This window comes from Triturus cristatus, chromosome 1_1, assembly GCF_964204655.1.
Source record: "Triturus cristatus chromosome 1_1, aTriCri1.1, whole genome shotgun sequence".
Classification (NCBI taxonomy): Eukaryota; Metazoa; Chordata; class Amphibia; order Caudata; family Salamandridae; genus Triturus; species Triturus cristatus.
This window is the reverse complement of record NC_140579.1, coordinates 1,226,479,780-1,226,551,590: the sequence shown is the minus strand read 5'-3', so window position 1 is coordinate 1,226,551,590 and position 71,811 is coordinate 1,226,479,780.

Sequence of the window (71,811 nt, the reverse complement as noted above, 5' to 3'; positions counted from 1 at the left end):
TCGGGTCAGGTACCTCTCACAGGCATGTGGGTGCTTCATCCACGAGCTCGTCAGCTGAATGACTCACGGGAGTACTATTAAACAGGAACAGGGGTGGGAGTACACCGCTTCATTTCCTAGCAAGGTTCGCCCCTGGTATTGTGGTAAATGCAGTTTCAGTTACTTGCTTGCTTCAAGAGTGTTCGAGTGTTTCGCCACAGTTGACGCAGATAGTGCTGATCTCTAGACACGTGTTTCCGGTTCTTTAACCGTCATCAGTAGAGATTACAGTCTTTCAAATGTGGGGTTTGCTGAGTAGGCTGTCAACATCTTTCTCAGGCCAGGTACCTCTCACAGGCATGCGGGTGCTTCATCCACTAGCTTGTCAGCTCAATGACTCACGGGAGTACTATTAAACAGGAATAGGGGTGGGAGCACACCGCTTCACCTCCCAGCAAGGTTCGCCCCTGGCATTGTGGTAAATGCAGTTTCGGTTACTTGCTTGCTTCAAGAGTGTTCGAGTGTTTAGCTACAGTTGGCGCAGATAGTGCTGATCTCCAGACACGTGTTTCTGGTTCTTTAACCGTCATCAGTAGAGATTACAGTCTTTCAAATGTAGGATTTGCTGAGTAGGTTGCCAACATCTTTGTCAGGTCAGGTACCTCTCACGGGCATGCAGGTGCTTCATCCACGAGCTCGTCAGCTCAATGATTCACTGGAGTAGTATTAAACAGGAACAGGGGTGGGAGCACACCGCTTCACCTTCCAGCAAGGTTCGCCCCTGGCATTGTGGTAAATGCAGTTTCAGTTACTTGCTTGTTTCAAGAGTGTTCGAGTGTTTCGCCACAGTTGGTGTAGATAGTGCTGATCTCTAGACACGTGTTTCTGGTTCTTTAACCGTCATCAGTAGAGATTACAGTATTTCAAATTTGGGGTTTGCTAAGTAGACTGTCAACATCCTTCTCAGTCCAGGTACCTCTCAAAGGCATGCGGGTGCTTCATCCACGAGCTTGTCAGCTCAATGACTCACGGGAGTACTATTAAACAGGAACAGGGGTGGGAGCACACCGCTTCATCTCCCAGCAAGGTTCGCCCCTGGCATTGTGGTAAATGCAGTTTCAGTTACTTGCTTGCTTCAAGAGTGTTCTAATGTTTCGCCACAGTTGGCGCAGATAGTGCTGATCATTAGATATGTGTTTCTGGTTCTATAACCCTTATCAGTAGAGTTTACAGTCTTTCAAATGTGGGGTTTGCTGAGTAGGCTGCCAACATCTTTCTCAAGTCAGGTACCTCTCACAGGCATGCTTGTGCTTCATCCACGAGCTCGTCAGCTCAATGACTCACGGCAGTACTATTAAACAGGAACAGGGGTGGGAGCACACAGCTTCACCTCCCAGCAAGGTTCACCCCTGGCATTGTGGTAAATGCAGTTTCAGTTACTTGCTTGCTTCATGAGTGTTCTAGTGTTTCGCCACAGTTGGCGCAGATAGTGCTGATCTATAGACACGTGTTTCTGTTTCTTTAACCATCATCAGTAGAGATTACAGTCTTTCAAATGTGGGGTTTGCTGAGTAGGCTGCCAACATCTTTCTCGGGTCAGGTACCTCTCACAGGCATGTGGGTGCTTCATCCACGAGCTCGTCAGCTCAATGACTCACAAGAGTACTATTAAGCAGGAACAGGGGTGGGAGCAAACCGCTTCACCTCCCAGCAAGCTTCACCCCTGGCATTGTGGTAAATGCAGTTTCAGTTACTTGCTTGCTTCAAGAGTGTTCTAGTGTTTCGCCACAGTTGGCGCAGATAGTGCTGATCTATAGACATGTGTTTCTGGTTCTTTAACCGTCATCAGTAGAGATTACAGTCTTTCAAATGTGGGGTTTGCTGAGTAGGCTGCCAACATCTTTGTCAGGTCAGGTGCCTCTCACGGGCATGCGGGTGCTTCATCCACGAGCTCGTCAGCTCAATGATTCACTGGAGTACTATTATACAGGAACAGGGGTGGGAGCACACCGCTTCACCTCCCAGCAAGGTTCGCCCCTGGCATTGTGGTAAATGCAGTTTCAGTTACTTGCTTGTTTCAAGAGTGTTCGAGTGTTTCGCCACAGTTGGTGCAGACAGTGCTGATCTCTAGACCCGTGTTTCTGGTTCTTTAACCGTCATCAGTAGAGATTACAGTCTTTCAAATGTGGGGTTTGCTGAGTAGGCTGTCAACATCTTTCTTGGGTCAGGTACCTCTCACAGGCATGCGGGTACTTCATCCACAAGCTCGTCAGCTCAATGATTCACTGGAGTACTATTAAACAGGAACAGGGGTGGGAGCACACCGCTTCACCTCCCAGCAAGGTTCGCCCCTGGCATTGTGGTAAATGCAGTTTCAGTTACTTGCTTGTTTCAAGAGTGTTCGAGTGTTTCGCCACAGTTGGTGCAGATAGTGCTGATCTCTAGACACGTGTTTCTGGTTCTTTAACCATCATCAGTAGAGATTACAGTCTTTCAAATTTGTGGTTTGCTGAGTAGGCTGCCAACACCTTTCTCAGGTCAGGTACCTCTAACAGGCATGTGGGTGCTTCATCCACGAGCTTTTCAGCTCAATGACTCACGGCAGTACTATTAAGCAGGAACAGGAGTGGGAGCACACCGCTTCACCTCCCAGCAAGGTTCGCCCCTGGCATTGTGGTAAATGCAGATTCAGTTACTTGCTTGCTTCAAGAGTGTTCGAGTGTTTCACCACAGTTAATGCTGATAGTGCTGATCTCTAGACACGTGTTTCTGGTTCTTTAACCGTCATCAGTAGAGATTACAGTCTTTCAAATGTGGGGTTTGCTGAGTAGGCTGTCAACATCTTTCTTGGGTCAGGTACCTCTCACAGGCATACGGGTGCTTCATCCACAAGCTCGTCAGCTCAATGACTCACAAGAGTACTATTAAGCAGGAACAGGGGTGGGAGCACACCGCTTCACCTCCCAGCAAGGTTCGTCCCTGGCATTGTGGTAAATGCAGTTTCAGTTACTTGCTTGCTTCAAAAGTGTTCAAGTGTTTCCCCACAGTTGGCGCAGATATTGCTGATCTCTAGACACGTGTTTCTGGTTCTTTAACCATCATCAGTAGAGATTACAGTCTTTCAAATGTGGGGTTTGCTGAGTAGACTGTCAACATCCTTCTCAGGCCAGGTACCTCTCACAGGCATGCGGGTGCTTCATCCACGAGCTTTTCAGCTCAATGACTCACGGGAGTACTATTAAACAGGAACAGGGGAGGGAGCACACCGCTTCACCTCCCAGCAAGGTTCGCCCCTGGCATTGTGGTAAATGCAGTTTCAGTTACTTGCTTCCTTCAAAAGTGTTCGAGTGTTTCATCACAGTTGGCACAGATAGTGCTGATCACTGGACATGTGTTTCTGGTTCTTTAATCGTCATCAGTAGAGATTATAGTCTTTCAAATGTGGGGTTTGCTGAGTAGGCTTCCGACATCTTTCTCAGGTCAGGTACCTCTCACAGGCATGCGGGAGCTTCAACCACGAGCTTGTCAGCTCAATGATTCACGGGAGGACTATTAAACAGGAACAGGGTTGGGAGCAAACTGCTTAACCTCCCAGCAAGGTTCACCCCTGGCATTGTGGTAAATGCAGTTTCAGTTACTTGCTTCATTCAAAAGTGTTCGAGTGTTTCGCCACAGTTGGGGCAGATAGTGCTGATCTCTAGACACGTGTTTCTGGTTCTTTAACTGTCATCAATAGAGATTACAGTCTTTCAAATGTGGGGTTTGCTGAGTAGGCTGTCAACATCTTTCTCAGGTCAGGTACCTCTCACAGGCATGCGGGTGTTTCATCCACAAGCTCGTCAGCTCAATGACTCACGGGAGTACTATTAAACAGGAACAGGGGTGGGAGCACACCTCTTCACCTCCCATCAAGGTTCACCCCTGGCAATGTGGTAAATGCAGTTTCAGTTACTTCCTTGCTTCAAGAGTGTTAGAGTGTTTCGCCACAGTTGGCGCTGATAGTGCTGATCTGTAGACACGTGTTTCTGGTTCTTTAACCGTCATCAGTAGAGATTACAGTCTTTCAAATTTGGGGTTTGCTGAGTAGGCTGCCAACATCTTTGTCAGGTCAGGTACGTCTCACAGGCATGTGGGTGCTTCATCCACGAAATCGTCAGCTCAATGAGTCACAGGAGTACTATTAAACAGGAACAGGGGTGGGAGCACACCGCTTCACCTCCCAGCAAGTTTTGCACCTGGTATTGTGGTAAATGCAGTTTCAGTTACTTGCTTGCTTCAAGAGTGTTCGAGTGTTTCACCACAATTGGCGCAGATAGTGCTGATCTCTAGACACGACTTTCTGGTTCTTTAACCGTCATTAGTAGAGATTGCAGTCTTTCAAATTTGGGGTTTGCTGAGTAGGCTGCCAACATCTTTGTCAGGTCAGATACATCTCACAGGCATGTGGGTGCTTCATCCACGAGCTTGCCAGCTCAATGACTCACGGCAGTACTATTAAACAGGAACAGGAGTGGGAGCACACCGCTTCCCCTCCCAGCACTGTTCCCCCTGGCATTGTGGTAAATGCAGTTTCAGTTACTTGCTTGCTTCAAGAGTGTTCGAGTGTTGCGCCACAGTTGGCGCAGATAGTGCTGATCTCTAGACACGTGTTTCTGGTTCTTTAACCGTCATTAGTAGAGATTACAGTCTTTCAAATGTGGGGTTTGCTGAGTAGGCTGTCAACATCTTTCTCAGGTCAGGTACCTCTCACAGGCATGCAGGTGCTTCATCCACGAGCTCGTCAGCTCAATGATTCACAGGAGTACTATTAAAGAGGAACAGGGATGGGAGCACACCGCTTCACCTCCCAGCAAGCTTTGCCCCTGGCATTGTGGTAAATGCAGTTTCAGTTACTTGCTTGCTTCAAGATTGTTTGAGTGTTTCGCCACAGTAGGCGCAGATAGTGCTGATCTCTAGACACATGTTTCAGGTTGTTTAACCATCATCAGTAGAGATTACAGTCTTTCAAATTTGGGGTTTGCTGAGTAGGCTGCCAACATCTTTCTCAGGTCAGGTACCTCTCACAGGCATGGGGGTGCTTCATCCACGAGCTTGTCAGCTCAATGACTCACGGCAGTACTTTTAAGCAGGAACAGGAGTGGGAGCACACCGCTTCACCTCCCAGCAAGGTTCCCCCTGGCATTGTGGTAAATGCAGTTTCAGTTACTTGCTTGCTTCAAGAGTGTTCGAGTGTTTCGCCACAGTTGGCGCAGATAGTGCTGATCTCTAGACACGTGTTTCTGGTTCTTTAACCGTCATTAGTAGAGATTACAGTCTTTCAAATGTGGGGTTTGCTGAGTAGGCTGTCAACATCTTTCTCAGGCCAGTTACCTCTCACAGGCATGAGGGTGCATAATCCACAAGCTCGTCAGCTCAATGACTCACAGGAGTACTATTAAACGGGAACAGGGGTGGGAGCACACCGCTTCACCTCCCAGCAAGGTTCGCCCCTGGCATTGTGGTAAATGGAGTTTCAGTTACTTGCTTGCTTCAAGAGTGTTAGAGTGTTTCGCCACAGTTGGCGCAGATAGTGCTGATCTCTAGACACGTGTTTCTGGTTCTTTAACCGTCATTAGTAGAGATTACAGTCTTTCAAATTTGGGGTTTGCTGAGTAGGCCGCCAACATCTTTGTCAGGTCAGGTACATCTCACAGGCATGTGGTGCTTCATCCACGAGCTTGCCAGCTCAATGACTCACGGTAGTACTATTAAGCAGGAACAGGAGTGGGAGCACACCGCTTCACCTCCCAGCAAGGTTCACATCTGGCATTGTGGTAAATGCAGTTTCAGTTACTTGCTTGCTTCAAGAGTGTTCGTGTGTTTCGCTATAGTTGGCGCAGATAGTGCTGATCTCTAGACACGTGTTTCTGGTTCTTTAACCGTCATCAGTAGAGATTACAATCCATCAAATGTGGGGTTTGCTGAGTATGCTGCCAACATCTTTGTCAGATCAGGTACCTCTCACAGGCATGCGAGTGCTTCATCCACGAGCTCGTCAGCTCAATGATTCACGGAAGTATAATTATAAAGGAACAGGGGTGGGAGCACACCACTTCACCTCCCAGCAAGGTTCGCCCCTGGCATTGTGGTAAATGCAGATTCAGTTACTTGCTTGCTTCAAGAGTGTTCGAGTGTTTCGCCACAGTTGGTGCAGATAGTGCTGATCTCTAGACACGTGTTTCTGGTTCTTTAACCATCATCAGTAGAGATTACAGTCTTTCAAATTTGGGGTTTGCTGAGTAGGCTGCCAACACCTTTCTCAGGTCAGGTACCTCTAACAGGCATGTGGGTGCTTCATCCACGAGCTTTTCAGCTCAATGACTCACGGCAGTACTATTAAACAGGAACAGGGGTGGGAGCACACCGCTTCACCTCCCAGCAAGGTTCGCCCCTGGCATTGTGGTAAATGCAGTTTCAGTTACTTGCTTGCTTCAAGAGTGTTCGAGTGTTTCACCACAGTTGACGCTGATAGTGCTGATCTCTAGACACGTGTTTCTGGTTCTTTAACCGTCATCAGTAGAGATTACAGTCTTTCAAATGTGGGGTTTGCTGAGTAGGCTGTCAACATCTTTCTTGGGTCAGGTACCTCTGACAGGCATGCGGGTGCTTCATCCACAAGCTCGTCAGCTCAATGACTCACAAGAGTACTATTAAGCAGGAACAGGGGTGGGAGCACACCGCTTCACCTCCCAGCAAGGTTCGTCCCTGGCATTGTGGTAAATGCAGTTTCAGTTACTTGCTTGCTTCAAAAGTGTTCAAGTGTTTCCCCACAGTTGGCGCAGATATTGCTGATCTCTAGACACGTGTTTCTGGTTCTTTAACCGTCATCAGTAGAGATTACAGTCTTTCAAATGTGGGGTTTGCTGAGTAGACTGTCAACATCCTTCTCAGGCCAGGTACCTCTCACAGGCATGCGGGTGCTTCATCCACGAGCTTGTCAGCTCAATGACTCACGGGAGTACTATTAAACAGGAATAGGGGTGGGAGCACACCGCTTCACCTCCCAGCAAGGTTCGCCCCTGGCATTGTGGTAAATGCAGTTTCGGTTACTTGCTTGCTTCAAGTGTGTTCGAGTGTTTTGCCACAGTTGGCGCAGATAGTGCTGATCTCGAGACACGTGTTTATGGTTCTTTAAACGTCATCAGTAGAGATTACATTCTTTCAAATGTGGGGTTTGCTGAGTGGGCTGCCACATCTTTCTCAGGTCAGGTACCTCTCACAGGCATGCGGGTGCTTCATCCATGAGTTCGTCAGCTCAATGACTCACAGGAGTACTATTAAACAGGAACAGGGTTGGGAGCACACCGCTTCACCTCCCAGCAAGGTTCGCCCCTGGCATTGTGGTAAATGCAGTTTCAGTTACTTGCTTCCTTCAAAAGTGTTCGAGTGTTTCGCCACAGTTGGCACAGATAGTGCTGATCACTAGATATGTGTTTCTGGTTCTTTAACCCTCATCAGTAGAGTTTACAGCATTACAAATGTGGGGTTTGCTGAGTAGGCTGCCAACATCTTTCTCAGGTCAGGTACCTCTCACAGGCATGCTTGTGCTTCATCCATGTGCTCGTCAGCTCAATAACTCACGGCAGTACTATTAAACAGGAACAGGGGTGGGAGCACACAGCTTCACCTCCCAGCAAGGTTCGCCCCTGGCATTGTGGTAAATGCAGTTTCAGTTACTTGCTTGTTTCAAGAATGTTCGAGTGTTTCGCCACAGTTGGTGCAGATAGTGCTGATCTCTAGACACGTGTTTCTGGTTCTTTAACCGTCATCAGTAGAGATTACAGTCTTTCAAATTTGGGGATTGCTGAGTAGGCTGCCAACACCTTTCTCAGGTCAGGTACCTCTAACAGGCATGTGGGTGCTTCATCCACGAGTTTTTCAGCTCAATGACTCACGGCAGTACTATTAAGCAGGAACAGGAGTGGGAGCACACCGCTTCATCTCCTAGCAAGGTTCGCCCCTGGCATTGTGGTAAATGCAGTTTCGGTTACTTGCTTGCTTCAAGAGTGTTCGAGTGTTTCGCCACATTTGGCGCAGATAGTGCTGATCTCTAGACACGTGTTTCTGGTTCTTTAAACGTCATCAGTAGAGATTACAGTCTTTCAAATGTGGGGTTTGCTGAGTAGGCTGTCAACATCTTTCTCATGTCATGTACCTTACACAGGCATGCGGGTGCTTCATCCACGAGCTTTTCAGCTCAATGACTCACAGGAGTATTATTAAACAGGAACAGGGGTGGGAGCACACCGCTTCACCTCCCAGCAAGGTTCGCCCCTGGCATTGTGGTAAATGCAGTTTCAGTTACTTGCTTCCTTCAAAAGTGTTCGAGTGTTTCACCACAGTTGGCACAGATAGTGCTGATCACTAGACATGTGTTTCTGGTTCTTTAACCCTCATCAGTAGAGTTTACAATCTGTGAAATTTGGGGTTTGATGAGTAGGCTGCCAACATCTTTCTCAGGTCAGGTACCTCTCACAGGCATGCTTGTGCTTCATGCACGAGCTTGTCAGCTCAATGACTCACGACAGTACTATTAAACAGGAACAGGGGTGGGACCACACCGCTTCACCTCCCAGCAAGGCTCACCCCTGGCATTGGGGTAAATGCAGTTTCAGTTACTTGCTTGCTTCAAGAGTGTTCTAGTGTTTCGCTACAGTTGGCGCAGATAGTGCTGATCTCTAGACACGAGTTTCTGGTTCATTAACCGTCATCAGTAGAGATTACAGTCTTTAAAATGTAGGGTTTTTCTGAGTAGGTTGCCAACATCTTTGTCAGGTCAGGTACCTCTCACGGGCATGCAGGTGCTTCATCCACGAGCTTTTCAGCTCAATGACTCACGGCAGTTCTATTAAGCAGGAACAGGAGTGGGAGCACACCGCTTCACCTCCCAGCAAGGTTCACCCCTGGCATTGTGGTAAATGCAGTTTCAGTTACTTGCTTGCTTCAAGAGTGTTCGAGTGTTTCACCACAGTTGACACTGATTGTGCTGATCTCTAGACACGTGTTTCTGGTTCTTTAACCGTCATCAGTAGAGATTACAGTCTTTCAAATGTGGGGTTTGCTGAGTAGGCTGTCAACATCTTTCTCGGGTCAGGTACCTCTCACAGGCATGCGGGTGCTTCATCCACAAGCTCGTCAGCTCAATGACTCACAAGAGTACTATTAAGCAGGAACAGGGGTGGGAGCACACCGCTTCATCTCCCAGCAAGGTTCGCCCCTTGCATTGTGGTAAATGCAGTTTCAGTTACTTGCTTGCTTCAAAAGTGTTCAAGTGTTTCCCCACAGTTGACGCAGATATTGCTGATCTCTAGACACGTGTTTCTGGTTCTTTAACCGTCATCAGTAGAGATTACAGTCTTTCAAATGTGGGGTTTGCTGAGTAGACTGTCAACATCCTTCTCAGGCCAGGTACCTCTCACAGGCATGCGGGTGCTTCATCCACGAGCTTGTCAGCTCAATGACTCACGGGAGTACTATTAAACAGGAACAGGGGTGGGAGCACACCGCTTCATCTCCTAGCAAGGTTCGCCCCTGGCATTGTGGTAAATGCAGTTTCGGTTACTTGCTTGCTTCAAGAGTGTTCGAGTGTTTTGCCATATTTGGCGCAGATAGTGCTGATCTCTAGACACGTGTTTCTGGTTCTTTAAACGTCATCAGTAGAGATTACAGTCTTTCAAATGTGGGGTTTGCTGAGTAGGCTGTCAACATCTTTCTCATGTCATGTACCTTACACAGGCATGCGGGTGCTTCATCCACGAGCTTGTCAGCTGAATGACTGACGGGAGTACTATTAAACAGGAACAGGGGTGGGAGCACACCGCTTCATTTCCTAGCAAGGTTCGCCCCTGGCATTGTGGTAAATGCAGTTTCAGTTACTTGCTTGCTTCAAGAGTGTTCGAGTGTTTCGCCACAGTTGACGCAGATAGTGCTGATCTCTAGACAAGTGTTTCCGGTTCTTTAACCGTCATCAGTAGAGATTACAGTCTTTCAAATGTGGGGTTTGCTGAGTAGGCTGTCAACATCTTTCTCAGGCCAGGTACCTCTCACAGGCATGCGGGTGCTTCATCCACTAGCTTGTCAGCTCAATGACTCACGGGAGTACTATTAAACAGGAATAGGGGTGGGAGCACACCGCTTCACCTCCCAGCAAGGTTCGCCCCTGGCATTGTGGTAAATGCAGTTTCGGTTACTTGCTTGCTTCAAGTGTGTTCGAGTGTTTTGCCACAGTTGGCGCAGATAGTGCTGATCTCGAGACACGTGTTTATGGTTCTTTAAACGTCATCAGTAGAGATTACATTCTTTCAAATGTGGGGTTTGCTGAGTGGGCTGCCACATCTTTCTCAGGTCAGGTACCTCTCACAGGCATGCGGGTGCTTCATCCATGAGTTCGTCAGCTCAATGACTCACAGGAGTACTATTAAACAGGAACAGGGTTGGGAGCACACCGCTTCACCTCCCAGCAAGGTTCGCCCCTGGCATTGTGGTAAATGCAGTTTCAGTTACTTGCTTCCTTCAAAAGTGTTCGAGTGTTTCGCCACAGTTGGCACAGATAGTGCTGATCACTAGATATGTGTTTCTGGTTCTTTAACCCTCATCAGTAGAGTTTACAGCATTACAAATGTGGGGTTTGCTGAGTAGGCTGCCAACATCTTTCTCAGGTCAGGTACCTCTCACAGGCATGCTTGTGCTTCATCCATGTGTTCGTCAGCTCAATAACTCACGGCAGTACTATTAAACAGGAACAGGGGTGGGAGCACACAGCTTCACCTCCCAACAAGGTTCGCCCCTGGCATTGTGGTAAATGCACTTTCAGTTACTTGCTTACTTCAAGAGTGTTCGAGTGTTTCGCTACAGTTGGCGCAGATAGTGCTGATCTCTAGACACGTGTTTCTGGTTCTTTAACCGTCATCAGTAGAGATTACAGTCTTTCAAATTTGGGGATTGCTGAGTAGGCTGCCAACACCTTTCTCAGGTCAGGTACCTCTAACAGGCATGTGGGTGCTTCATCCACGAGTTTTTCAGCTCAATGACTCACGGCAGTACTATTAAGCAGGAACAGGAGTGGGAGCACACCGCTTCACCTCCCAGCAAGGTTCGCCCCTGGCATTGTGGTAAATGCAGTTTCAGTTACTTGCTTGCTTGAAGAGTGTTCGAGTGTTTCGCCACGTTTGGCGCAGATAGTGCTGATCTCTAGACACGTGTTTCTGGTTCTTTAAACGTCATCAGTAGAGATTACAGTCTTTCAAATGTGGGGTTTGCTAAGTAGGCTGTCAACATCTTTCTAATGTCATGTACCTTACACAGGCATGCGGGTGCTTTATCCACAAGCTTTTCAGCTCAATGACTCACGGGAGTACTATTAAACAAGAACAGGGGTGGGAGCACACCGCTTCACCTCCCAGCAAGGTTCGCCCCTGGCATTGTGGTAAATGCAGTTTCAGTTACTTGCTTCCTTCAAAAGTGTTCGAGTGTTTCACCACAGTTGGCACAGATAGTGCTGATCACTAGACATGTGTTTCTGGTTCTTTAACCCTCATCAGTAGAGTTTACAATCTGTGAAATTTGGGGTTTGATGAGTAGGCTGCCAACATCTTTCTCAGGTCAGGTACCTCTCACAGGCATGCTTGTGCTTCATCCACGAGCTTGTCAGCTCAATGACTCACGACAGTACTATTAAACAGGAACAGGGGTGGGACCACACCGCTTCACCTCCCAGCAAGGCTCACCCCTGGCATTGGGGTAAATGCAGTTTCAGTTACTTGCTTGCTTCAAGAGTGTTCTAGTGTTTCGCCACAGTTGGCGCAGATAGTGCTGATCTATAGACATGTGTTTCTGGTTCCTTAACCGTCATCAGTAGAGATTACAGTCTTTCAAATGTGGGGTTTGCCGAGTAGGCTGCCAACATCTTTGTCAGGTGCCTCTCACGGGCATGCGGGTGCTTCATCCACGAGCTCGTCAGCTCAATGATTCACTGGAGTACTATTAAACAGGAACAGGGGTGGGAGCACACCGCTTTACCTCCCAGCAAGGTTCGCCCCTGGCATTGTGGTAAATGCAGTTTCAGTTACTTGCTTGTTTCAAGAGTGTTCGAGTGTTTCGCCACAGTTGGTGCAGATAGTGCTGATCTCTAGACACATGTTTCTGGTTCTTTAACCGTCATCAGTAGAGATTACAGTCTTTCAAATTTGGGGTTTGCTGAGAAGCTGCCAACACCTTTCTCAGGTCAGGTACCTCTAACAGGCATGTGGGTGCTTCATCCACGAGCTTTTCAGCTCAATGACTCACGGCAGTACTATTAAACAGGAACAGTGGTGGGAGCACACCACTTCACCTCCCAGCAAGGTTCACCCCTGGCATTGTGGTAAATGCAGTTTCAGTTACTTGCTTGCTTCAAGAGTGTTCTAGTGTTTCGCCACAGTTGGCGCAGATAGTGCTGATCTATAGACACGTGTTTCTGGTTCTATAACCATCATCAGTAGAGATTACAGTCTTTCAAATGTGGGGTTTGCTGAGTAGGCTGCCAACATCTTTCTCAGGTAAGGTTCCTCTCACAGGCATGCTTGTGCTTCATCCACGAGCTCGTGAGCTCAATGACTCACGACAGTACTATTAAACAGGAACAGGGGTGGGAGCACACAGCTTCACCTCCCAGCAAGGGTCACCCCTGGCATTGTGGTAAATGCAGTTTCAGTTACTTGCTTGCTTCAAGAGTGTTCTACTGTTTCACCACAGTTGGCACAGATAGTGCTGATCACTAGACATGTGTTTCTGGTTCTTTAACCCTCATCAGTAGAGTTTACAATCTGTGAAATTTGGGGTTTGATGAGTAGGCTGCCAACATCTTTCTCAGGTCAGGTACCTCTCACAGGCATGCTTGTGCTTCATCCACGAGCTTGTCAGCTCAATGACTCACGACAGTACTATTAAACAGGAACAGGGGTGGGAGCACACCGCTTCACCTCCCAGCAAGGCTCACCCCTGGCATTGGGGTAAATGCAGTTTCAGTTACTTGCTTGCTTCAAGAGTGTTCTAGTGTTTCGCCACAGTCGGCGCAGATAGTGCTGATCTATAGACATGTGTTTCTGGTTCTTTAACCATCATCAGTAGAGATTACAGTCTTTCAAATGTGGGGTTTGCCGAGTAGGCTGCCAACATCTTTGTCAGGTGCCTCTCACGGGCATGCGGGTGCTTCATCCACGAGCTCGTCAGCTCAATGATTCACTGGGGTACTATTAAACAGGAACAGGGGTGGGAGCACACCGCTTTACCTCCCAGCAAGGTTGGCCCAAGGCATTGTGGTAAACGCAGTTTCAGTTACTTGCTTGTTTCAAGAGTGTTCGAGTGTTTCGCCACAGTTGGTGCAGATAGTGCTGATCTCTAGACACGTGTTTCTGGTTCTTTAACCGTCATCAGTAGAGATTACAGTCTTTCAAATTTGGGGTTTGCTGAGTAGGCTGCCAACACCTTTCTCAGGTCAGGTACCTCTAACAGGCATGTGGGTGCTTCATCCACGAGCTTTTCAGCTCAATGACTCACGGCAGTACTATTAAACAGGAACAATGGTGGGAGCACACCACTTCACCTCCCAGCAAGGTTCACCCCTGGCATTGTGGTAAATGCAGTTTCAGTTACTTGCTTGCTACAAGAGTGTTCTAGTGTTTCGCCACAGTTGGCGCAGATAGTGCTGATCTATAGACACGTGTTTCTGGTTCTATAACCATCATCAGTAAAGATTACAGTCTTTCAAATGTGGGGTTTGCTGAGTAGGCTGCCAACATCTTTCTCAGGTAAGGTTCCTCTCACAGGCATGCTTGTGCTTCATCCACGAGCTCGTGAGCTCAATGACTCACGACAGTACTATTAAACAGGAACAGGGGTGGGAGCACACAGCTTCACCTCCCAGCAAGGGTCACCCCTGGCATTGTGGTAAATGCAGTTTCAGTTACTTGCTTGCTTCAAGAGTGTTCTACTGTTTCGCCACAGTTGGCACAGATAGTGCAGATCTCTAGACACGTGTTTCTGGTTCTTTAACCGTCATCAGTAGAGATTACAGTCTTTCATATGTGGGGTTTGCTGAGTAGGCTGCCAACATCTTTGTCAGGTCAGGTACCTCTCATGGGCATGCGGGTGCTTCATACACGAGTTCGTCAGCTCAATGTTTCACTGGAGTACTATTAAACAGGAACAGGGCTGGGAGCACACCGCTTCACCTCCCAGCAAGGATCGCCCCTGGCATTGTGGTAAATGCAGTTTCAGTTACTTGCTTGCTTCAAGAGTGTTCGAGTGTTTCGCCACAGTTGGAGCAGATAGTGCTGATCTCTAGACACGTGTTTCTGGTTCTTTAACCGCCATCAGTAGATATTACAGTCTTTCAAATTTGGGGTTTGCTGAGTAGGCTGCCAACACCTTTCTGAGGTCGGGTACCTCTAACAGGCATGCGGGTGCTTTATCCACGAGCTCATCAGCTCAATGACTCACAGGTGTACTATTAAACAGGAACAGGGTTGGGAGCACACCGCTTCACCTCCCAGCAAGGTTCGCCCCTGGCATTGTGGTAAATGCAGTTTCAGTTACTTGCTTCCTTCAAAAGTGTTCGAGTGTTTCACCACAGTTGGCACAGATAGTGCTGATCACTAGACATGTGTTTCTGGTTCTTTAACCCTCATCAGTAGAGTTTACAATCTGTGAAATTTGGGGTTTGATGAGTAGGCTGCCAACATCTTTCTCAGGTCAGGTACCTCTCACAGGCATGCTTGTGCTTCATCCACGAGCTTGTCAGCTCAATGACTCACGACAGTACTATTAAACAGGAACAGGGGTGGGACCACACCGCTTCACCTCCCAGCAAGGCTCACCCCTGGCATTGGGGTAAATGCAGTTTCAGTTACTTGCTTGCTTCAAGAGTGTTCTAGTGTTTCGCTACAGTTGGCGCAGATAGTGCTGATCTCTAGACACGAGTTTCTGGTTCATTAACCGTCATCAGTAGAGATTACAGTCTTTAAAATGTAGGGTTTGCTGAGTAGGTTGCCAACATCTTTGTCAGGTCAGGTACCTCTCACGGGCATGCAGGTGCTTCATCCACGAGCTTTTCAGCTCAATGACTCACGGCAGTTCTATTAAGCAGGAACAGGAGTGGGAGCACACCGCTTCACCTCCCAGCAAGGTTCACCCCTGGCATTGTGGTAAATGCAGTTTCAGTTACTTGCTTGCTTCAAGAGTGTTCGAGTGTTTCACCGCAGTTGACACTGATTGTGCTGATCTCTAGACACGTGTTTCTGGTTCTTTAACCGTCATCAGTAGAGATTACAGTCTTTCAAATGTGGGGTTTGCTGAGTAGGCTGTCAACATCTTTCTCGGGTCAGGTACCTCTCACAGGCATGCGGGTGCTTCATCCACAAGCTCGTCAGCTCAATGACTCACAAGAGTACTATGAAGCAGGAACAGGGGTGGGAGCACACCGCTTCATCTCCCAGCAAGGTTCGTCCCTTGCATTGTGGTAAATGCAGTTTCAGTTACTTGCTTGCTTCAAAAGTGTTCAAGTGTTTCCCCACAGTTGACGCAGATATTGCTGATCTCTAGACACGTGTTTCTGGTTCTTTAACCGTCATCAGTAGAGATTACAGTCTTTCAAATGTGGGGTTTGCTGAGTAGACTGTCAACATCCTTCTCAGGCCAGGTACCTCTCACAGGCATGCGGGTGCTTCATCCACGAGCTTGTCAGCTCAATGACTCACGGGAGTACTATTAAACAGGAACAGGGGTGGGAGCACACCGCTTCATCTCCTAGCAAGGTTCGCCCCTGGCATTGTGGTAAATGCAGTTTCGGTTACTTGCTTGCTTCAAGAGTGTTCGAGTGTTTCGCCACATTTGGCGCAGATAGTGCTGATCTCTAGACACGTGTTTCTGGTTCTTTAAACGTCATCAGTAGAGATTACAGTCTTTCAAATGTGGGGTTTGCTGAGTAGGCTGTCAACATCTTTCTCATGTCATGTACCTTACACAGGCATGCGGGTGCTTCATCCACGAGCTTGTCAGCTGAATGACTGACGGGAGTACTATTAAACAGGAACAGGGGTGGGAGCACACCGCTTCATTTCCTAGCAAGGTTCGCCCCTGGCATTGTGGTAAATGCAGTTTCAGTTACTTGCTTGCTTCAAGAGTGTTCGAGTGTTTCGCCACAGTTGACGCAGATAGTGCTGATCTCTAGACACGTGTTTATGGTTCTTTAAACGTCATCAGTAGAGATTACATTCTTTCAAATGTGGGGTTTGCTGAGTGGGCTGCCACATCTTTCTCAGGTCAGGTACCTCTCACAGGCATGCGGGTGCTTCATCCATGAGTTCGTCAGCTCAATGACTCACAGGAGTACTATTAAACAGGAACAGGGTTGGGAGCACACCGCTTCACCTCCCAGCAAGGTTCGCCCCTGGCATTGTGGTAAATGCAGTTTCAGTTACTTGCTTCCTTCAAAAGTGTTCGAGTGTTTCGCCACAGTTGGCACAGATAGTGCTGATCACTAGATATGTGTTTCTGGTTCTTTAACACTCATCAGTAGAGTTTACAGCATTACAAATGTGGGGTTTGCTGAGTAGGCTGCCAACATCTTTCTCAGGTCAGGTACCTCTCACAGGCATGCTTGTGCTTCATCCATGTGTTCGTCAGCTCAATAACTCACGGCAGTACTATTAAACAGGAACAGGGGTGGGAGCACACAGCTTCACCTCCCAGCAAGGTTCGCCCCTGGCATTGTGGTAAATGCAGTTTCAGTTACTTGCTTGTTTCAAGAATGTTCGAGTGTTTCGCCACAGTTGGTGCAGATAGTGCTGATCTCTAGACACGTGTTTCTGGTTCTTTAACCGTCATCAGTAGAGATTACAGTCTTTCAAATTTGGGGATTGCTGAGTAGGCTGCCAACACCTTTCTCAGGTCAGGTACCTCTAACAGGCATGTGGGTGCTTCATCCACGAGTTTTTCAGCTCAATGACTCACGGCAGTACTATTAAGCAGGAACAGGAGTGGGAGCACACCGCTTCTCCTCCCAGCAAGGTTCGCCCCTGGCATTGTGGTAAATGCAGTTTCAGTTACTTGCTTGCTTGAAGAGTGTTCGAGTGTTTCGCCACGTTTGGCGCAGATAGTGCTGATCTCTAGACACGTGTTTCTGGTTCTTTAAACGTCATCAGTAGAGATTACAGTCTTTCAAATGTGGGGTTTGCTAAGTAGGCTGTCAACATCTTTCTCATGTCATGTACCTTACAAAGGCATGCGGGTGCTTTATCCACGAGCTTTTCAGCTCAATGACTCACGGGAGTACTATTAAACAGGAACAGGGGTGGGAGCACACCGCTTCACCTCCCAGCAAGGTTCGCCCCTGGCATTGTGGTAAATGCAGTTTCAGTTACTTGCTTCCTTCAAAAGTGTTCGAGTGTTTCACCACAGTTGGCACAGATAGTGCTGATCACTAGACATGTGTTTCTGGTTCTTTAACCCTCATCAGTAGAGTTTACAATCTGTGAAATTTGGGGTTTGATGAGTAGGCTGCCAACATCTTTCTCAGGTCAGGTACCTCTCACAGGCATGCTTGTGCTTCATCCACGAGCTTGTCAGCTCAATGACTCACGACAGTACTATTAAACAGGAACAGGGGTGGGACCACACCGCTTCACCTCCCAGCAAGGCTCACCCCTGGCATTGGGGTAAATGCAGTTTCAGTTACTTGCTTGCTTCAAGAGTGTTCTAGTGTTTCGCCACAGTTGGCGCAGATAGTGCTGATCTATAGACATGTGTTTCTGGTTCTTTAACCGTCATCAGTAGAGATTACAGTCTTTCAAATGTGGGGTTTGCCGAGTAGGCTGCCAACATCTTTGTCAGGTGCCTCTCACGGGCATGCGGGTGCTTCATCCACGAGCTCGTCAGCTCAATGATTCACTGGAGTACTATTAAACAGGAACAGGGGTGGGAGCACACCGCTTTACCTCCCAGCAAGGTTCGCCCCTGGCATTGTGGTAAATGCAGTTTCAGTTACTTGCTTGTTTCAAGAGTGTTCGAGTGTTTCGCCACAGTTGGTGCAGATAGTGCTGATCTCTAGACACGTGTTTCTGGTTCTTTAACCGTCATCAGTAGAGATTACAGTCTTTCAAATTTGGGGTTTGCTGAGTAGGCTGCCAACACCTTTCTCAGGTCAGGTACCTCTAACAGGCATGTGGGTGCTTCATCCACGAGCTTTTCAGCTCAATGACTCACGGCAGTACTATTAAACAGGAACAGTGGTGGGAGCACACCACTTCACCTCCCAGCAAGGTTCACCCCTGGCATTGTGGTAAATGCAGTTTCAGTTACTTGCTTGCTTCAAGAGTGTTCTAGTGTTTCGCCACAGTTGGCGCAGATAGTGCTGATCTATAGACACGTGTTTCTGGTTCTATAACCATCATCAGTAGAGATTACAGTCTTTCAAATGTGGGGTTTGCTGAGTAGGCTGCCAACATCTTTCTCAGGTAAGGTTCCTCTCACAGGCATGCTTGTGCTTCATCCACGAGCTCGTGAGCTCAATGACTCACGACAGTACTATTAAACAGGAACAGGGGTGGGAGCACACAGCTTCACCTCCCAGCAAGGGTCACCCCTGGCATTGTGGTAAATGCAGTTTCAGTTACTTGCTTGCTTCAAGAGTGTTCTACTGTTTCACCACAGTTGGCACAGATAGTGCTGATCACTAGACATGTGTTTCTGGTTCTTTAACCCTCATCAGTAGAGTTTACAGTCTTTCAAATGTGGGGTTTGCCGAGTAGGCTGCCAACATCTTTGTCAGGTGCCTCTCACGGGCATGCGGGTGCTTCATCCACGAGCTCGTCAGCTCAATGATTCACTGGAGTACTATTAAACAGGAACAGGAGTGGGAGCACACCGCTTTACCTCCCAGCAAGGTTCGCCCCTGGCATTGTGGTAAATGCAGTTTCAGTTACTTGCTTGTTTCAAGAGTGTTCGAGTGTTTCGCCACAGTTGGTGCAGATAGTGCTGATCTCTAGACACGTGTTTCTGGTTCTTTAACCGTCATCAGTAGAGATTACAGTCTTTCAAATTTGGGGTTTGCTGAGTAGGCTGCCAACACCTTTCTCAGGTCAGGTACCTCTAACAGGCATGTGGGTGCTTCATCCACGAGCTTTTCAGCTCAATGACTCACGGCAGTACTATTAAACAGGAACAGTGGTGGGAGCACACAGCTTCACCTCCCAGCAAGGTTCACCCCTGGCATTGTGGTAAATGCAGTTTCAGTTACTTGCTTGCTTCAAGAGTGTTCTAGTGTTTCGCCACAGTTGGCGCAGATAGTGCTGATCTCTAGACACGTGTTTCTGATTCTTTAACCGTCATCAGTAGAGATTACAGTCTTTCAAATGTGGGGTTTGCTGAGTAGGCTGCCAACATCTTTGTCAGGTCAGGTACCTCTCACGGGCATGCGGGTGCTTCATAGACGAGGTCATCAGCTCAATGTTTTACTGGAGTACTATTAAACAGGAACAGGGGTGGGAGCACACCGCTTCACCTCCCAGCAAGGTTCGCCCCTGGCATTGTGGTAAATTCAGTTTCAGTTACTTGCTTGTTTCAAGAGTGTTCGAGTGTTTCGCCACAGTTGGCGCAGATAGTGCTGATCTCTAGACACGTGTTTCTGGTTCTTTAATCGTCATCAGTAGAGATTACAGTTTTTCAAATTTGGGGTTTGCTGAGTAGGCTGCCAACACCTTTCTCAGGTCGGGTACCTCTCACAGGCATGCGGGTGCTTCATCCACGAGCTTGTCAGCTCAATGACTCATGGGAGTACTATTAAACAGGAACAGGGGTGGGAGCACACCGCTTCATCTCCCAGCAAGGTTCGCCCCTGGCATTGTGGTAAATGCAGTTTCGCTTACTTGATTGTTTCAAAAGTGTTCAAGTGTTTCGCCACAGTTGGCGCAGATATTGCTGATCTCTAGACACGTGTTTCTGGTTCTTTAACCGTCATCAGTAGAGATTACAGTCTTTCAAATGTGGGGTTTGCTAAGTAGACTGTCAACATCCTTCTCAGGCCAGGTACCTCTCACAGGCATGGGGGTGCTTCATCCACGAGCTTGTCAGCTCAATGACTCACGGGAGTACTATTAAACAGGAACAGGGGTGGGAGCACACCGCTTCATCTCCCAGCAAGGTTCGCCCCTGGCATTGTGGTAAATGCAGTTTCAGTTACTTGCTTGCTTCAAGAGTGTTCTAGTGTTTCGCCACAGTTGGCGCAGATAGTGCTGATCTCTACACACGTGTTTCTGGTTCTTTAATCGTCATCAGTAGAGATTACAGTCTTTCAAATGTGGGGTTTTGCTGAGTAGGCTGCCAACATCTTTGTCAGGTCTGGTACCTCTCACGGGCATGCGGGTGCTTCAACCACTAGCTTGTCAGCTCAATGACTCACAGGAGTACTATTAAACAGGAACAGGCGCGGGAGCACACCGCTTCACCTCCCAGCAAGGTTCGCCCCTGGCATTGTGGTAAATGCAGTTTCGGTTACATGCTTGTTTCAAGAGTGTTCGAGTGTTTTGCCACAGTTGGCGCAGATAGTGCTGATCTCTAGACACGTGTTTATGGTTCTTTAACCGTCATCAGTAGAGATTACATTCTTTCAAATGTGGGGTTTGCTAAGTAGACTGTCAACATCCTTCTCAGTCCAGGTACCTCTCAAAGGCATGCGGGTGCTTCATCCATGAGCTTGTCAGCTCAATGACTCACGGGAGTACTATTAAACAGGAACAGGGGTGGGAGCACACAGCTTCACCTCCCAGCAAGGTTCACCCCTGGCATTGTGGTAAATGCAGTTTCAGTTACTTGCTTGCTTCAAGAGTGTTCTAGTGTTTCGCCACAGGTGGCGCAGATAGTGCTGATCTCTAGACACGCGTTTCTGGTTCTTTAACCGTCATCAGTAGAGATTACATTCTTTCAAATGTGGGGTTTAATGAGTGGGCTGCCAACATCTTTCTCAGGTCAGGTACCTCTCACAGGCATGCAGGTGCTTCATCCACGAGTTCGTCAGCTCAATGACTCACAGGAGTACTATTAAACAGGAACAGGGTTGGGAACACACCGCTTCACCTCCCAGCAAGGTTCGCCCCTGGCATTGTGGTAAATGCAGTTTCAGTTACTTCCTTCCTTCAAAAGTGTTCGAGTGTTTGCCACAGTTGGCACAGATAGTGCTGATCACTAGATATGTGTTTCTGGTTCTTTAACCCTCATCAGTAGAGTTTACAGTCTTTCAAATGTGGGGTTTGCTGAGAAGGCTGCCAAAATCTTTCTCAGGTCAGGTACCTCTCACAGGCATGCTTGTGCTTCATCCACGAGCTCGTCAGCTCAATGACTCACGGCAGTACTATTAAACAGGAACAGTGGTGGGAGCACACCGCTTCACCTCCCAGCAAGGTTCACCCCTGGCATTGTGGTAAATGCAGTTTCAGTTACTTGCTTGCTTCAAGAGTGTTCTAGTGTTTCAACACAGTTGGCACAGATAGTGCTGATCTATAGACACGTGTTTCTGGTTCTTTAACCATCATCAGTAGAGATTACAGTCTTTCAAATGTGGGGTTTGCTGAGTAGGCTGCCAACATCTTTCTCAGGTCAGGTACCTCTCACAGGCATGCTTGTGCTTCATCCACGAGCTCGTCAGCTCAATAACTCACGACAGTACTATTAAACAGGAACAGGGGTGGGAGCACACCGCTTCACCTCCCAGCAAGGTTCGCCCCTGGCATTGTGGTAAATGCAGTTTCAGTTAATTGCTTACTTCAAGAGTGTTCGAGTGTTTCGCCACAGTTGACGCTGATAGTGCTGATCTCTAGACATGTGTTTCTGGTTCTTTAACCGTCATCAGTAGAGATTACAGTCTTTCAAATGTGGGGTTTGCTGAGTAGGCTGTCAACATCTTTCTCGGGTCAGGTACCTCTCACAGGCATGCGGGTGCTTCATCCACGAGCTCGTCAGCTCAATGACTCACAAGAGTACTATTAAACAGGAACAGGGGTGGGAGCACACCGCTTCACCTCCCAGCAAGGTTCGTCCCTGGCATTGTGGTAAATGCAGTTTCGCTTACTTGCTTGCTTCAAAAGTGTTCAAGTGTTTCGCCACAGTTGGCGCAGATATTGCTGATCTCTAGACACGTGTTTCTGGTTCTTTAACCGTCATCAGTAGAGATTACAGTCTTTCAAATGTGGGGTTTGTTAAGTAGACTGTCATCATCCTTCTCAGGCCAGGTACCTCTCACAGGCATGCGGGTGCTTCAACCACGAGCTTGTCAGCTGAATGACTCACAGGAGTGCTATTAAACAGGAACAGGGATGGGAGCACACTGCTTCATTTCCTAGCAAGGTTCGCCCTGGCATTGTGGTAAATGCAGTTTCAGTTACTTGCTTGCTTCAAGAGTGTTCGAGTGTTTCGCCACAGTTGACGCAGATGGTGCTGATCTCTAGACACGTGTTTCCGGTTCTTTAACCGTCATCAGTAGAGATTACAGTCTTTCAAATGTGGGGTTTGCTGAGTAGGCTGTCAACATCTTTCTCAGGCCAGGTACCTCTCACAGGCATGCGGGTGCTTCATCCACTAGCTTGTCAGCTCAATGACTCACGGGAGTACTATTAAACAGGAGTAGGGGTGGGAGCACACCGCTTCACCTCCCAGCAAGGTTCACCCCTGGCATTGTGGTAAATGCAGTTTCGGTTACTTGCTTGCTTCAAGAGTGTTCGAGTGTTTTGCCACAGTTGGCGCAGATAGTGCTGATCTCTAGACACGTGTTTATGGTTCTTTAACCGTCATCAGTAGAGATTACATTCTTTCAAATGTGGGGTTTGCTGAGTGGGCTGCCAACATCTTTCTCAGGTCAGGTACCTCTCACAGGCATGCGGGTGCTTCATCCACGAGTTCGTCAGCTCAATGACTCACAGGAGTACTATTAAACAGGAACATGGTTGGGAGCACACCGCTTCACCTCCCGGCAAGGTTCGCCCCTGGCATTGTGGTAAATGCAGTTTCAGTTACTTGCTTCCTTCAAAAGTGTTCGAGTGTTTCGCCACAGTTGGCACAGATAGTGCTGATCACTAGATATGTGTTTCTGGTTCTTTAACCCTCATCAGTAGAGTTTACAGCATTTCAAATGTGGGGTTTGCTGAGTAGGCTGCCAACATCTTTTTCAGGTCAGGTACCTCTCACAGGCATGCTTGTGCTTCATCCACGAGCTCGTCAGCTCAATAACTCACGGCAGTACTATTAAACAGGAACAGGGGTGGGAGCACACCGCTTCAACTCCCAGCAAGGTTCGCCCCTGGCATTGTGGTAAATGCAGTTTCAGTTGCTTGCTTGTTTCAAGAGTTTTCTAGTGTTTCGCCACAGTTGGAGCAGATAGTGCTGATCTCTAGACACGTGTTTCTGGTTCCTTAACCGTCATCAGTAGAGATTACATTCTTTCAAATGTGGGGTTTGCTGAGTGGGCTGCCAACATCTTTCTCAGGTCAGGTACCTCTCACAGGCATGCGGGTGCTTCATCCACGAGTTCGTCAGCTCAATGACTCACAGGAGTACTATTAAACAGGAACATGGTTGGGAGCACACCACTTCACCTCCCGGCAAGGTTCGCCCCTGGCATTGTGGTAAATGCAGTTTCAGTTACTTGCTTCCTTCAAAAGTGTTCGAGTGTTTCGCCACAGTTGGAGCAGATAGAGCTGATCACTAGACACGTGTTTCTGGTTCTTTAACCCTCATCAGTAGAGATTACAGTCTTTAAAATGTGGGGTTTGCCGAGTAGGCTGCCAACATCTTTCTCAGGTCAGGTACCTCTCACAGGCATGCTTGTGCTTCATCCACGAGCTCGTCAGCTCAATAACTCACGGCAGTACTATTAAACAGGAACAGGGGTGGGAGCACACCGCTTCACCTCCCAGCAAGGTTCGCCCCTGGCATTGTGGTAAATGCAGTTTCAGTTGCTTGCTTGTTTCAAGAGTTTTCTAGTGTTTCGCCACAGTTGGAGCAGATAGTGCTGATCTCTAGACACGTGTTTCTGGTTCTTTAACCGTCATCAGTAGAGATTACAGTCTTTCAAATGTTGGGTTTGCTGAGTAGGCTGTCAACATCTTTCTCGAGTCAGGTACCTCTCACAGGCATGCGGGTGCTTCATCCACAATCTCGTCAGCTCAATGACTCACAAGAGTACTATTAAGAAGGAACAGGGGTGGGAGCACACCGCTTCACCTCCCAGCAAGGTTTGTCCCTGGCATTGTGGTAAATGCAGTTTCAGTTACTTGCTTGCTTCAAAAGTGTTCAAGTGTTTCCCCACAGTTGGCGCAGATATTGCTGATCTCTAGACACGTGTTTCTGGTTCTTTAACTGTCATCAGTAGAGATTACAGTCTTTCAAATGTGGGGTTTGCTGAGTAGACTGTCAACATCCTTCTCAGGCCAGGTACCTCTCACAGGCATGCGGGTGCTTCATCCACGAGCTTGTCAGCTCAATGACTCACAGGAGTACTATTAAACAGGAACAGGGGTGGGAGCACACCGCTTCATCTCCTAGCAAGGTTCGCCCCTGGCATTGTGGTAAATGCAGTTTCGGTTACTTGCTTGCTTCAAGAGTGTTCCAGTGTTTCGCCACATTTGGCGCAGATAGTGCTGATCTCTAGACATGTGTTTCTGGTTCTGTAAACGTCATCAGTAGAGATTACAGTCTTTCAAAAGTGGGGTTTGCTGAGTAGGCTGTCAACATCTTTCTCATGTCATGTACCTTACACAGGCATGCGGGTGCTTCATCCACGAGCTTTTCAGCTCAATGACTCACGGGAGTACTATTAAACAGGAACAGGGGTGGGAGCACACCGCTTCACCTCCCAGCAAGGTTCGCCCCTGGCATTGTGGTAAATGCAGTTTCAGTTACTTCCTTGCTTCAAGAGTGTTAGAGTGTTTCGCCACAGTTGGCGCTGATAGTGCTGATCTGTAGACACGTGTTTCTGGTTCTTTAACCGTCATCAGTAGAGATTACAGTCTTTCAAATTTGGGGTTTGCTGAGTAGGCTGCCAACATCTTTGTCAGGTCAGGTACCTCTCACAGGCATGTGGGTGCTTCATCCACGAAATCGTCAGCTCAATGAGTCACAGGAGTACTATTAAACAAGAACAGGGGTGGGAGCACACCGCTTCACCTCCCAGCAAGTTTTGCACCTGGTATTGTGGTAAATGCAGTTTCAGTTACTTGCTTGCTTCAAGAGTGTTCGAGTGTTTCGCCACAGTTGGCGCAGATAGTGCTGATCTCTAGACACGTCTCTCTGGTTCTTTAACCGTCATTAATAGAGATTGCAGTCTTTCAAATTTGGGGTTTGCTGAGTAGGCTGCCAACATCTTTGTCAGGTCAGGTACATCTCACAGGCATGTGGGTGCTTCATCCACGAGCTTGCCAGCTCAATGACTCACGGCAGTACTATTAAGCAGGAACAGGAGTGGGAGCACACCGCTTCACCTCCCAGCAAGGTTCCCCCTGGCATTGTGGTAAATGCAGTTTCAGTTACTTGCTTGCTTCAAGAGTGTTCGAGTGTTTCGCCACAGTTGGCGCAGATAGTGCTGATCTCTAGACACGTGTTTCTGGTTCTTTAACCGTCATTAGTAGAGATTACAGTCTTTCAAATGTGGGGTTTGCTGAGTAGGCTGTCAACATCTTTCTCAGGTCAGGTACCTCTCACAGGCATGCAGGTGCTTCAACCACGAGCTCGTCAGCTCAATGATTCACAGGAGTACTATTAAACAGGAACAGGGGTGGGAGCACACCGCTTCACCTCCCAGCAAGCTTTGCCCCTGGCATTGTGGTAAATGCAGTTTCAGTTACTTGCTTGCTTCAAGATTGTTTGAGTGTTTCGCCACAGTAGGCGCAGATAGTGCTGATCTCTAGACACGTGTTTCAGGTTCTTTAACCATCATCAGTAGAGATTACAGTCTTTCAAATTTGGGGTTTGCTGAGTAGGCTGCCAACATCTTTCTCAGGTCAGGTACCTCTCACAGGCATGCGGGTGCTTCATCCACGAGCTTGTCAGCTCAATGACTCACGGCAGTACTATTAAGCAGGAACAGGAGTGGGAGCACACCGCTTCACCTCCCAGCAAGGTTCCCCCTGGCATTGTGGTAAATGCAGTTTCAGTTACTTGCTTGCTTCAAGAGTGTTCGAGTGTTTCGCCACAGTTGGCGCAGATAGTGCTGATCTCTAGACACGTGTTTCTGGTTCTTTAACCGTCATTAGTAGAGATTACAGTCTTTCAAATGTGGGGTTTGCTGAGTAGGCTGTCAACATCTTTCTCAGGCCAGGTACCTCTCACAGGCATGCGGGTGCTTCATCCACGAGCTCGTCAGCTCAATGACTGACGGGACTACTATTAAACAGGAACAGGGGTGGGAGTATACTGTTTCACCTCCCAGCAAGGTTCACTCCTGGCATTGTGGTAAATGCAGTTTCAGTTACTTGGTTCTTCAAAAGTGTTTGAGTGTTTCGCCACAGTTGGCGCAGATAGTGCTGATCTCTAGACACGTGTTTCTGGTTCTTTAACCGTCATCAGTAGAGATTACAGTCTTTCAAATGTGGGGTTTGCTGAGTAGGCTGTCAACATCTTTCTCATGTCAGGTACCTCTCACAGGCATGAGGGTGCATCATCCACAAGCTCGTCAGCTCAATGACTCACAGGAGTACTATTAAACAGGAACAGGGGTGGGAGCACACCGCTTCACCTCCCAGCAAGGTTCGCCCCTGGCATTGTGGTAAATGCAGTTTCAGTTACTTCCTTGCTTCAAGAGTGTTCGAGTGTTTCGCCACAGTTGGCGCTGATAGTGCTGATCTGTAGACACGTGTTTCTGGTTCTTTAACCGTCATCAGTAGAGATTACAGTCTTTCAAATTTGGGGTTTGCTGAGTAGGCCGCCAACATCTTTGTCAGGTCAGGTACATCTCACAGGCATGTGGTGCTTCATCCACGAGCTTGCCAGCTCAATGACTCACGGCAGTACTATTAAGCAGGAACAGGAGTGGAAGCACACCGCTTCACCTCCCAGCAAGGTTCACATCTGGCATTGTGGTAAATGCAGTTTCAGTTACTTGCTTGCTTCAAGAGTGTTCGTGTGTTTCGCTATAGTTGGCGCAGATAGTGCTGATCTCTAGACACGTGTTTCTGTTTCTTTAACCGTCATCAGTAGAGATTACAGTCCATCAAATGTGGGGTTTGCTGAGTATGCTGCCAACATCTTTGTCAGATCAGGTACCTCTCACAGGCATGCGGGTGCTTCATCCACGAGCTCGTCAGCTCAATGATTCACGGAAGTACAATTAAAAAGGAAGAGGGGTGGGAGCACACCACTTCACCTCCCAGCAAGGTTCGCCCCTGGCATTGTGGTAAATGCAGATTCAGTTACTTGCTTGCTTCAAGAGTGTTCGAGTGTTTCGCCACAGTTGGTGCAGATAGTGCTGATCTCTAGACACGTGTTTCAGGTTCTTTAACCATCATCAGTAGAGATTACAGTCTTTCAAATTTGGGGTTTGCTGAGTAGGCTGCTAACATCTTTCTCAGGTCAGGTACCTCTCACAGGCATGGGGGTGCTTCATCCACGAGCTTGTCAGCTCAATGACTCACGGCAGTACTATTAAGCAGGAACAGGAGTGGGAGCACACCGCTTCACCTCCCAGCAAGGTTCCCCCTGGCATTGTGGTAAATGCAGTTTCAGTTACTTGCTTGCTTCAAGAGTGTTCGAGTGTTTCGCCACAGTTGGCGCAGATAGTGCTGATCTCTAGACACGTGTTTCTGGTTCTTTAACCGTCATTAGTAGAGATTACAGTCTTTCAAATGTGGGGTTTGCTGAGTAGGCGGTCAACATCTTTCTCAGGCCAGGTACCTCTCACAGGCATGCGGGTGCTTCATCCACGAGCTCGTCAGCTCAATGACTGACGGGACTACTATTAAACAGGAACAGGGGTGGGAGTATACTGCTTCACCTCCCAGCAAGGTTCACTCCTGGCATTGTGGTAAATGCAGTTTCAGTTACTTGGTTCTTCAAAAGTGTTTGAGTGTTTCGCCACAGTTGGCGCAGATAGTGCTGATCTCTAGACACGTGTTTCTGGTTCTTTAACCGTCATCAGTAGAGATTACAGTCTTTCAAATGTGGGGTTTGCTGAGTAGGCTGTCAACATCTTTCTCATGTCAGGTACCTCTCACAGGCATGAGGGTGCATCATCCACAAGCTCGTCAGCTCAATGACTCATAGGAGTACTATTAAACAGGAACAGGGGTGGGAGCACACCGCTTCACCTCCCAGCAAGGTTCGCCCCTGGCATTGTGGTAAATGCAGTTTCAGTTACTTCCTTGCTTCAAGAGTGTTCGAGTGTTTAGCCACAGTTGGCGCTGATAGTGCTGATCTGTAGACACGTGTTTCTGGTTCTTTAACCGTCATCAGTAGAGATTACAGTCTTTCAAATTTGGGGTTTGCTGAGTAGGCCGCCAACATCTTTGTCAGGTCAGGTACATCTCACAGGCATGTGGTGCTTCATCCACGAGCTTGCCAGCTCAATGACTCACGGCAGTACTATTAAGCAGGAACAGGAGTGGGAGCACACCGCTTCACCTCCCAGCAAGCTTCACATCTGGCATTGTGGTAAATGCAGTTTCAGTTACTTGCTTGCTTCAAGAGTGTTCGTGTGTTTCGCTATAGTTGGCGCAGATAGTGCTGATCTCTAGACACGTGTTTCTGTTTCTTTAACCGTCATCAGTAGAGATTACAGTCTATCAAATGTGGGGTTTGCTGAGTATGCTGCCAACATCTTTGTCAGATCAGGTACCTCTCACAGGCATGCGGGTGCTTCATCCACGAGCTCGTCAGCTCAAAGATTCACGGAAGTACAATTAAAAAGGAACAGGGGTGGGAGCACACCACTTCACCTCCCAGCAAGGTTCGCCCCTGGCATTGTGGTAAATGCAGATTCAGTTAATTGCTTGCTTCAAGAGTGTTCGAGTGTTTCGCCACAGTTGGTGCAGATAGTGCTGATCTCTAGACACGTGTTTCTGGTTCTTTAACCATCATCAGTAGAGATTACAGTCTTTCAAATTTGGGGTTTGCTGAGTAGGCTGCCAACATCTTTCTCAGGTCAGGTACCTCTCACAGGCATGGGGGTGCTTCATCCACGAGCTTGTCAGCTCAATGACTCAAGGCAGTACTATTAAGCAGGAACAGGAGTGGGAGCACACCGCTTCACCTCCCAGCAAGGTTCCCCCTGGCATTGTGGTAAATGCAGTTTCAGTTACTTGCTTGCTTCAAGAGTGTTCAAATGTTTCGCCACAGTTGGTCCAGATAGTGCTGATCTCTAGACACGTGTTTCTGGTTCTTTAACCATCATTAGTAGAGATTACAGTCTTTCAAATGTGGGGTTTGCTGAGTAGGCTGTCAACATCTTTCTCAGGCCAGGTACCTCTCACAGGCATGCGGGTGCTTCATCCACGAGCTCGTCAGCTCAATGACTCACGGGACTACTATTAAACAGGAACAGGGGTGGGAGTATACTGCTTCACCTCCCAGCAAGGTTCACTCCTGGCATTGTGGTAAATGCAGTTTCAGTTACTTGGTTCTTCAAAAGTGTTTGAGTGTTTCGCCACAGTTGGCGCAGATAGTGCTGATCTCTAGACACGTGTTTCTGGTTCTTTAACCGTCATCAGTAGAGATTACAGTCTTTCAAATGTGGGGTTTGCTGAGTAGGCTGTCAACATCTTTCTCATGTCAGGTACCTCTCACAGGCATGAGGGTGCATAATCCACAAGCTCGTCAGCTCAATGACTCACAGGAGTACTATTGAACAGGAACAGGGGTGGGAGCACACCGCTTCACCTCCCAGCAAGGTTCGCCCCTGGCATTGTGGTAAATGCAGTTTCAGTTACTTCCTTGCTTCAAGAGTATTCGAGTGTTTCGCCACAGTTGGCGCTGATAGTGCTAATCTGTAGACACGTGTTTCTGGTTCTTTAACCGTCATCAGTAGAGATTACAGTATTTCAATTTGGGGTTTGCTGAGTAGGCTTCCAACATCTTTGTCAGGTCAGGTACCTCTCACAGGCATGTGGGTGCTTAATCCACGAGCTTGTCAGCTCAATAAGTCACTGGAGTACTATTAAATGGGAACAGGGGTGGGAGCACACCGCTTCACCTCCCAGCAAGGTTCGCCCCTGGCATTGTGGTAAATACAGTTTCAGTTACTTGCTTGCTTCAAGAGTGTTAGAGTGTTTCGCCACAGTTGGCGCAGATAGTGCTGATCTCTAGACCCGTGTTTCTGGTTCTTTAACCGTCATTAGTAGAGATTACAGTCTTTCAAATTTGGGGTTTGCTGGGTAGGCCGCCAACATCTTTGTCAGGTCAGGTACATCTCACAGGCATGTGGTGCTTCATCCACGAGCTTGCCAGCTCAATGACTCACGGCAGTACTATTAAGCAGGAACAGGAGTGGGAGCACACCGCTTCACCTCCCAGCAAGGTTCACATCTGGCATTGTGGTAAATGCAGTTTCAGTTACTTGCTTGCTTCAAGAGTGTTCGTGTGTTTCACCACAGTTGACGCTGATAGTGCTGATCTCTAGACACGTGTTTCTGGTTCTTTAACCATCATCAGTAGAGATTACAGTCTTTCAAATTTGGGGTTTGCTGAGTAGGCTGCCAAGACCTTTCTCAGGTCAGGTACCTCTAACGGGCATGTGGGTGCTTCATCCACGAGCTTTTCAGCTCAATGACTCACGGCAGTACTATTAAACAGGAACAGGGGTGGGAGCACACCGCTTCACCTCCCAGCAAGGTTCGCCCCTGGCATTGTGGTAAATGCAGTTTCAGTTACTTGCTTGCTTCAAGAGTGTTCGAGTGTTTCACCACAGTTGACGCTGATAGTGCTGATCTCTAGACACATGTTTCTGGTTCTTTAACCGTCATCAGTAGAGATTACAGTCTTTCAAATGTGGGTTTGCTGAGTAGGCTGTCAACATCTTTCTCAGGCCAGGTACCTCTCACAGGCATGCGGGTGCTTCATCCACGAGCTCGTCAGCTCAATGACTGACGGGACTACTATTAAACAGGAACAGGGGTGGGAGTATACTGCTTCACCTCCCAGCAAGGTTCACTCCTGGCATTGTGGTAAATGCAGTTTCAGTTACTTGGTTCTTCAAAAGTGTTTGAGTGTTTCGCCACAGTTGGCGCAGATAGTGCTGATCTCTAGACACGTGTTTCTGGTTCTTTAACCGTCATCAGTAGAGATTACAGTCTTTCAAATGTGGGGTTTGCTGAGTAGGCTGTCAACATCTTTCTCATGTCAGGTACCTCTCACAGGCATGAGGGTGCATCATCCACAAGCTCTTCAGCTCAATGACTCACAGGAGTACTATTAAACAGGAACAGGGGTGGGAGCACACCGCTTCACCTCCCAGCAAGGTTCGCCCCTGGCATTGTGGTAAATGCAGTTTCAGTTACTTCCTTGCTTCAAGAGTGTTCGAGTGTTTCGCCACAGTTGGCGCTGATAGTGCTGATCTGTAGACACGTGTTTCTGGTTCTTTAACCGTCATCAGTAGAGATTACAGTCTTTCAAATTTGGGGTTTGCTGAGTAGGCCGCCAACATCTTTGTCAGGTCAGGTACATCTCACAGGCATGTGGTGCTTCATCCACGAGCTTGCCAGCTCAATGACTCACGGCAGTACTATTAAGCAGGAACAGGAGTGGGAGCACACCGCTTCACCTCCCAGCAAGGTTCACATCTGGCATTGTGGTAAATGCAGTTTCAGTTACTTGCTTGCTTCAAGAGTGTTCGTGTGTTTCGCTATAGTTGGCGCAGATAGTGCTGATCTCTAGACACGTGTTTCTGTTTCTTTAACCGTCATCAGTAGAGATTACAGTCCATCAAATGTGGGGTTTGCTGAGTATGCTGCCAACATCTTTGTCAGATCAGGTACCTCTCACAGGCATGCGGGTGCTTCATCCACGAGCTCGTCAGCTCAATGATTCACGGAAGTACAATTAAAAAGGAACAGGGGTGGGAGCACACCACTTCACCTCCCAGCAAGGTTCGCCCCTGGCATTGTGGTAAATGCAGATTCAGTTACTTGCTTGCTTCAAGAGTGTTCGAGTGTTTCGCCACAGTTGGTGCAGATAGTGCTGATCTCTAGACACGTGTTTCAGGTTCTTTAACCATCATCAGTAGAGATTACAGTCTTTCAAATTTGGGGTTTGCTGAGTAGGCTGCCAACATCTTTCTCAGGTCAGGTACCTCTCACAGGCATGGGGGTGCTTCATCCACGAGCTTGTCAGCTCAATGACTCACGGCAGTACTATTAAGCAGGAACAGGAGTGGGAGCACACCGCTTCACCTCCCAGCAAGGTTCCCCCTGGCATTGTGGTAAATGCAGTTTCAGTTACTTGCTTGCTTCAAGAGTGTTCGAGTGTTTCGCCACAGTTGGCGCAGATAGTGCTGATCTCTAGACACATGTTTCTGGTTCTTTAACCGTCATTAGTAGAGATTACAGTCTTTCAAATGTGGGGTTTGCTGAGTAGGCTGTCAACATCTTTCTCAGGCCAGGTACCTCTCACAGGCATGCGGGTGCTTCATCCACGAGCTCGTCAGCTCAATGACTGACGGGACTACTATTAAACAGGAACAGGGGTGGGAGTATACTGCTTCACCTCCCAGCAAGGTTCACTCCTGGCATTGTGGTAAATGCAGTTTCAGTTACTTGGTTCTTCAAAAGTGTTTGAGTGTTTCGCCACAGTTGGCGCAGATAGTGCTGATCTCTAGACACGTGTTTCTGGTTCTTTAACCGCGTTCAGTAGAGATTACAGTCTTTCAAATGTGGGGTTTGCTGAGTAGGCTGTCAACATCTTTCTCATGTCAGGTACCTCTCACAGGCATGAGGGTGCATCATCCACAAGCTCGTCAGCTCAATGACTCACAGGAGTACTATTAAACAGGAACAGGGGTGGGAGCACACCGCTTCACCTCCCAGCAAGGTTCGCCCCTGGCATTGTGGTAAATGCAGTTTCAGTTACTTCCTTGCTTCAAGAGTGTTCGAGTGTTTCGCCACAGTTGGCGCTGATAGTGCTGATCTGTAGACACGTGTTTCTGGTTCTTTAACCGTCATCAGTAGAGATTACAGTCTTTCAAATTTGGGGTTTGCTGAGTAGGCCGCCAACATCTTTGTCAGGTCAGGTACATCTCACAGGCATGTGATGCTTCATCCACGAGCTTGCCAGCTCAATGACTCACGGCAGTACTATTAAGCAGGAACAGGAGTGGGAGCACACCGCTTCACCTCCCAGCAAGCTTCACATCTGGCATTGTGGTAAATGCAGTTTCAGTTACTTGCTTGCTTCAAGAGTGTTCGTGTGTTTCGCTATAGTTGGCGCAGATAGTGCTGATCTCTAGACACGTGTTTCTGTTTCTTTAACCGTCATCAGTAGAGATTACAGTCTATCAAATGTGGGGTTTGCTGAGTATACTGCCAACATCTTTGTCAGATCAGGTACCTCTCACAGGCATGCGGGTGCTTCATCCACGAGCTCGTCAGCTCAATGATTCACGGAAGTACAATTAAAAAGGAACAGGGGTGGGAGCACACCACTTCACCTCCCAGCAAGGTTCGCCCCTGGCATTGTGGTAAATGCAGATTCAGTTACTTGCTTGCTTCAAGAGTGTTCGAGTGTTTCGCCACAGTTGGTGCAGATAGTGCTGATCTCTAGACACGTGTTTCTGGTTCTTTAACCATCATCAGTAGAGATTACAGTCTTTCAAATTTGGGGTTTGCGGAGTAGGCTGCCAACATCTTTCTCAGGTCAGGTACCTCTCACAGGCATGGGGGTGCTTCATCCACGAGCTTGTCAGCTCAATGACTCAAGGCAGTACTATTAAGCAGGAACAGGAGTGGGAGCACACTGCTTCACCTCCCAGCAAGGTTCCCCCTGGCATTGTGGTAAATGCAGTTTCAGTTACTTGCTTGCTTCAAGAGTGTTCAAATGTTTCGCCACAGTTGGTCCAGATAGTGCTGATCTCTAGACACGTGTTTCTGGTTCTTTAACCATCATTAGTAGAGATTACAGTCTTTCAAATGTGGGGTTTGCTGAGTAGGCTGTCAACATCTTTCTCAGGCCAGGTACCTCTCACAGGCATGCGGGTGCTTCATCCACGAGCTCGTCAGCTCAATGACTCACGGGACTACTATTAAACAGGAACAGGGGTGGGAGTATACTGCTTCACCTCCCAGCAAGGTTCACTCCTGGCATTGTGGTAAATGCAGTTTCAGTTACTTGGTTCTTCAAAAGTGTTTGAGTGTTTCGCCACAGTTGGCGCAGATAGTGCTGATCTCTAGACACGTGTTTCTGGTTCTTTAACCGTCATCAGTAGAGATTACAGTCTTTCAAATGTGGGGTTTGCTGAGTAGGCTGTCAACATCTTTCTCATGTCAGGTACCTCTCACAGGCATGAGGGTGCATAATCCACAAGCTCGTCAGCTCAATGACTCACAGGAGTACTATTAAACAGGAACAGGGGTGGGAGCACACCGCTTCACCTCCCAGCAAGGTTCGCCCCTGGCATTGTGGTAAATGCAGTTTCAGTTACTTCCTTGCTTCAAGAGTGTTCGAGTGTTTCGCCACAGTTGGCGCTGATAGTGCTGATCTGTAGACACGTGTTTCTGGTTCTTTAACCGTCATCAGTAGAGATTACAGTATTTCAATTTGGGGTTTGTTGAGTAGGCTTCCAACATCTTTGTCAGGTCAGGTACCTCTCACAGGCATGTGGGTGCTTAATCCACGAGCTCGTCAGCTCACTGAGTCACTGGAGTACTATTAAACGGGAACAGGGGTTGGAGCACACCGCTTCACCTCCCAGCAAGGTTCGCCCCTGGCATTGTGGTAAATGCAGTTTCAGTTACTTGCTTGCTTCACGAGTGTTAGAGTGTTTCGCCACAGTTGGCGCAGATAGTGCTGATCTCTAGACACGTGTTTCTGGTTCTTTAACCGTCATTAGTAGAGATTACAGTCTTTCAAATTTGGGGTTTGCTGAGTAGGCCGCCAACATCTTTGTCAGGTCAGGTACATCTCACAGGCATGTGGTGCTTCATCCACGAGCTTGCCAGCTCAATGACTCACGGCAGTACTATTAAGCAGGAACAGGAGTGGGAGCACACCGCTTCACCTCCCAGCAAGGTTCACATCTGGCATTGTGGTAAATGCAGTTTCAGTTACTTGCTTGCTTCAAGAGTGTTCGTGTGTTTCGCTATAGTTGGCGCAGATAGTGCTGATCTCTAGACACGTGTTTCTGTTTCTTTAACCGTCATCAGTAGAGATTACAGTCCATCAAATGTGGGGTTTGCTGAGTATGCTGCCAACATCTTTGTCAGATCAGGTACCTCTCACAGGCATGCGGGTGCTTCATCCACGAGCTCGTCAGCTCAATGATTCACGGAAGTACAATTAAAAAGGAACAGGGGTGGGAGCACACCACTTCACCTCCCAGCAAGGTTCGCCCCTGGCATTGTGGTAAATGCAGATTCAGTTACTTGCTTGATTCAAGAGTGTTCGAGTGTTTCGCCACAGTTGGTGCAGATAGTGCTGATCTCTAGACACGTGTTTCTGGTTCTTTAACCATCATCAGTAGAGATTACAGTCTTTCAAATTTGGGGTTTGCTGAGTAGGCTGCCAAGACCTTTCTCAGGTCAGGTACCTCTAACGGGCATGTGGGTGCTTCATCCACGAGCTTTTCAGCTCAATGACTCACGGCAGTACTATTAAACAGGAACAGGGGTGGGAGCACACCGCTTCACCTCCCAGCAAGGTTCGCCCCTGGCATTGTGGTAAATGCAGTTTCAGTTACTTGCTTGCTTCAAAAGTGTTTGAGTGTTTCACCACAGTTGACGCTGATAGTGCTGATCTCTAGACACGTGTTTCTGGTTCTTTAACCGTCATCAGTAGAGATTACAGTCTTTCAAATGTGGGGTTGTGCTGAGTAGGCTGCCAACATCTTTCTCAGGTCAGGTACCTCTCACAGGCATGCAGGAGCTTCATCCACGAGCTCATCAGCTCAATGACTCACAGGTGTACTATTAAACAGGAACAGGGTTGGGAGCACACCGCTTCACCTCCCAGCAAGGTTCGCCCCTGGCATTGCGGTAAATACAGTTTCAGATGCTTGGTTGCTTCAAAAGTGTTCGAGTGTTTCGCCACAGTTGGCACAGATAGTGCTGATCTCTAGACATGTGTTTCTGGTTCTTTAACCCTCATCGGTAGAGACTACAGTCTTTCAAATGTGGGGTCTTGCTGAGTAGGCCGTCAACATCTTTCTCAGGTCAGGTACCTCTCACAGGCATGCGGGTGCTTCATTCACGAGCTCGTCAGTTCAATGACTCACGGGATTACTATTTAAAAGGAACAGGGGTGGGAGCACACCGCTTCACTTCCCAGCAAGGTTTGTCCCGGGCATTGTGGCAAATGCAGTTTCGGTTACTTGCTAGGTTCAAGAGTGTTCGAGTGTTTCGCCACAGTTGGCGCAGATAGTGCTGATCTCTAGACACGTGTTTCTGGTTCTTTAACCGTCATCAATAGGGATTACAGTCTTTCAAATGTGGGGTTTGCTGAGTAGGCTGTCAACATCTTTATCAGGTCAGGTACCTCTCACAGGCATGCGGGTGCTTCATCCACGAGCTCGTCAGCTCAATGACTCACGGGAGTACTATTAAACAGGAACAGGGGTGGGAGCACACCTCTTCACCTCCCAGCAAGGTTCGCCCCTGGCATTGCGGTAAATGCAGTTTCAGTTACTTGCTTGCTTCAAGAGTGTTCGAGTGTTTCGCCACAGTTGGCGCAGATAGTGCTGATCTCTATACATGTGTTTCTGGATCTATAACCGTCATCAGTAGAGATTACAGTCTTTCAAATGTGAGGTTTGCTGAGTAGGCAGGCAACATCTTTCTCAGCTCAGGCACCTCTAACAGGCATGCGGGTGCTTCATCCACGAGCTCGTCAGCTCAATGACTCACGGGAGTACTATTAAACAGGAACAATGGTGGGAGCACACCGCTTCACTTCCCAGCAAGGTTTGTCCCTGGCATTGTGGTAAATGCAGTTTAGGTTACTTGCTTGATTCAAGAGTGTTCGAGTGTTTTGCCACAGTTGGCGCAGATAGTGCTGATCTCTAGACACGTGTTTATGGTTCTTTAACCGTCATCAGTAGAGATTACAGTCTTTCAAATGTGGGGTTTGCTGAGTGGGCTGCCAACATCTTTCTCAGGTCAGGTACCACTCACAGGAATGCTTGTGCTTCATCTACGAGCTCGTCAGCTCAATGACTCACGGCAGTACGATTAAACAGGAACAGGGGTGGGAGCACACAGCTTCACCTCCCAGCAAGGTTCACACCTGGCATTGTGGTAAATGCAGTTTCAGTTACTTGCTTGCTTCAAGAGTGTTCTAGTGTTTCGCCACAGTTGGCGCAGATAGTGCTGATCTCTAGACACGTGTTTCTGATTCTTTAACCGTCATCAGTAGAGATTACAGTCTTTCAAATGTGGGGTTTGCTGAGTAGGCTGCCAACATCTTTGTCAGGTCAGGTACCTCTCACGGGCATGCGGGTGCTTCATAGACGAGGTCATCAGCTCAATGTTGCACTGGAGTACTATTAAACAGGAACAGGGGTGGGAGCACACCGCTTCACCTCCCAGCAAGGTTCGCCCCTGGCATTGTGGTAAATTCAGTTTCAGTTACTTGCTTGTTTCAAGAGTGTTCGAGTGTTTTGCCACAGTTGGCGCAGATAGTGCTGATCTCTAGACACGTGTTTCTGGTTCTTTAATCGTCATCAGTAGAAATTACAGTTTTTCAAATTTGGGGTTTGCTGAGTAGGCTGCCAACACCTTTCTCAGGTCGGGTACCTCTCACAGGCATGCGGGTGCTTCATCCACGAGCTTGTCAGCTCAATGACTCATGGGAGTACTATTAAACAGGAACAGGGGTGGGAGCACACCGCTTCATCTCCCAGCAAGGTTCGCCCCTGGCATTGTGGTAAATGCAGTTTCGCTTACTTGATTGTTTCAAAAGTGTTCAAGTGTTTCGCCACAGTTGGCGCAGATATTGCTGATCACTAGACACGTGTTTCTGGTTCTTTAAACGTCATCAGTAGAGATTACAGTCTTTCAAATGTGGGGTTTGCTAAGTAGACTGTCAACATCCTTCTCAGGCCAGGTACCTCTCACAGGCATGCGGGTGCTTCTTCCACGAGCTTGTCAGCTCAATGACTCACGGGAGTACTATTAAACAGGAACAGGGGTGGGAGCACACCGCTTCATCTCCCAGCAAGGTTCGCCCCTGGCATTGTGGTAAATGCAGTTTCAGTTACTTGCTTGCTTCAAGAGTGTTCTAGTGTTTCGCCACAGTTGGCGCAGATAGTGCTGATCTCTACACACGTGTTTCTGGTTCTTTAATCGTCATCAGTAGAGATTACAGTCTTTCAAATGTGGGGTTTTGCTGAGTAGGCTGCCAACATCTTTGTCAGGTCGGGTACCTCTCACAGGCATGCGGGTGCTTCATCCACGAGCTTGTCAGCTCAATGACTCACGGGAGTACTATTAAACAGGAACAGGGGTGGGAGCACACCGCTTCATCTCCCAGCATGGTTCGCCCCTGGCATTGTGGTAAATGCAGCTTCGCTTACTTGATTGTTTCAAAAGTGTTCAAGTGTTTCGCCACAGTTGGCGCAGATATTGCTGATCTCTAGACACATGTTTCTGGTTCTTTAAACGTCATCAGTAGAGATTACAGTCTTTCAAATGTGGGGTTTGCTAAGTAGACTGTCAACATCCTTCTCCGGCCAGGTACCTCTCACAGGCATGCGGGTGCTTCTTCCACGAGCTTGTCAGCTCAATGACTCACGGGAGTACTATTAAACAGGAACAGGGGTGGGAGCACACCGCTTCATCTCCCAGCAAGGTTCGCCCCTGGCATTGTGGGAAATGCAGTTTCGGTTACTTGCTTGCTTCAAGAGTGTTCGAGTGTTTTGCCACAGTTGGCGCAGATAGTGCTGATCTCTAGACACGTGTTTATGGTTCTTTAACCGTCATCAGTAGAGATTACATTCTTTCAAATGTGGGGTTTGCTAAGTAGACTGTCAACATCCTTCTCAGTCCAGGTACCTCTCAAAGGCATGCGGGTGCTTCATCCATGAGCTTGTCAGCTCAATGACTCACGGGAGTACTATTAAACAGGAACAGGGGTGGGAGCACACCGCTTCATCTCCCAGCAAGGTTCGCCCCTGGCATTGTGGTAAATGCAGTTTCAGTTACTTGCTTGCTTCAAGCGTGTTCTAATGTTTCGCCACAGTTGGCGCAGATAGTGCTGATCACTAGATATGTGTTTCTGGTTCTTTAACCCTTATCAGTAGAGTTTACAGTCTTTCAAATGTGGGGTTTGCTGAGTTGGCTGCCAACATCTTTCTCAAGTCAGGTACCTCTCACAGGCATGCTTGTGCTTCATCCACGAGCTCGTCAGCTCAATGACTCACGGCAGTACTATTAAACAGGAACAGGAGTGGGAGCACACAGCTTCACCTCCCAGCAAGGTTCACCCCTGGCATTGTGGTAAATGCAGTTTCAGTTACTTGCTTGCTTCAAGAGTGTTCTAGTGTTTCGCCACAGTTGGCGCAGATAGTGCTGATCTCTAGACACGCGTTTCTGGTTCTTTAACCGTCATCAGTAGAGATTACATTCTTTCAAATGTGGGGTTTAATGAGTGGGCTGCCAACATCTTTCTCAGGTCAGGTACCTCTCACAGGCATGCAGGTGCTTCATCCACGAGTTCGTCAGCTCAATGACTCACAGGAGTACTATTAAACAGGAACAGGGTTGGGAACACACCGCTTCACCTCCCAGCAAGTTTCTCCCCTGGCATTGTGGTAAATGCAGTTTCAGTTACTTCCTTCCTTCAAAAGTGTTCGAGTGTTTGCCACAGTTGGCACAGATAGTGCTGATCACTAGATATGTGTTTCTGGTTCTTTAACCCTCATCAGTAGAGTTTACAGTCTTTCAAATGTGGGGTTTGCTGAGTAGGCTGCCAAAATCTTTCTCAGGTCAGGTACCTCTCACAGGCATGCTTGTGCTTCATCCACGAGCTCGTCAGCTCAATGACTCACGGCAGTACTATTAAACAGGAACAGTGGTGGGAGCACACCGCTTCACCTCCCAGCAAGGTTCACCCCTGGCATTGTGGTAAATGCAGTTTCAGTTACTTGCTTGCTTCAAGAGTGTTCTAGTGTTTCGACACAGTTGGCACAGATAGTGCTGATCTATAGACACGTGTTTCTGGTTCTTTAACCATCATCAGTAGAGATTACAGTCTTTCAAATGTGGGGTTTGCTGAGTAGGCTGCCAACATCTTTCTCAGGTCAGGTACCTCTCACAGGCATGCTTGTGCTTCATCCACGAGCTCGTCAGCTCAATAACTCACGACAGTACTATTAAACAGGAACAGGGGTGGGAGCACACCGCTTCACCTCCCAGCAAGGTTCGCCCCTGGCATTGTGGTAAATGCAGTTTCAGTTAATTGCTTACTTCAAGAGTGTTCGAGTGTTTCGCCACAGTTGACGCTGATAGTGCTGATCTCTAGACATGTGTTTCTGGTTCTTTAACCGTCATCAGTAGAGATTACAGTCTTTCAAATGTGGGGTTTGCTGAGTAGGCTGTCAACATCTTTCTCGGGTCAGGTACCTCTCACAGGCATGCGGGTGCTTCATCCACGAGCTCGTCAGCTCAATGACTCACAAGAGTACTATTAAACAGGAACAGGGGTGGGAGCACACCGCTTCACCTCCCAGCAAGGTTCGTCCCTGGCATTGTGGTAAATGCAGTTTCGCTTACTTGCTTGCTTCAAAAGTGTTCAAGTGTTTCGCCACAGTTGGCGCAGATATTGCTGATCTCTAGACACGTGTTTCTGGTTCTTTAACCGTCATCAGTAGAGATTACAGTCTTTCAAATGTGGGGTTTGTTAAGTAGACTGTCATCATCCTTCTCAGGCCAGGTACCTCTCACAGGCATGCGGGTGCTTCAACCACGAGCTTGTCAGCTGAATGACTCACGGGAGTACTATTAAACAGGAACAGGGATGGGAGCACACCGCTTCATTTCCTAGCAAGGTTCGCCCCTGGCATTGTGGTAAATGCAGTTTCAGTTACTTGCTTCCTTCAAAAGTGTTTGAGTGTTTTGCCACAGTTGACGCAGATAGTGCTGATCACTAGACATGTGTTTCTGGTTCTTTAACCCTCATCAGTAGAGTTTACAATCTGTGAAATTTGGGGTTTGATGAGTAGGCTGCCAACATCTTTCTCAGGTCAGGTACCTCTCACAGGCATGCTTGTGCTTCCTCCACGAGCTCGTCAGCTCAATGACTCACGACAGTACTATTAAACAGGAACAGGGGTGGGACCACACCGCTTCACCTCCCAGCAAGGTTCGCCCCTGGCATTGTGGTAAATGCAGTTTCAGTTACTTGCTTGTTTCAAGAGTGTTCAAGTGTTTCGCCACAGTTGGCGCAGATAGTGCTGATCTCTAGACACGTGTTTCTGGTTCTTTAACCGTCATCAGTAGAGATTACAGTCTTTCAAATTTGGGGTTTGCTGAGTAGGCTGTCAACATCTTTCTCAGGTCAGGTACCTCTCACAGATATGCTTGTGCTTCATCCACGAGCTCGTCAGCTCAATAACTCACGGCAGTACTATTAAACAGGAACAGGGGTGGGAGCACACCGCTTCACCTCCCATCAAGGTTCACCCCTGGCATTGTGGTAAGAGCAGTTTCAGTTACTTGCTTGCTTCAAGAGTGTTCTAGTGTTTCGCCACAGTTGGCGAAGATAGTGCTGATCTATAGACATGTGTTTCTGGTTCTTTAACCGTCATCAGTAGAGATTACAGTCTTTCAAATGTGGGGTTTGCTGAGTAGGCTGCCAACATCTTTGTCAGGTCAGGTGCCTCTCACGGGCATGCGGGTGCTTCATCCACGATCTCCTCAGCTCAATGATTCACTGGAGTACTATTAAACAGGAACAGGGGTGGGAGCACACCGCTTCACCTCCCAGCAAGGTTTGCCCCTGGCATTGTGGTAAATGCAGTTTCAGTTACTTGCTTGTTTCAAGAGTGTTCGAGTGTTTCGCCACAGTTAGAGCAGATAGTGCTGATCTCTAGACACGTGTTTCTGGTTCTTTAACAGTCATCAGTAGAGATTACAGTCTTTCAAATGTGGGGTTTGCTGAGTAGGCTGTCAACATCTTTCTCGGGTCAGGTACCTCTCACAGGCATGCGGGTGCTTCATCCACGAGCTCGTCAGCTCAATGACTCACAAGAGTACTATTAAGCAGGAACAGGGGTGGGAGCACACCGCTTCACCTCCCAGCAAGGTTCGTCCCTGGCATTGTGGTAAATGCAGTTTCGCTTACTTGCTTGCTTCAAAAGTGTTCAAGTGTTTTGCCACAGTTGGCGCAGATATTGCTGATCTCTAGACACGTGTTTTTGGTTCTTTAACCGTCATCAGTAGAGATTACAGTCTTTCAAATGTGGGGTTTGCTAAGTAGACTGTCAACATCCTTCTCAGGCCAGGTACCTCTCACAGGCATGCGGGTGCTTCATCCACGAGCTTGTCAGCTGAATGACTCACGCGAGTACTATTAAACAGGAACAGGGGTGGGAGCACACCGCTTCATTTCCTAGCAAGGCTCACCCCTGGCATTGGGGTAAATGCAGTTTCAGTTACTTGCTTGTTTCAAGAGTGTTCTAGTGTTTAGCTACAGTTGGCGCAGATAGTGCTGATCTCCAGACACGTGTTTCTGGTTCTTTAACCGTCATCAGTAGAGATTACAGTCTTTCAAATGTAGGGTTTGCTGAGTAGGTTGCCAACATCTTTGTCAGGTCAGGTACCTCTCACGGGCATGCAGGTGCTTCATCCATGAGCTCGTCAGCTCAATGATTCACTGGAGTAGTATTAAACAGGAACAGGGGTGGGAGCACACCGCTTCACCTCCCAGCAAGGTTCGCCCCTGGCATTGTGGTAAATGCAGTTTCAGTTACTTGCTTGTTTCAAGAGTGTTCAAGTGTTTCGCCACAGTTGGCGCAGATAGTGCTGATGTCTAGACACGTGTTTCTAGTTCTTTAACCGTCATCAGTAGAGATTACAGTCTTTCAAATTTGGGGCTTGCTGAGTAGGCTGTCAACATCTTTCTCAGGTCAGGTACCTCTCACAGGCATGCTTGTGCTTCATCCACGAGCTCGTCAGCTCAATATCTCACGGCAGTACTATTAAACAGGAACAGGGGTGGGAGCACACCGCTTCACCTCTCAGCAAGGTTCACCCCTGGCATTGTGGTAAATGCAGTTTCAGTTACTTGCTTGTTTCAAGAGTGTTCGAGTGTTTCGCCACAGTTGGTGTAGATAGTGCTGATCTCTAGACACGTGTTTCTGGTTCTTTAACCGTCATCAGTAGAGATTACAGTCTTTCAAATGTGGGGTTTGCTGAGTAGGCTGTCAACATCTTTCTCGGGTCAGGTACCTCTCACAGGCATGCGGGTGCTTCATCCACGAGCTCGTCAGCTCAATGACTCACCAGAGTACTATTAAGCAGGAACAGGGGTGGGAGCACACCGCTTCACCTCCCAGCAAGGTTCGTCCCTGGCATTGTTGTAAATGCAGTTTCGCTTACTTGCTTGCTTCAAAAGTGTTCAAGTGTTTCGCCACAGTTGGCGCAGATATTGCTGATCTCTAGACACGTGTTTCTGGTTCTTTAACCGTCATCAGTAGAGATTACAGTCTTTCATATGTGGGGTTTGCTGAGTAGGCTGCCAACATCTTTGTCAGTTCAGGTACCTCTCACGGGCATGCGGGTGCTTCATACACGAGTTCGTCAGCTCAATGTTTCACTGGAGTACTATTAAACAGGAACAGGGGTGGGAGCACACTGCTTCACCTCCCAGCAAGGTTCGCCCCTGGCATTGTGGTAAATGTAGTTTCAGTTACTTGCTTGTTTCAAGAGTGTTCGAGTGTTTCGCCACAGTTGGAGAAGATAGTGCTGATCTCTAGACACGTGTTTCTGGTTCTTTAACCTTCATCAGTAGATATTACAGTCTTTCAAATTTGGGGTTTGCTGAGTAGGCTGCCAACACCTTTCTCAGGTTGGGTACCTCTAACAGGCATGTGGGTGCTTCATCCACGAGCTTTTCAGCTCAATGACTCACAGCTATACTATTAAGAAGGAACAGGAGTGGGAGCACACCGCTTCACCTCCCAGCAAGGTTCGCCCCTGGCATTTTGGTAAATGCAGTTTCAGTTAATTGCTTGCTTCAAGACTGTTCGAGTGTTTCGCCACAGTTAACGCTGATAGTGCTGATCTCTAGACACGTGTTTCTGGTTCTTTAACCGTCATCAGTAGAGATTACAGTCTTTCAAATGTGGGGTTTGCTGAGTAGGCTGTCAACATCTTTCTCGGGTCAGATACCTCTCACAGGCATGTGGGTGCTTCATCCACGAGCTCGTCAGCTCAATGACTCACAAGAGTACTATTAAGCAGGAACAGGGGTGGGAGCACACCGCTTCACCTCCCAGTAAGGTTCGTCCCTGGCATTGTGGTAAATGTAGTTTCGCTTACTTGCTTGCTTCAAAAGTGTTCAAGTGTTTCGCCACAGTTGGCGCAGATATTGCTGATCTCTAGACACGTGTTTCTGGTTCTTTAACCGTCATCAGTAGAGATTACAGTCTTTCAAATGTGGGGTTTGCTAAGTAGACTGTCAAGATCCTTCTCAGGCCAGGTAACTCTCACAGGCATGCGGGTGCTTCATCCACGAGCTTGTCAGCTCAATGACTCACGGGAGTACTATTAAACAGGAACAGGTGTGGGAGCACACCGCTTCATTTCCTAGCAAGGTTCGCCCCTGGCATTGTGGTAAATGCAGTTTCAGTTACTTGCTTGCTTCAAGAGTGTTCGAGTGTTTCGCCACAGTTGACGCAGATAGTGCTGATCTCTAGACACGCGTTTCCGGTTCTTTAACCGTCATCAGTAGAGATTACAGTCTTTCAAATGTGGGGTTTGCTGAGTAGGCTGTCAACATCTTTCTCAGGCCAGGTACCTCTCACAGGCATGTGAGTGCTTCATCCACTAGCTTGTCAGCTCAATGACTCACGGGAGTACTATTAAACAGGAATAGGGGTGGGAGCACACCGCTTCACCTCCCAGCAAGGTTCACCCCTGGCATTGTGGTAAATGCAGTTTCAGTTACTTGCTTGCTTCAAGAGTGTTTGAGTGTTTTGCCACAGTTGGCGCAGATAGTGCTGATCTCTAGACACATGTTTATGGTTCTTTAACCGTCATCAGTAGAGATTACATTCTTTCAAATGTGGGGTTTGCTTAGTAGGCTGCCAACATCTTTCTCAGGTCAGGTACCTCTCACAGGCATGCTTGTGCTTCATCCACGAGCTCGTCAGCTCAATAACTCACGACAGTACTATTAAACAGGAACAGGGGTGGGAGCACACCGCTTCACCTCCCAGCAAGGTGCGCCCCTGGCATTGTGGTAAATGCAGTTTCAGTTAATTGCTTACTTCAAGAGTGTTCGAGTGTTTCGCCACAGTTGACGCTGATAGTGCTGATCTCTAGACATGTGTTTCTGGTTCTTTAACCGTCATCAGTAGAGATTACAGTCTTTCAAATGTGGGGTTTGCTGAGTAGGCTGTCAACATCTTTCTCGGGTCAGGTACCTCTCACAGGCATGCGGGTGCTTCATCCACGAGCTCGTCAGCTCAATGACTCACAAGAGTACTATTAAACAGGAACAGGGGTGGGAGCACACCGCTTCACCTCCCAGCAAGGTTCGTCCCTGGCATTGTGGTAAATGCAGTTTCGCTTACTTGCTTGCTTCAAAAGTGTTCAAGTGTTTCGCCACAGTTGGCGCAGATATTGCTGATCTCTAGACACGTGTTTCTGGTTCTTTAACCGTCATCAGTAGAGATTACAGTCTTTCAAATGTGGGGTTTGTTAAGTAGACTGTCATCATCCTTCTCAGGCCAGGTACCTCTCACTGGCATGCGGGTGCTTCAACCACGAGCTTGTCAGCTGAATGACTCACGGGAGTACTATTAAACAGGAACAGGGATGGGAGCACACCGCTTCATTTCCTAGCAAGGTTCGCCCCTGGCATTGTGGTAAATGCAGTTTCAGTTACTTGCTTCCTTCAAAAGTGTTTGAGTGTTTCGCCACAGTTGACGCAGATAGTGCTGATCACTAGACATGTGTTTCTGGTTCTTTAACCCTCATCAGTAGAGTTTACAATCTGTGAAATTTGGGGTTTGATGAGTAGGCTGCCAACATCTTTCTCAGGTCAGGTACCTCTCACAGGCATGCTTGTGCTTCCTCCACGAGCTCGTCAGCTCAATGACTCACGACAGTACTATTAAACAGGAACAGGGGTGGGACCACACCGCTTCACCTCCCAGCAAGGTTCGCCCCTGGCATTGTGGTAAATGCAGTTTCAGTTACTTGCTTGGTTCAAGAGTGTTCAAGTGTTTCGCCACAGTTGGCGCAGATAGTGCTGATCTCTAGACACGTGTTTCTGGTTCTTTAACCGTCATCAGTAGAGATTACAGTCTTTCAAATTTGGGGTTTGCTGAGTAGGCTGTCAACATCTGTCTCAGGTCAGGTACCTCTCACAGGCATGCTTGTGCTTCATCCACGAGCTCGTCAGCTCAATAACTCACGGCAGTACTATTAAACAGGAACAGGGGTGGGAGCACACCGCTTCACCTCCCAGCAAGGTTCACCCCTGGCATTGTGGTAAGAGCAGTTTCAGTTACTTGCTTGCTTCAAGAGTGTTCTAGTGTTTCGCCACAGTTGGCGAAGATAGTGCTGATCTATAGACATGTGTTTCTGGTTCTTTAACCGTCATCAGTAGAGATTACAGTCTTTCAAATGTGGGGTTTGCTGAGTAGGCTGCCAACATCTTTGTCAGGTCAGGTGCCTCTCACGGGCATGCGGGTGCTTCATCCACGATCTCCTCAGCTCAATGATTCACTGGAGTACTATTAAACAGGAACAGGGGTGGGAGCACACCGCTTCACCTCCCAGCAAGGTTTGCCCCAGGCATTGTGGTAAATGCAGTTTCATTTACTTGCTTGTTTCAAGAGTGTTCGAGTGTTTCGCCACAGTTAGAGCAGATAGTGCTGATCTCTAGACACGTGTTTCTGGTTCTTTAACCGTCATCAGTAGAGATTACAGTCTTTCAAATTTGGGGTTTGCTGAGTAGGCTGCCAACACCTTTCTCAGGTCGGGTACCTCTAACAGGCATGTGGGTGCTTCATCCACGAGTTTTTCAGCTCAATGACTCACGGCAGTAATATTAAGCAGGAACAGGAGTGGGAGCACACCGCTTCACCTCCCAGCAAGGTTTGCCCCTGGCATTGTGGTAAATGCAGTTTCAGTTAATTGCTTGCTTCAAGAGTGTTCGAGTGTTTCGCCACAGTTGGCGCTGATAGTGCTGATCTCTAGACACGTGTTTCTGGTTCTTTAACAGTCATCAGTAGAGATTACAGTCTTTCAAATGTGGGGTTTGCTGAGTAGGCTGTCAACATCTTTCTCGGGTCAGGTACCTCTCACAGGCATGCGGGTGCTTCATCCACGAGCTCGTCAGCTCAATGACTCACAAGAGTACTATTAAGCAGGAACAGGGGTGGGAGCACACCGCTTCACCTCCCAGCAAGGTTCGTCCCTGGCATTGTGGTAAATGCAGTTTCGCTTACTTGCTTGCTTCAAAAGTGTTCAAGTGTTTTGCCACAGTTGGCGCAGATATTGCTGATCTCTAGACACGTGTTTTTGGTTCTTTAACCGTCATCAGTAGAGATTACAGTCTTTCAAATGTGGGGTTTGCTAAGTAGACTGTCAACATCCTTCTCAGGCCAGGTACCTCTCACAGGCATGCGGGTGCTTCATCCACGAGCTTGTCAGCTGAATGACTCACGCGAGTACTATTAAACAGGAACAGGGGTGGGAGCACACCGCTTCATTTCCTAGCAAGGCTCACCCCTGGCATTGGGGTAAATGCAGTTTCAGTTACTTGCTTGTTTCAAGAGTGTTCTAGTGTTTAGCTACAGTTGGCGCAGATAGTGCTGATCTCCAGACACGTGTTTCTGGTTCTTTAACCGTCATCAGTAGAGATTACAGTCTTTCAAATGTAGGGTTTGCTGAGTAGGTTGCCAACATCTTTGTCAGGTCAGGTACCTCTCACGGGCATGCAGGTGCTTCATCCATGAGCTCGTCAGCTCAATGATTCACTGGAGTAGTATTAAACAGGAACAGGGGTGGGAGCACACTGCTTCACCTCCCAGCAAGGTTCGCCCCTGGCATTGTGGTAAATGCAGTTTCAGTTACTTGCTTGTTTCAAGAGTGTTCAAGTGTTTCGCCACAGTTGGCGCAGATAGTGCTGATGTCTAGACACGTGTTTCTGGTTCTTTAACCGTCATCAGTAGAGATTACAGTCTTTCAAATTTGGGGCTTGCTGAGTAGGCTGTCAACATCTTTCTCAGGTCAGGTACCTCTCACAGGCATGCTTGTGCTTCATCCACGAGCTCGTCAGCTCAATATCTCATGGCAGTACTATTAAACAGGAACAGGGGTGGGAGCACACCGCTTCACCTCTCAGCAAGGTTCACCCCTGGCATTGTGGTAAATGCAGTTTCAGTTACTTGCTTGTTTCAAGAGTGTTCGAGTGTTTCGCCACAGTTGGTGTAGATAGTGCTGATCTCTAGACACGTGTTTCTGGTTCTTTAACCGTCATCAGTAGAGATTACAGTCTTTCAAATGTGGGGTTTGCTGAGTAGGCTGTCAACATCTTTCTCAGGCCAGGTACCTCTCACAGGCATGTGAGTGCTTCATCCACTAGCTTGTCAGCTCAATGACTCACGGGAGTACTATTAAACAGGAATAGGGGTGGGAGCACACCGCTTCACCTCCCAGCAAGGTTCGCCCCTGGCATTGTGGTAAATGCAGTTTCGGTTACTTGCTTGCTTTAAGAGTGTTTGAGTGTTTTGCCACAGTTGGCGCAGATAGTGCTGATCTCTAGACACATGTTTATGGTTCTTTAACCGTCATCAGTAGAGATTACATTCTTTCAAATGTGGGGTTTGCTGAGTGGGCTGCCAACATCTTTCTCAGGTCAGGTACCTCTCACTGGCATGCGGGTGCTTCATCCACAAGTTCGTCAGCTCAATGACTCACAGGAGTACTATTAAACAGGAACAGGGGTGGGAGCACACCGCTTCATCTCCCAGCAAGGTTCGTCCCTGGCATTGTGGTAAATGCAATTTCAGTTACTTGCTTGCTTCAAGAGTGTTCTAATGTTTCGCCACAGTTGGCGCAGATAGTGCTGATCACTAGATATGTGTTTCTGGTTCTTTAACCCTTATCAGTAAAGTTTACAGTCTTTCAAATGTGGGGTTTGCTGAGTAGGCTGCTAACATCTTTCTCAAGTCAGGTACCTCTCACAGGCATGCTTGTGCTTCATCCACGAGCTCGTCAGCTCAATGACTCACGGCAGTACTATTAAATAGGAACAGGGGTGGGAGCACACAGCTTCACCTCCCAGCAAGGTTCACCCCTGTCATTGTGGTAAATGCAGTTTCAGTTACTTGCTTGCTTCAAGAGTGTTCTAGTGTTTCGCCACAGTTGGCGCAGATAGTGCTGATCTCTAGACACGTGTTTCTGGTTCCTTAACCGTCATCAGTAGAGATTACATTCTTTCAAATGTGGGGTTTGCTGAGTGGGCTGCCAACATCTTTCTCAGGTCAGGTACCTCTCACAGGCATGCAGGTGCTTCATCCACGAGTTCGTCAGCTCAATGACTCACAGGAGTACTATTAAATAGGAACAGGGTTGGGAGCACACCGCTTCACCTCCCAGCAAGGTTCGCCCCTGGCATTGTGGTAAATGCAGTTTCAGTTACTTCCTTCCTTCAAAAGTGTTCGAGTGCTTCGCCACAGTTGGCACAGATAGTGCTGATCACTAGATATGTGTTTCTGGTTCTTTAACCCTCATCAGTAGAGTTTACAGTCTTTCAAATGTGGGGTTTGCTGAGTAGGCTGCTAAAATCTTTCTCAGGTCAGGTACCTCTCACAGGCATGCGGGTGCTTCATCCACGAGCTCGTCAGCTCAATGACTGACGGGAGTACTATTAAACAGGAACAGGGGTGGGAGCACACCGCTTAATTTCCTAGCAAGGTTCGCCCCTGGCATTGTGGTAAATGCTGTTTCAGTTACTTGCTTGCTTCAAGAGTGTTCGAGTGTTTCGCCACAGTTGACGCAGATAGTGCTGATCTCTAGACACGTGTTTCCGGTTCTTTAACCGTCATCAGTAGAGATTACAGTCTTTCAAATGTGGGGTTTGCTGAGTAGGCTGTCAACATCTTTCTTAGGCCAGGTACCTCTCACAGGCATGCGTGTGCTTCATCCACTAGCTTGTCAGCTCTATGACTCACGGGAGTACTATTAAACAGGAATAGGGGTGGGAGCACACCGCTTCACCTCCCAGCAAGGTTCGCCCCTGGCATTGTGGTAAATGCAGTTTCGGTTACTTGCTTGCTTCAAGTGTGTTCGAGTGTTTTGCCACAGTTGGCGCAGATAGTGCTGATCTCTAGACACGTGTTTATGGTTCTTTAACCGTCATCAGTAGAGATTACAATCTTTCAAGTGTGGGGTTTGCTGAGTGGGCTGCCAACATCTTTCTCAGGTCAGGTAGCTCTCACAGGCATGCGGGTGCTTCACCCACGAGTTCGTCAGCTCAATGACTCACAGGAGTACTATTAAACAGGAACAGGGTTGGGAGCACACCGCTTCACCTCCCAGCAAAGTTCGCCCCTGGCATTGTGGTAAATGCAGTTTCAGTTACTTGCTTCCTTCAAAAGTGTTCGAGTGTTTCGCCACAGTTGGCACAGATAGTGCTGATCACTAGATATGTGTTTCTGGTTCTTTAACCCTCATCAGTAGAGTTTACAGCATTACAAATGTGGGTTTGCTGAGTAGGCTGCCAACATCTTTCTCAGGTCAGGTACCTCTCACAGGCATGCTTGTGCTTAATCCACGAGCTCGTCAGCTCAATAACTCACGGCAGTACTATTAAACAGGAACAGGGGTGGGAGCACACCGCTTCACCTCCCAGCAAGGCTCACCCCTGGCATTGGGGTAAATACAGTTTCAGTTACTTGTTTGCTTCAAGAGTGTTCTAGTGTTTCGCTACAGTTGGCGCAGATAGTGCTGATCTCTAGACACATGTTTCTGGTTCTTTAACCGTCATCAGTAGAGATTACAGTCTTTCAAATGTAGGGTTTGCTGAGTAGGTTGCCAACATCTTTGTCCGGTCAGGTACCTCTCACGGGCATACAGGTGCTTCATCCACGAGCTCGTCAGCTCAATGATTCACTGGAGTAGTATTAAACAGGAACAGGGGTGGGAGCACACCGCTTCACCTCCCAGCAAGGTTCGTCCCTGGCATTGTGGTAAATGCAGTTTCGCTTACTTGCTTGCTTCAAAAGTGTTCAAGTGTTTCGCCACAGTTGGCGCAGATATTGCTGATCTCTAGACACGTGTTTCTGGTTCTTTAACCGTCATCAGTAGAGATTACAGTCTTTCATATGTGGGGTTTGCTGAGTAGGCTGCCAACATCTTTGTCAGTTCAGGTACCTCTCACGGGCATGCGGGTGCTTCATACACAAGTTCGTCAGCTCAATGTTTCACTGGAGTACTATTAAACAGGAACAGGGGTGGGAGCACACCGCTTCACCTCCCAGCAAGGTTCGCCCCTGGCATTGTGGTAAATGTAGTTTCAGTTACTTGCTTGTTTCAAGAGTGTTCGTGTGTTTCGCCACTGTTGGAGAAGATAGTGCTGATCTCTAGACACGTGTTTCTGGTTCTTTAACCTTCATCAGTAGATATTACAGTCTTTCAAATTTGGGGTTTGCTGAGTCGGCTGCCAACACCTTTCTCAGGTCGGGTACCTCTAACAGGCATGTGGGTGCTTCATCCACGAGCTTTTCAGCTCAATGACTCACAGCTATACTTTTAAGAAGGAACAGGAGTGGGAGCACACCGCTTCACCTCCCAGCAAGGTTCGCCCCTGGCATTTTGGTAAATGCAGTTTCAGTTAATTGCTTGCTTCAAGACTGTTCGAGTGTTTCGCCACAGTTAACGCTGATAGTGCTGATCTCTAGACACGTGTTTCTGGTTCTTTAACCGTCATCAGTAGAGATTACAGTCTTTCAAATGTGGGGTTTGCTGAGTAGGCTGTCAACATCTTTCTCGGGTCAGATACCTCTCACAGGCATGCGGGTGCTTCATCCACGAGCTCGTCAGCTCAATGACTCAAGGCAGTACTATTAAGCAGGAACAGGAGTGGGAGCACACTGCTTCACCTCCCAGCAAGGTTCCCCCTGGCATTGTGGTAAATGCAGTTTCAGTTACTTGCTTGCTTCAAGAGTGTTCAAATGTTTCGCCACAGTTAGTCCAGATAGTGCTGATCTCTAGACACGTGTTTCTGGTTCTTTAACCATCATTAGTAGAGATTACAGTCTTTCAAATGTGGGGTTTGCTGAGTAGGCTGTCAACATCTTTCTCAGGCCAGGTACCTCTCACAGGCATGCGGGTGCTTCATCCACGAGCTCGTCAGCTCAATGACTCACGGGACTACTATTAAACAGGAACAGGGGTGGGAGTATACTGCTTCACCTCCCAGCAAGGTTCACTCCTGGCATTGTGGTAAATGCAGTTTCAGTTACTTGGTTCTTCAAAAGTGTTTGAGTGTTTCGCCACAGTTGGCGCAGATAGTGCTGATCTCTAGACACGTGTGTCTGGTTCTTTAACCGTCATAAGTAGAGATTACAGTCTTTCAAATGTGGGGTTTGCTGAGTAGGCTGTCAACATCTTTCTCATGTCAGGTACCTCTCACAGGCATGAGGGTGCATAATCCACGAGCTCGTCAGCTCAATGACTCACAGGAGTACTATTAAACAGGAACAGGGGTGGGAGCACACCGCTTCACCTCCCAGCAAGGTCCGCCCCTGGCATTGTGGTAAATGCAGTTTCAGTTACTTCCTTGCTTCAAGAGTGTTTGAGTGTTTCGCCACAGTTGGCGCTGATAGTGCTGATCTGTAGACACGTGTTTCTAGTTCTTTAACCGTCATCAGTAGAGATTACAGTATTTCAATTTGGGGTTTGCTGAGTAGGCTTCCAACATCTTTGTCAGGTCAGGTACCTCTCACAGGTATGTGGGTGCTTAATCCACGAGCTCGTCAGCTCAATGAGTCACTGGAGTACTATTAAACAGGAACAGGGGTGGGAGCACACCGCTTCACCTCCCAGCAAGGTTCGCCCCTGGCATTGTGGTAAATACAGTTTCAGTTACTTGCTTGCTTAAGAGTGTTTGAGTGTTTCGCCACAGTTGGCGCAGATAGTGCTGATCTCTAGACACGTGTTTCTGGTTCTTTAACCGTCATTAGTAGAGATTACAGTCTTTCAAATTTGGGGTTTGCTGAGTAGGCCGCCAACATCTTTATCAGGTCAGGTACATCTCACAGGCATGTGGGTGCTTCATCCACGAGCTTGCCAGTTCAATGACTCACAGCAGTACTATTAAGCAGGAACAGGAGTGGGAGCACACCGCTTCACCTCCCAGCAAGGTTCACATCTGGCATTGTGGTAAATGCAGTTTCAGTTACTTGCTTGCTTCAAGAGTGTTCGTGTGTTTCGCTATAGTTGGCGCAGATAGTGCTGATCTCTAGACACGTGTTTCTGGTTCTTTAACCGTCATCAGTAGAGATTACAGTCCATCAAATGTGGGGTTTGCTGAGTATGCTGCCAACATCTTTGTCAGATCAGGCATGCGGGTGCTTCATCCACGAGCTCGTCAGCTCAATGATTCACGGAAGTTCAATTAAAAAGGAACAGGGGTGGGAGCACACCACTTCACCTCCCAGCAAGGTTCGCCCCTGGAATTGTGGTAAATGCAGATTCAGTTACTTGCTTGCTTCAAGAGTGTTCGAGTTTTTCGCCACAGTTGATACAGATAGTACTGATCTGTAGACACGTGTTTCTGGTTCTTTAACCGTCATCAGTAGAGATTACAGTCTTTCAAATGTGGGGTTGGCTGAGTAGGCTGTCAACATCTTTCTCAGGTCAGGTACCTCTCACAGGCATGCGGGGGCTTCATCCACGAACTTGCCAACTAAATGACTAACGGGAGTACTATTAAACAGGAACAGGGGTGGGAGCACACCGCTCCAGCTCCCAGCAAGGTTCACCCCTGGCATTGTGGTAAATGCAGTTTCAGTTACTTGCTTGCTTCAAGAGTGTTCGAGTGTTTCGCCACAGTTGGCGCAGATAGTGCTGATCTCTAGACACGTGTTTCTGGTCTTTAACCACCATCAATAGAGATTACAGTCTTTCAAATGTGGGGTTTGCTGAGTAGGCTGTCAACATCTTTCTCAGGTCAGGTACCTCTCACAGGCATGCGGGAACTTCATCCATGAGCTCGTCAGCTCTATGACTCAGGGGAGTACTATTAAACAGGAACAGGGTTGGGAGCACACCGCTTCAGCTCCCAGCAAGGTTCACCCCTGGCAATGTGGTAAATGCAGTTTCAGTTACTTGCTTGCTTCAAGAGTGTTCGAGTGTTTCACCACAGTTGGCGCAGATAGTGCTCATCTCTAGACACGTGTTTCAGGTTTTTTAACCGTCATCAGTAGAGTTTACAGTCTTTCAAATGTGGGGTTTGCTGAGTAGGCTGCCAACATCGTTCTCAGGTCAGTTACCTCTCACAGGCATGTGGGAGCTTCATCCACGAGCTCGTCAGCTCAATGACTCACGGGAATACTATTAAACAGGAACAGAGTTGGGAGCACATCGCTTCCCATCCCAGCAAGGTTCGCCCCTGGCATTGCGGTAAATGCAGTTTCAGTTACTTGCTTGCTTCAAAAGTGTTTGAGTGTTTTACCACAGTTGGCGCAGATAGTGTTGATCTCTTGACATGTGTTTCTTATTCTTTAATCCTCATCAGTAGAGATTACAGTCTTTAAAATTTGGGGTTTGCTGAGTAGGCTGCCAACATCTTTCTCAGGTCAGGTACCTCTCACAGGCATGGGGGTGCTTCATCTACGAGCTTGTCAGCTCAATGACACACGGCAGTACTATTAAGCAGGAACAGGAGTGGGAGCACACAGCTTCAACTCCCAGCAAGGTTCACCCCTGGGATTGTGGTAAATGCAGTTTCAGTTACTTGCTTGCTTCAAGAGTGTTTGAGTGTTTCTCTAACTTTGGCGCAGATAGTGCTGATCTCTAGACACGTGTTTCTGGTTCTTTAACCGTCATCAGTAGAGATTACAGTCTTTCAAATGTGGGGTTTGCTGAGTAGGCTGCCAACATCTTTGTCAGGTCAGGTACCTCTCCAGGCATGCGGGTGCTTCATCCACGAGCTCGTCAGCTCAATGATTCACGGGAGTACTATTAAACAGGAACAGGGGTGGGAGCACACCGCTTCACCTCCCAGCAAGGTTCGCCCCTGGCATTGTGGTAAATGCAGTTTCAGTTATTTGCTTGCTTCAAGAGTGTTCGAGTGTTTCGCCACAGTTGGCGCAGATAGTGCTGATCCCTAGACACGTGTTTCTGGTTCTTTAACCGACATCCGTAGAGATTTCAGTCTTTAAAATTTGGGGTTTGCTGAGAAGGCTGCCAACATCTTTCTCAGGTCAGGTACCTCTCACAGGCAGGCGGGTGCTTCATCCACGAGCTCGTCAGCTCAATGAGTTACGGGAGTACTATTAAACAGGACCTGCGGTGGGAGCACACCACTTTACATCCCAGCAAGTTTCAACCCTGGCATTGTGATAAATGCAGTTTCAGTTACTTGCTTGCTTCAAGAGTGTTCGAGTGTTTCGCCACAGTTGGCGCAGATAGTGCTGATCTCTAGACACGTGTTTCTGGTTCTTTAACCGTCATCAGTAGAGATTACAGTCTTTCAAATTTGGGGTTTGCTGAGTAGGCTGCCAACATCTTTCTCAGGTCAGGTACCTCTCACAGGCATGCGGGTGCTTCATCCACGTGCTTGTCAGCTCAATGACTCACGGCAGTACTATTATGCAGGAAAAAAGTGGGAGCACACCGCTTCAACTCCCAGCAAGGTTCACCCCTGGTATTGTGGTAAATGCAGTTTTGAATTACTTGCTTGCTTCAAGAGTGTTCGAGTGTTTCTCTACAGTTGGCGCAGATAGTGCTGATCTCTAGACACGTGTTTCTGGTTCTGTAACCGTCATCAGTAGATATTAAAGTCTTTCAAAAGTGGGTTTTGCTGAGTAGGCTGCCAACATCTTTGTCAGGTCAGGTACCTCTCACAGGCATGCGGGTGCTTCATCCACGAGCTCGTCAGCTTAATGAGTCACGGGAGTGCTATTAAACAGGACCTGGGATGGGAGCACACCACTTCACATCCCAGCAAGTTTCAACCCTGGCATTGTGATAAATGCAGTTTCAGTTACTTGCTTGCTTCAAGAGTGTTCGAGTGTTTCGCCACAGTTGGCGCAGATAGTGCTGATCTCTAGACACGTGTTTCTGGTTCTTTAACCATCATCAGTAGAGATTACAGTATTTCAAATGTGAGGTTTGCTGAGTAGGCTGCCAACATCTTTCTCATGTCAGGTACTTCTCACAGGCATGCGGGTGCTTCATCCACGAGCTCGTCAGCTCAATGACTCATGGGAGTACTATTAAACAGGAACAGGGGTGGGAGCACACAGCTTCACCTCCCAGCAAGGTTCACCCCTGGCATTGTAGTAATGCAGTTTCAGTTTCTTGCTTGCTTCAAGAGTGTTCGAGTGTTTCGCCACAGTTGGCGCTGATAGTGCTGATCTCTATACATGTGTTTCTGGTTCTAAAACCGTCATCAGTAGAGATTACAGTCTTTCAAATGTGAGGTTTGCTGAGTAGGCTGGCAACATCTTTCTCAGGTCAGGCACCTCTCACAGGCATGCTTGTGCTTCATCCACGAGCTCATCAGCTCAATGACTCACAGGGGTACTATTAAATAGGAACAATGGTGGGAGCACACCGCTTCACTTCCCAGCAAGGTTTGTCCCTGGCATTGTGGTAAATGCAGTTTCGGTTACTTGCTTGCTTCAAGAGTGTTCGAGTGTTTCGCCACATTTGGCACAGAAAGTGCTGATCTCTAGACACGTGTTTCTTGTTCTTTAACCATCATAATAGTAGAGATTACAGTCTTTCAAATTTGGGGTTTGCTGAGTAGGCTGCCAACATCGTTGTCAGGTCAGGTACCTCTCACAGGCATGCAGGTGCTTCATCCACGAACTTGTCAGCTCAATGATTCACGGGAGTACTATTAAACAGGAAAAGGGGTGGGAGCACACCTCTTCACCTCCCAGCAAGGTTCGCCCCTGGCATTGTGGTAAATGCAGTTTCAGTTACTTGCTTGCTTCAAGAGTGTTCGAGTGTTTCGGCACAGTTGGCGCAGATAGTGCTGATCTCTAGACACGTGTTTCAGGTTTTTTAACCGTCATCAGTAGAATTTACAGTCTTTCAAATGTGGGGTTTGCTGAGTAGACTGTCAACATCCTTCTCAGGCCAGGTATCTCTCACAGGCATGCGGGTGCTTCATCCACGAGCTTGTCAGCTCAATGACTCACGGGAGTACTATTAAACAGGAACAGGGGTGGGAGCACACCGTTTCATCTCCCAGCAAGGTTCGCACCTGGCATTGTGGTAAATGCAGTTTCGGTTACTTGCTTGCTTCAATAGAGTTCTAGTGTTTTGCCACAGTTGGCACAGATAGTGTTGATCTCTTGACATGTGTTTCTTGTTCTTTAACCCTCATCAGTAGAGTTTACAGTCTTTCAAATGTGGGGTTTTCTGAGTAGGCTGCCAACATCGTTCTCAGGTCAGTTACCTCTCACAGGCATGCGGGAGCTTCATCCACGAGCTCGTCAGCTCAATGACTCACGGGAATACTATTAAACAGGAAGAGGGTTGGGAGCACATTGCTTCCCATCCCAGCAAGGTTCGCCCCTGGCATTGCGGTAAATGCAGTTTCAGTTACTTGCTTGCTTCAAAAGTGTTCGAGTGTTTTACCACAGTTGGCGCAGATAGTGTTGATCTCTTGACATGTGTTTCTTGGTCTTTAATCCTCATCAGTAGAGATTACAGTCTTTGAAATTTGGGGTTTGCTGAGTAGGCTGCCAACATCTTTCTCAGGTCAGGTACCTCTCACAGGCATGGGGTGCTTCATCTACGAGCTTGTCAGCTCAATGACACATGGCAGTACTATTAAGCAGGAACAGGAGTGGGAGCGCACAGCTTCAACTCCCAGCAAGGTTCACTCCTGGCATTGTGGTAAATGCAGTTTCAGTTACTTGCTTGCTTCAAGAGTGTTTGAGTGTTTCGCTAACGTTGGCGCAGATAGTGCTGATCTCTAGACACGTGTTTCTGATTCTTCAACCGTCATCAGTAGAGATTACAGCCTTTCAAATGTGGGGTTTGCTGAGTATGCTCCCAACATTTTTCTCAGGCCAGGTACCTCTCCAAGCATGCGGGTGCTTCATCCACGAGCTTGTCAGCTCAATGACTCACGGCAGTACTATTAAGCAGGAACAGGAGTGGGACCACACCGCTTCACCTCCCAGCAAGGTTCGCCCCTGGCATTGTGGTAAATGCAGTTTCAGTTACTTGCTTGCTTCAAGAGTTTTCGAGCGTTTTGCCACAGTTGGCGCGGATAGTGCTGATCTCTAGACACGTGTTTCTGGTTCTTTAACCGTCATCAGTAGAGATTACAGTCTTTCAAATGTGGGATTTGCTGAGTAGGCTGCCAACATCTTTCTCAGGTCAGGTACCTCTCACAGGCATGCGGGTGCTTCATCCACGGGCTTGTCAGCTCAATGACTCACGGCAGTACTATTAAGCAGGAACAGGAGTGGGAGCACACCGCTTCACCTCCCAGCAAGGTTCGCCCCTGGCATTGTGGTAAATGCAGTTTCAGTTACTTGCTTGCTTCAAGAGTGTTTGAGTGTTTCGCCACAGTTGACGCAGATAGTGCTGATCTCTAGACAAGTATTTCCGGTTCTTTAACCGTCATCAGTAGAGATTACAGTCTTTCAAATGTGGGGTTTGCTGAGTAGGCTGTCAACATCTTTCTCAGGCCAGGTACCTCTCACAGGCATGCGGGTGCTTCATCCACGAGCTTGTGTGCTCAATGACTCACGGCACTACTATTAAGCGGGAACAGGAGTGGGAGCACACCGCTTCACCTCCCAGCACGGTTCGCCCCTGGCATGGTGGTAAATGCAGTTTCAGTTACTTGCTTGCTTCAAAAGTGTTCGAGTGTTTTACCACAGTTGGCGCAGATAGTGTTGATCTCTTGACATGTGTTTCTTGGTCTTTAATCCTCATCAGTAGAGATTACAGTCTTTGAAATTTGGGGTTTGCTGAGTAGGCTGCCAACATCTTTCTCAGGTCAGGTACCTCTCACAGGCATGGGGGTGCTTCATCTACGAGCTTGTCAGCTCAATGACACATGGCAGTACTATTAAGCAGGAACAGGAGTGGGAGCACACAGCTTCAACTCCCAGCAAGGTTCACTCCTGGCATTGTGGTAAATGCAGTTTCAGTTACTTGCTTGCTTCAAGAGTGTTTGAGTGTTTTGCTAACGTTGGCACAGATAGTGCTGATCTCTAGACACGTGTTTCTGATTCTTCAACCGTTATCAGTAGAGATTACAGTCTTTCAAATGTGGGGTTTGCTGAGTAGGCTGCCGACATCTTTGTCAGGTCAGGTACCTCTCCAGGCATGCGGGTGCTTCATCCACGAGCTCGTCAGCTCAATGACTCACGGCAGTACTATTAAACAGGAACAGGGGTGGGAGCACACTGCTTCACCTCCCAGCAAGGTTTGTCCCTGGCATTGTGGCAAATGCAGTTTCGGTTACTTGCTTGATTCAAGAGTGTTCGAGTGTTTCGCCACAGTTGGCGCAGATAGTGCTGATCTCTAGACACGTGTTTCTGGTTCTTTAACCATCATCAGTAGAGATTAAACTCTTTCAAATTTGGGGTTTGCTGAGTAGGCTGTCAACATCTTTGTCAGGTCAGGTACCTCTCACAGGCATGCGGGTGCTTAATCCATGAGCTTGTAAGCTCAATGATTCACGGTAGTACTATTAAACAGGAACAGGGGTGGGAGCACACCGCTGCACCTCCCAGGAAGGTTCGCCCCTGGCATTGTGGTAAATGCAGTTTCAGTTACTTGCTTGCTTCAAGAGATTTCGAGTGTTTTGCCACAGTTGGCGCGGATAGTGCTGATCTCTAGACACGTGTTTCTGGTTCTTTAACCGTCATCAGTAGAGATTAAACTCTTTCAAATTTGGGGTTTGCTGAGTAGGCTGTCAACATCTTTGTCAGGTCAGGTACCTCTCACAGGCATGCGGGTGCTTAATCCATGAGCTTGTAAGCTCAATGATTCACGGTAGTACTATTAAACAGGAACAGGGGTGGGAGCACACCGCTTCACCTCCCAGCAAGGTTCGCCCCTGGCATTGTGGTAAATGCAGTTTCAGTTATTTGCTTGCTTCAAGAGTGTTCGAGTGTTTCGCCTCAGTTGGCGCAGATAGTGCTGATCTCTAGACACGTGTTTCTGGTTCTTTAACCGTCATCATTAGAGATTACAGTCTATTCAAATTTGGGGTTTGCTGAGAAGGCTGCCAACATCTTTCTCAGGTCAGGTACCTCTCACAGGCATGCGGGTGCTTCATCCACGAGCTCTTCAGCTCAATGAGTCACGGGAGTACTATTAAACAGGACCTGCGGTGGGAGCACACCACTTCACATCCCAGCAAGGTTCGCCCCTGGCATTGTGGTAAATGCAGTTTCAGTTACTTGCTTGCTTCAAGAGTTTTCGAGCGTTTTGCCACAGTTGGCGCGGATAGTGCTGATCTCTAGACACGTGTTTCTGGTTCTTTAACCGTCATCAGTAGAGATTACAGTCTTTCAAATGTGGGATTTGCTGAGTAGGCTGCCAACATCTTTCTCAGGTCAGGTACCTCTCACAGGCATGCGGGTGCTTCATCCACGGGCTTGTCAGCTCAATGACTCACGGCAGTACTATTAAGCAGGAACAGGAGTGGGAGCACACCGCTTCACCTCCCAGCAAGGTTCGCCCCTGGCATTGTGGTAAATGCAGTTTCAGTTACTTGCTTGCTTCAAGAGTGTTTGAGTGTTTCGCCACAGTTGACGCAGATAGTGCTGATCTCTAGACAAGTATTTCCGGTTCTTTAACCGTCATCAGTAGAGATTACAGTCTTTCAAATGTGGGGTTTGCTGAGTAGGCTGTCAACATCTTTCTCAGGCCAGGTACCTCTCACAGGCATGCGGGTGCTTCATCCACGAGCTTGTGTGCTCAATGACTCACGGCACTACTATTAAGCGGGAACAGGAGTGGGAGCACACCGCTTCACCTCCCAGCACGGTTCGCCCCTGGCATGGTGGTAAATGCAGTTTCAGTTACTTGCTTGCTTCAAAAGTGTTCGAGTGTTTTACCACAGTTGGCGCAGATAGTGTTGATCTCTTGACATGTGTTTCTTGGTCTTTAATCCTCATCAGTAGAGATTACAGTCTTTGAAATTTGGGGTTTGCTGAGTAGGCTGCCAACATCTTTCTCAGGTCAGGTACCTCTCACAGGCATGGGGGTGCTTCATCTACGAGCTTGTCAGCTCAATGACACATGGCAGTACTATTAAGCAGGAACAGGAGTGGGAGCACACAGCTTCAACTCCCATCAAGGTTCACTCCTGGCATTGTGGTAAATGCAGTTTCAGTTACTTGCTTGCTTCAAGAGTGTTTGAGTGTTTTGCTAACGTTGGCACAGATAGTGCTGATCTCTAGACACGTGTTTCTGATTCTTCAACCGTTATCAGTAGAGATTACAGTCTTTCAAATGTGGGGTTTGCTGAGTAGGCTGCCGACATCTTTGTCAGGTCAGGTACCTCTCCAGGCATGCGGGTGCTTCATCCACGAGCTCGTCAGCTCAATGACTCACGGCAGTACTATTAAACAGGAACAGGGGTGGGAGCACACTGCTTCACCTCCCAGCAAGGTTTGTCCCTGGCATTGTGGCAAATGCAGTTTCGGTTATTTGCTTGATTCAAGAGTGTTCGAGTGTTTCGCCACAGTTGGCGCAGATAGTGCTGATCTCTAGACACGTGTTTCTGGTTCTTTAACCATCATCAGTAGAGATTAAACTCTTTCAAATTTGGGGTTTGCTGAGTAGGCTGTCAACATCTTTGTCAGGTCAGGTACCTCTCACAGGCATGCGGGTGCTTAATCCATGAGCTTGTAAGCTCAATGATTCACGGTAGTACTATTAAACAGGAACAGGGGTGGGAGCACACCGCTGCACCTCCCAGGAAGGTTCGCCCCTGGCATTGTGGTAAATGCAGTTTCAGTTACTTGCTTGCTTCAAGAGATTTCGAGTGTTTTGCCACAGTTGGCGCGGATAGTGCTGATCTCTAGACACGTGTTTCTGGTTCTTTAACCGTCATCAGTAGAGATTAAACTCGTTCAAATTTGGGGTTTGCTGAGTAGGCTGTCAACATCTTTGTCAGGTCAGGTACCTCTCACAGGCATGCGGGTGCTTAATCCATGAGCTTGTAAGCTCAATGATTCACGGTAGTACTATTAAACAGGAACAGGGGTGGGAGCACACCGCTTCACCTCCCAGCAAGGTTCGCCCCTGGCATTGTGGTAAATGCAGTTTCAGTTATTTGCTTGCTTCAAGAGTGTTCGAGTGTTTCGCCTCAGTTGGCGCAGATAGTGCTGATCTCTAGACACGTGTTTCTGGTTCTTTAACCGACATCCGTAGAGATTTCAGTCTTTAAAATTTGGGGTTTGCTGAGAAGGCTGCCAACATCTTTCTCAGGTCAGGTACCTCTCACAGGCATGCGGGTGCTTCATCCACGAGCTCGTCAGCTCAATGAGTCACGGGAGTACTATTAAACAGGACCTGCGGTGGGAGCACACCACTTCACATCCCAGCAAGTTTCAACCCTGGCATTGTGATAAATGCAGTTTCAGTTACTTGCTTGCTTCAAGAGTGTTCGAGTGTTTCGCCACAGTTGGCGCAGATAGTGCTGATCTCTAGACACGTGTTTCTGGTTCTTTAACCGTCATCAGTAGAGATTACAGTCTTTCAAATTTGGGGTTTGCTGAGTAGGCTGCCAACATCTTTCTCAGGTCAGGTACCTCTCACAGGCATGCAGGTGCTTCATCCACGTGCTTGTCAGCTCAATGACTCACGGCAGTACTATTATGCAGGAAAAAAGTGGGAGCACACCGCTTTAACTCCCAGCAAGGTTCACCCCTGGCATTGTGGTAAATGCATTTTGAATTACTTGCTTGCTTCAAGAGTGTTCGAGTGTTTCTCTACAGTTGGCGCAGATAGTGCTGATCTCTAGACACGTGTTTCTGGTTCTGTAACCGTCATCAGTAGATATTACAGTCTTTCAAAAGTGGGTTTTGCTGAGTAGGCTGCCAACATCGTTGTCAGGTCAGGTACCTCTCACAGGCATGCAGGTGCTTCATCCACGAACTTGTCAGCTCAATGATTCACGGGAGTACTATTAAACAGGAAAAGGGGTGGGAGCACACCTCTTCACCTCCCAGCGAGGATCGCCCCTGGCATTGTGGTAAATGCAGTTTCAGTTACTTGCTTGCTTCAAGAGTGTTCGAGTGTTTCACCACAGTTGGCGCAGATAGTGCTGATCTATAGACATGTGTTTCTTATTCTTTAATCCTCATCAGAAGAGATTACAGTCTTTGAAATTTGGGGTTTGCTGAGTAGGCTGCCAACATCTTTCTCAGGTCAGGTACCTCTCACAGGCATGGGGGTGCTTCATCTACGAGCTTGTCAGCTCAATGACACACGGCAGTACTATTAAGCAGGAACAGGAGTGGGAGCACACAGCTTCAACTCCCAGCAAGGTTCACCCCTGGCATTGTGGTAAATGCAGTTTCAGTTACTTGCTTGCTTCAAGAGTGTTTGAGTGTTTCTCTAACGTTGGTGCAGATAGTGCTGATCTCTAGACACGTGTTTCTGGTTCTTTAACTGTCATCAGTAGAGATTACAGTCTTTGAAATTTGGGGTTTGCTGAGTAGGCTGCCAACATCTTTGTTAGGTCAGGTACCTCTCACAGGCATGGGGGTGCTTCATCCACGAGCTCGTCAGCTCAATGATTCACGGGAGTACTATTAAACAGGAACAGGGGTGGGAGCACACCGCTTCACCTCCCAGCAAGGTTCGCCCCTGGCATTGTGGGAAATGCAGTTTCAGTTATTAGCTTGCTTCAAGAGTGTTCGAGTGTTTCGCCACAGTTGGCGCAGATAGTGCTGATCTCTAGACACGTGTTTCTGGTTCTTTAACCGACATCCGTAGAGATTTCAGTCTTTAAAATTTGGGGTTTGCTGAGAAGGCAGCCAACATCTTTCTCAGGTCAGGTACCTCTCACAGGCATGCGGGTGCTTCATCCACGAGCTCGTCAGCTCATTGAGTCACGGGAGTACTATTAAACAGGACCTGGGGTGGGAGCACACCACTTCACATCCCAGCAAGTTTCAACCCTGGCATTGTGATAAATGCAGTTTCAGTTACTTGCTTGCTTCAAGAGTGTTCGAGTGTTTCGCCACAGTTGGGGCAGATAGTGCTGATCTCTAGACACGTGTTTCTGGTTCTTTAACCGTCATCAGTAGAGATTACAGTCTTTCAAATTTGGGGTTTGCTGAGTAGGCAGCCAACATCTTTCTCAGGTCAGGTACCTTTCACAGGCATGCGGGTACTTCATCCACGAGCTTGTGTGCTCAATGACTCACGGCACTACTATTAAGCGGGAACAGGAGTGGCAGCACACCGCTTCACCTCCCGGCACGGTTCGCCCCTGGCATGGTGGTAAATGCAGTTACAATTACTTGCTTGCTTCAAGAGTGTTCGAGTGTTTCACCACAGTTGGCGCAGATATTGCTGATCTCTAGACACGTAATTCTGGTTCTTTAACAATCATCAGTAGAGATTACAGTCTTTCAAATGTGAGGTTTGCTGAGTAGGCTGTCAACATCTTTCTCAATTTAGGTACCTCTCACAGGCATGCGGGTGCTTAATCCACGAGCTCGTCAGCTCAATGACACATGGGAGTACTATTAAACAGGAACAGGGGTGGGAGCACACAGCTTTACCTCCCAGCAAGGTTCACCCCTGGCATTGTGGTAATGCAGTTTCAGTTACTTCCTTGCTTCAAGAGTGTTCGAGTGTTTCGCCACAGTTGGCGCTGATTGTGCTGATCTCTAGACACGTGTTTCTGATTCTTTAACCGTCATCAGTAGAGGTTACAGTCTTTCAAAAGTAGGGTTTGCTGAGTAGGCTGCCAACATCTTTGTCAGGTCAGGTACCTCTCACAGGCATGCGTGTGCTTCATCCACGAGCTCGTCAGCTCAATGACTCACAGGAGTACTATTAAATAGGAACAATGGTGGGAGCACACCGCTTCAGTTCCCAGCAAGGTTTGTCCCTGGCATTGTGGTAATTGCAGTTTCGGTTACTTGCTTGCTTCAAGAGTGTTCGAGTGTTTCGCCACATTTGGCACACAAAGTGCTAAACTCTAGACACGTGTTTCTGGTTCTTTAACCATCATCGTAGAGATTACAGTCTTTCAAATTTGGGGTTTGCTGAGTAGGCTGCCAACATCGTTGTCAGGTCAGGTACCTCTCACAGGCATGCAGGTGCTTCATCCACGAACATGTCAGCTCAATGATTCACAGGAGTACTAATAAACAGGAACAGGGGTGGGAGCACACCTCTTCACCTCCCAGCAAGGATCGCCCCTGGCATTGTGGTAAATGCAGTTTCAGTTACTTGCTTGCTTCAAGAGTGTTCGAGTGTTTCACCACAGTTGGCGCAGATAGTGCTGATCTCTAGACACGTGTTTCAGGTTTTTTAACCGTCATTAGTAGAGTTTACAGTCTTTCAAATGTGGGGTTTGCTGAGTAGGCTGCCAACATCGTTCTCAGGTCAGTTACCTCTCACAGGCATGTGGGAGCTTCATCCACGAGCTCGTCAGCTCAATGACTCACGGGAATACTATTAAACAGGAACAGAGTTGGGAGCACATCGCTTCCCATCCCAGCAAGGTTCGCCCCTGGCATTGCGGTAAATGCAGTTTCAGTTACTTGCTTGCTTCAAAAGTGTTCGAGTGTTTTACCACAGTTGGCGCAGATAGTGTTGATCTCTTGACATGTGTTTCTTATTCTTTAATCCTCATCAGTAGAGATTACAGTCTTTGAAATTTGGGGTTTGCTGAGTAGGCTGCCAACATCTTTCTCAGGTCAGGTACCTCTCACAGGCATGCGGGTGCTTCATCCACGAGCTCGTCAGCTCAATGATTCACGGGAGTACTATTAAACAGGAACAGGGGTGGGAGCACACCGCTTCACCTCCCAGCAATGTTCGCCCCTGGCATTGTGGTAAATGCAGTTTCAGTTATTTGCTTGCTTCATGAGTGTTCGAGTGTTTCGCCACAGTTGGCGCAGATAGTGCTGATCTCTAGACACGTGTTTCTGGTTCTTTAACCGACATCCGTAGAGATTTCAGTTTTTAAAATTTGGGGTTTGCTGAGAAGGCTGCCAACATCTTTCTCAGGTCAGGTACCTCTCACAGGCATGCGGGTGCTTCATCCACGAAATCGTCAACTCAATGAGTCACGGGAGTACTATTAAACAGGACCTGCGGTGGGAGCACACCACTTCACATCCCTGCAAGTTTCAACCCTGGCATTGTGATAAATGCAGTTTCAGTTACTTGCTTGCTTCAAGAGTGTTTGAGTGTTTCGCCACAGTTGGCGCAGATAGTGCTGATCTCTAGACACGTGTTTCTGGATCTTTAACTGTCATCAGTAGAGATTACAGTCTTTCAAATTTGGGGTTTGCTGAGTAGGCTGCCAACATCTTTCTCAGGTCAGGTACCTCTCACAGGCATGCGGGTGCTTCATCCACGTGCTTGTCAGCTCAATGACTCACGGCAGTACTATTATGCAGGAAAAAAGTGGGAGCACACCTCTTCAACTCCCAGCAAGGTTCACCCCTGGCATTGTGGTAAATGCATTTTGAATTACTTGCTTGCTTCAAGAGTGTTCGAGTGTTTCTCTACAGTTGGCGCAGATAGTGCTGATCTCTAGACACGTGTTTCTGGTTCTGTAACCGTCATCAGTAGATATTACAGTCTTTCAAAAGTGGGTTTTGCTGAGTAGGCTGCCAACATCTTTGTCAGGTCAGGTACCTCTCACAGGCATGCGGGTGCTTCATCCACGAGCTCGTCAGCTCAATGAGTCACAGGAGTGCTATTAAACAGGACCTGGGGTGGGAGCACACCACTTCACATCCCAGCAAGTTTCAACCCTGGCATTGTGATAAATGCAGTTTCAGTTACTTGCTTGCTTCAAGAGTGTTCGAGTGTTTCGCCACAGTTGGCGCAGATAGTGCTGATCTCTAGACACGTGTTTCTGGTTCTTTAACCGTCATCAGTAGAGATTACAGTCTTTCAAATTTGGGGTTTGCTGAGTAGGCAGCCAACATCTTTCTCAGGTCAGGTACCTCTCACAGGCATGCGGGTATTTCATCCACGAGCTTGTGTGCTCAATGACTCACGGCACTACTATTAAGCGGGAACAGGAGTGGGAGCACACCGCTTCACCTCCCAGCACGGTTCGCCCCTGGCATGGTGGTAAATGCAGTTACAGTTACTTGCTTGCTTCAAGTGTGTTCGAGTGTTTCACCACAGTTGGCGCAGATAGTGCTGATCTCTAGACACGTGTTTCTGGTTCTTTAACCATCATCAGTAGAGATTACAGTCTTTCAAATGTGAGGTTTGCTGAGTAGGCTGTCAACATCTTTCTCAATTTAGGTACCTCTCACAGGCATGCGGGTGCTTAATCCACGAGCTCGTCAGCTCAATGACTCATGGGAGTACTATTAAACAGGAACAGGGGTTGGGAGCACACAGCTTTACCTCCCAGGAAGGTTCACCCCTGGCATTGTGGTAATGCAGTTTCAGTTACTTCCTTGCTTCAAGAGTGTTCGAGTATTTCGCCACAGTTGGCGCTGATAGTGCTGATCTCTAGACACGTGTTTCTGGTTCTTTAACCGTCATCAGTAGAGATTACAGTCATTCAAAAGTAGGGTTTGCTGAGTAGGCTGCCAACATCTTTGTCAGGTCAGGTACCTCTCACAGGCATGCGTGTGCTTCATCCACGAGCTCGTCAGCTCAATGACTCACAGGAGTACTATTAAATAGGAACAATGGTGGGGGCACACCGCTTCACTTCCCAGCAAGGTTTGTCCCGGGCATTGTGGTAAATGCAGTTTCGGTTACTTACTTGCTTCAAGAGTGTTCGAGTGTTTCGCCACATTTGGCACACAAAGTGCTAAACTCTAGACACGTGTTTCTGGTTCTTTAACCATCATCGTAGAGATTACAGTCTTTCAAATTTGGGGATTGCTGAGTAGGCTGCCAACACCTTTCTCAGGTCGGGTACCTCTAACAGGCATGTGGGTGCTTCATCCACGAGCTTTTCAGCTCAATGACTCACGGCAGTACTATTAAACAGGAACAGGGGTGGGAGCACACCTCTTCACCTCCCAGCAAGGATCGCCCCTGGCATTGTGGTAAATGCAGTTTCAGTTACTTGCTTGCTTCAAGAGTGTTCGAGTGTTTCACCACAGTTGGCGCAGATAGTGCTGATCTCTAGACACGTGTTTCAGGTTTTTTAACCGTCATCAGTAGAGTTTACAGTCTTTCAAATGTGGGGTTTGCTGAGTAGGCTGCCAACATCGTTCTCAGGTCAGTTACCTCTCACAGGCATGTGGGAGCTTCATCCACGAGCTCGTCAGCTCAATGACTCACGGGAATACTATTAAACAGGAACAGAGTTGGGAGCACATCGCTTCCCATCCCAGCAAGGTTCGCCCCTGGCATTGCGGTAAATGCAGTTTCAGTTACTTGCTTGCTTCAAAAGTGTTTGAGTGTTTTACCACAGTTGGCGCAGATAGTGTTGATCTCTTGACATGTGTTTCTTATTCTTTAATCCTCATCAGTAGAGATTACAGTCTTTAAAATTTGGGGTTTGCTGAGTAGGCTGCCAACATCTTTCTCAGGTCAGGTACCTCTCACAGGCATGGGGGTGCTTCATCTACGAGCTTGTCAGCTCAATGACACACGGCAGTACTATTAAGCAGGAACAGGAGTGGGAGCACACAGCTTCAACTCCCAGCAAGGTTCACCCCTGGGATTGTGGTAAATGCAGTTTCAGTTACTTGCTTGCTTCAAGAGTGTTTGAGTGTTTCTCTAACTTTGGCGCAGATAGTGCTGATCTCTAGACACGTGTTTCTGGTTCTTTAACCGTCATCAGTAGAGATTACAGTCTTTCAAATGTGGGGTTTGCTGAGTAGGCTGCCAACATCTTTGTCAGGTCAGGCACCTCTCCAGGCATGCGGGTGCTTCATCCACGAGCTCGTCAGCTCAATGATTCACGGGAGTACTATTAAACAGGAACAGGGGTGGGAGCACACCGCTTCACCTCCCAGCAAGGTTCGCCCCTGGCATTGTGGTAAATGCAGTTTCAGTTATTTGCTTGCTTCAAGAGTGTTCGAGTGTTTCGCCACAGTTGGCGCAGATAGTGCTGATCTCTAGACACGTGTTTCTGGTTCTTTAACCGACATCCGTAGAGATTTCAGTCTTTAAAATTTGGGGTTTGCTGAGAAGGCTGCCAACATCTTTCTCAGGTCAGGTACCTCTCACAGGCATGCGGGTGCTTCATCCACGAGCTCGTCAGCTCAATGAGTTACGGGAGTACTATTAAACAGGACCTGCGGTGGGAGCACACCACTTCACATCCCAGCAAGTTTCAACCCTGGCATTGTGATAAATGCAGTTTCAGTTACTTGCTTGCTTCAAGAGTGTTCGAGTGTTTCGCCACAGTTGGCGCAGATAGTGCTGATCTCTAGACACGTGTTTCTGGTTCTTTAACCGTCATCAGTAGAGATTACAGTCTTTCAAATTTGGGGTTTGCTGAGTAGGCTGCCAACATCTTTCTCAGGTCAGGTACCTCTCACAGGCATGCGGGTGCTTCATCCACGTGCTTGTCAGCTCAATGACTCACGGCAGTACTATTATGTAGGAAAAAAGTGGGAGCACACCGCTTCAACTCCCAGCAAGGTTCACCCCTGGTATTGTGGTAAATGCAGTTTTGAATTACTTGCTTGCTTCAAGAGTGTTCGAGTGTTTCTCTACAGTTGGCGCAGATAGTGCTGATCTCTAGACACGTGTTTCTGGTTCTGTAACCGTCATCAGTAGATATTACAGTCTTTCAAAAGTGGGTTTTGCTGAGTAGGCTGCCAACATCTTTGTCAGGTCAGGTACCTCTCACAGGCATGCGGGTGCTTCATCCACGAGCTCGTCAGCTTAATGAGTCACGGGAGTGCTATTAAACAGGACCTGGGATGGGAGCACACCACTTCACATCCCAGCAAGTTTCAACCCTGGCATTGTGATAAATGCAGTTTCAGTTACTTGCTTGCTTCAAGAATGTTCGAGTGTTTCGCCACAGTTGGCGCAGATAGTGCTGATCTCTAGACACGTGTTTCTGGTTCTTTAACCGTCATCAGTAGAGATTACAGTCTTTCAAATTTTGGGTTTGCAGAGTAGGCAGCCAACATCTTTCTCAGGTCAGGTACCTTTCACAGCCATGCGGGTACTTCATCCACGAGCTTGTGTGCTCAATGACTCACGGCACTACTATTAAGCGGTAACAGGAGTGGGAGCACACCGCTTCACCTCCCAGCACGGTTCGCCCCTGGCATGGTGGTAAATGCAGTTACAGTTACTTGCTTGCTTCAAGAGTGTTCGAGTGTTTCACCACAGTTGGCGCAGATAGTGCTGATCTCTAGACACGTGTTTCTGGTTCTTTAACCATCATCAGTAGAGATTACAGTCTTTCAAATGTGAGGTTTGCTGAGTAGGCTGTCAACATCTTTCTCAATTTAGGTACCTCTCACAGGCATGCGGGTGCTTTATCCACGAGCTCGTCAGCTCAATGACTCATGGGAGTACTATTAAACAGGAACAGGGGTGGGAGCACACAGCTTTACCTCCCAGCAAGGTTCACCCCTGGCATTGTGGTAATGCAGTTTCAGTTACTTCCTTGCTTCACGAGTGTTCGAGTGTTTCGCCACAGTTGGCGCTGATAGTACTGATCTCTAGACACGTGTTTCTGGTTCTTTAACCGTCATCAGTAGAGGTTACAGTCTTTCAAAAGTAGGGTTTGCTGAGTAGGCTGCCAACATCTTTGTCAGGTCAGGTACCTCTCACAGGCATGCGTGTGCTTCATCCACAAGCTCGTCAGCTCAATGACTCACAGGAGTACTATTAAATAGGAACAATGGTGGGAGCACACCGCTTCAGTTCCCAGCAAGGTTTGTCCCTGGCATTGTGGTAAATGCAGTTTCGGTTACTTGCTTGCTTCAAGAGTGTTCGAGTGTTTCGCCACAGTTGACGCAGATAGTGCTGATCTCTATACACGTGTTTCCGGTTCTTTAACCGTCATCAGTAGAGATTACAGTCTTTCAAATGTGGGGTTTGCTGA